Below are 72,089 nucleotides of genomic sequence, written 5' to 3' on the forward strand. Positions count from 1 at the left end.
GCTTGGAAGGTGGCGGGGATCCTGAGTGTCCTACGCCGCTCTGGACACTAGGGGCAGGAGCCCCGGTGGACTGTGGACTAGGAGTGTGGGAATGAACACTCACCATGGGACTTGGTGCAGGCATTAGTGTGATGTAGTCAGGGGGAACGTCAGCAGGATGGACTGGGACCGACACTGTCCTGGCTGGGAGACTCAGAGCTGGGGTGGATGGAGTGGTAGCTGCCCCTGCAGCCTCCCCACCCTGCCTACTCGGGGCAGCAGATGACATAGCTGCCCCTGATCCACATGGCCTGGTGACACCAACGTGCACCGCCACACGTGGCCTAGACCTGCTGACCTGGAAGTCAGCCATGGAGTCACCCTGTGCCAGGTCTGGTGCCACAATGGACTGGTCCAACAAGGGCTGAGCAGGGATGGTGTCAGCCACGTTACCCTCAACCAGGGGGGGCATGGGTGTCCCTGACTGGTCACACATGGGGGGCTAGGGGCACCCTGCAAGTCCCAGCCACGTCCCCTACCATATCCACCAAGGCCACCTCTTGTGGCTCGCCCACCTTTGCCACCCTTACCGCGTGCTTGCCTCCCAACCATGGCACTGATGTTGGTGTGCGTATGGGAGTCGCAGTAAACTATTGTCCTGGGCAATTGGGGGTCAAAGGGGAAGGGTACTAGATGGAATTCATACCCTAGTGCTCTAGCAAGGCTGTATGTGACCCCTGGGGGAAGATGACGGGTCACGCAATGCATAGGCACCCCAAAAAAGGGAGCTAATGTGCACGCAACCCCCCTAGACCATGTGCGTGGAAAAATAAACCTGCACTATGCTGTGGCACCCAGAAACACAAAAATGAATGTATGCGTGTCACACGCAGCCTCGACTGGGCTCTGAAGGGGTAGGCAACACACGGGGCAAGCACAGATGTTAAATACGTGCGCGACTCACCGTCGGCAACACCCCCGCCAAAAGAAGAATTGTACGCTGTCAGAGGTATCAGGGAGTATGACCTTGGAACGCCGTGAAGTTAATCGCGTGTGAACCAACAAGAAGTACAGATTTCACCCACTCGCTCTCCACGAAAAGCACGTACAAGGAAATGGCGTTCTACACGTACCTTTTAAACATGCCCACACGACCAGCATCACTTCCGCGTGTACGCGCTAAGGCCCCATCCTCCAATTACACAAGCTGACACTCTGACGTGCAGTCATTGGACATGTAACATGCACCCGTGTACAGGGAAACGCCCGCGCATGCACGTCTCAGACGAGCGCATACGCGCTGCTGGTCTTTGGGCCAATGAATTCGCGTACGTGTGTTGACGTGCTTATGCGCTAAGGCCCTTTCCTCGAATTACACGCAGGCGTGCTGGATTTTCACGTTCCAATGCTGCCTGCACATCAGCCAGGGGTGCTTTTGATGTGACCACCCCTGCTGGAAGCGAAGACTCCCGACTGGGATTTCATCGCTCCACAGCCCAGCCCCAGGACCCAGTTGCCCACCCACTCCTGCCTCTGGGGTTGTCATGTCGGGCACTGCAACATCTGGCATCACTGACAACACCCGGCCCGAGAGGCAGAGGGGCACCAGCTTCACTGCCACCGAAGTTGGTGTCCTGGTTGAGCAAGTCCTGGGGCAGTATGATGCCCTCTTCGGAAGTTTGGACGCCGACAAGGAAGGACAGACTCGGATCTGGATGGACATCGTGACCGCCATCAACGCGGAGGGGGTGACAGTCTGACTATTCCATCATGTCAAGAAGCACTGGGAGGACTTCAGGTCCAGGACCCTCAACAAGGCCTGGCACCTCTTGAAGACAGCGGATGCTAAGGGGCACTGGGGCCACCTGTCGGATGATCAGATGAGGGTCCTGGAACGCATATCCCCAGCGCTCCACGTCCAGGTCCTTGAGAGGCAGACCCGTCTGGAGTCGAGCGGTAAGTGTACATGCATCATGATTGTAAGCTGTGCGTGTGGTGATGTGCCAGTAGTGTGCAGGTTGCACATGTGTTTTTATGGGGCCAAGTATGGGAGGGGTGTACAGGGCCATGAGGCTAACACATGCAAGGGCTCTCATGTGTGAGACATGGATGGTGCTTGTGTGTGTAGGCTTGCATGCCAAATGCAGTTGTGTGGGCACACATGGATGTTGTTTTCAGCTGCATGTATCAGCACTGTGTACATGTGCATGTGTGTGTATTTGACAAGGGTGCAACAATGATGCAACATGGATGCATGTGACAGTGGGATGTGGAAGCCTGATTGGCAGATGTGACTTGGATGCCAATCTGAACACTGCGACAGTTGGCAGAGGTGTACACATGCATGCAAGTGTGGTGGTGTGTGTGCATGTGTAGTGCACTCCCTGTGTTGCATGTGATGTCTGGCTCACCTTTGTCTGCTCATGCTGTTTTATGTGTATGGATGGTGCTGGCTGTTGCGATATGGCTGTGGTATGGCTCATGTGTGCGAGTTGAAATGACATGTGTGTTGGCGATTGTGATGCCATGTCTGAGGTTTGCCAATGCCACTCATGTACAACTGTCATGTGTGTATGTGTCCATTATACAGTGCCCTGATGCCTGTGTTTTATTTCTCCCTGTCTGCAGTGTCAACTGATGAAGAGGGCGGAGAAGATGCTGTGGAGCACAGCGGCGGGGATCGCACCGCCAGCCGGAGACGCAAGGCCCGGCTCCCCTCCCAGGTTGTGATCTCGTCGGGGAGTGAGGAGTCCAGTGCCGCATCCCAGGCCGCAGCTGCCAGGGGGAGGTCCAAGAGGCGGAGGTCGGAGGTGGACTCCTCGGCAGCAGAAGGGGCAGCTGGGACCCCACAGGGCCCAACGGGGGAAGATGGCACGGAGTCATCCAGGTTGGTGGGGAGTTTGGTGGAGGAGGAGGCTGTGCAAGCGACAGAGACGGGGTCTGGAGGTGGGGATTCCACTGGTGCTAGTGTTGCATTGTAAAAATACCACTGGTTTATTTAATTAATATAAAATCACCGGTTGGGTCTTTTTGCCAGAACTCTTTTGCAAAATGGCGTACATATCCTTCTCTGTAACTCCAACCAAGGTCAGGCCCTTTGTTCCACTTTTTGGCGGGCTTCTCCACAGAAGCCCTCCAACTGGTACCACTCTGTCTGGGATTCACAAGATGTGTGGGTGGGGAAATTGGCACCCTGGACTACGTTGTCTTAGCAACCCAAGTTGCACTCTGTCTTGATTGGCCCAGTGGTGAGCCGCCCCGCTCACCACTTAGCATGTATGAGTGACGACTAGGCTGTTGAATGGGGGTTTTTCGGCATAAAAGCAGGGCTTTTGGGACTAGAACTTCAGAAGTCACCACAGGACCTAAGAAATCCGAAGAGGGGAGAAGCTGAGCCATCTGCAACGACGACACCACCGGTGGAGCCCTGCTGCAACAACCTCACCACTTCCCTGATGACAAGAGAAGATCTTCAGCTGAAGAGTCCTCTCCCTCTGAGCTGGTGGAGACAACTAGTTCGACATTCGCCTTCCAGGACACCCCTTGGTCGAATCGCCAGTGCCAAGCACCCCGGCGGTCGGATAGCCAAGCTTCAGTCCACTGGAACCGCAAATAAAAGGAGCGCACCTTTTAACTGAACGAACTCCGCGGCTGTTTCATCCCTGGGCAGTGCAACGACTCCAAGTTTCCTCCTCTACGAGATCTTCTCTTCCCCTGGTCACGAACTCCGCGGCTGGTTTCATCCTTGGGCAGTGCAACGACTCCAAGTTTCCTCCTCGAAGAGATCTTCTCTTCCCCTGGTCGAAACCACGAACTGCACCCGCTGCCAGGAACAACTGCCACCGCTGGAGCTTCCTCACTTTTAAAGGTACTGTGTTCCACCTGGCCTCCCTTTCTTCGGATCGCTAAAGGTGACCCTTAAATCCTTGGCTTTCCAACTGGGCTGGCCCCCAGACCTCCTAACTTTATCTTTCGCATCCAACCAACCTCTTTTGAACATTTTTGCAAAGACTTGAGTGCATTTTTAAACTGTGTGATCTTGGGCACATTCCGCCTTGCTCCATTTAAGGTGGCCCTGGCATATGAACTTTGGCCCTACAGTAGACTCTGCCACTAACTTGCTCTGGTATTAGAAAAGTGTTGGGAACTGTTTATTTTCATGACCTGTCTTTTTCTCTCCCTCTAACTTAATTATTCAAGTGCCATCTGAGCTAAGCGCTCACATCTGTTTTTACAAATAGTGGTGTTCTAACCTAGACTTGTCTAATAATTATTAAGGGAGGTGTGTATGCTTGATCTGACTGTGTTTGAGCTTGCTTTGATTTAGAGTGCTTAGGGTATTTCCTAAAGTGTGTTTTAAATAAATAATTATATACTTTTGATACCAAGCTCTGGTCAGTGTTTGTTTGCTCCACTGTGTTTTGGCCCTATTGTGTATGCTCTGTATACTGCCCTACTCATCTTGAGAGAAGTCTAACAGCTCAGCCACAGCTACCAGGTAAATCTGGGTGGTGCAGACTGCTACCAATTGGGTGTACTGCTTACTCCTATAGTCTTAATCTTTTTGCAGTGTTTCCCAAGGGAACTGCACAGGATTCTGCCTAACAGCAGCCATACTTCACGTTCTCCTACATGCCACAATCCATTCACTACATAGCTAGCCTCAAGATCTCTTCATCTTCTTGCGTTACTTTGCATCTGTACATGTGTAAACTGACTTGATATCTTCATTTTTTCTGTGGCATAAGATTCTTCACTTTGAGCACAAGATGCCACTTATCCTTAATGCTTTCTTGATGCCTTATAGAATATGTCCATTCTCTTGTCTCGGCATCACTTCTATGTGCGTCAATTTTGCTTTGTGTGACGTCATCACCAGTCTGCTCTTTTGTTCATTTGTTCAGCTTCTTCTGGAATCTCATTTAAATGGCCATCATATTGTCTTGTATGCTGGTATGGCTTCCTCAATGGGAACCTTGCCTCCGAGATTCTCTTAGGTGAGGGTATTCTAACTGGTACTGCACGTGTCTCACACTCTGGTCCCCAAAATATAGGCAATATGAGCAAGATGTTTGAGGTGGGGGTGCTTAGCTGCTCATCTACATAACATGTTTATGTTAACCTTTCTATAATTAATGGCTGGTGGCAGTGGTTTACTTTTGACTATCACTGTGTGTTTTTACCACGGGCTGCGGGAAGCCTGCAGAGGTGTAGAGAGGGCGTTCTTACTGTTGAGCTAGTGAACGCTGCTAAAAAAGAAGCATTTTTGTATTTCTTGGCAGAGTATTACTGCTTTCACATTAAGAGCCGAGTCTCCGCCCACGACCGAAGGCAGAATCTAAAAGCAGAACTGCATCGCCCTTGCAGTGTTAAACCTCGGGAGGTGTAAAGGGTGTGTTCTTACTGTTGGGCTGGAGAACGCTGCTGGAAGAAGAAGCATTTGTGTTTTTCCCGGCAGAGTATTACTGCTTTCACTTTAAGAGCCCAGTCTCCGCCCACGACCAAAGGCAGAAGCTAAAAGCGGAACTGCTTTGCCCTTGCAGCGTTAAGCCTGCTGAGGTGTAAAGGGCGCGTTCTTACTGTTGGCTGTTGGTTATGTGGGAGTGTGCATTGTAGCCTGTGGATAAACCTATCGAACATTCCCCCAGATTTTAACTCTGAAGTAGCCTCAATATCAAGGTCTTTTGCTATTATCGCTGTAGCATACCCAGAAGTAAGTTCCTCTGTGTATCTCTGTGCCTCGCGGAAGCGGACAGAAACGATCAGCGGTGATCATGCAGGAGCCTGGAAGCCGGATATTGAGGTTTGAAGAATTAATCTGTGGACACTTACTACATAGCCACAATTACCACAGCCATGTGCACAATAATCGGCCCAGTGGCCACAACCCTCAGGGCAGTCCAATAAGCCAGCTGCCATACACCCTGTCCACGTATGTAAACAGACTATTGTCACTACATGCTGTAACTGGGCAGACTCTTCCAGCCATGCACCCAAGAGTCTAGTAGCTGGCCACAATCACCACAGCATAACACAGGCATGCACCCAACAATCTGTACACTGGCAACAACCTACACACATAAGCCAGCCACCGGAGGCCCTGTCCACTTCTGAACACATACTATTGCAGTTCTTGCAACCAGTCAGAAGAATCTTGGGTGCAATAAACCAGCCTGCTAAGCCCTTTGCACTTCGCTGCACATACTATTACATATCATAATACAGCCAATACAAACATCCTCATATGAGCTCCATTCCATTCCCCTACCCTAATGAAGCCTGCTTGCAGTCCCCAGATAAACTTCTCGCCCGAAGACCTACTCGCGAACTGCTGCAGTGTCTGCGGACACCATGGACACAAAACTGTCTTCATCCACTTAAACAAGTACATCTTTCACTTCCCCACACTTCCCAACATGAAATGCCCCAAAACATGTTTTCCAGCCCTTTTCACCTCTGCGCTATCCGCCGATATCCATGGATACAACATGGCAGGCATTTTGTGAATATGTGACGCACATCACTCTTGTCTCCAACCAATCAGATCGTCCTCTGGGCCAATCAGAGTCCGGTCTGCAGAGCAAACAAGGAAATGGGTCCCCGGGGCAGAACCAGATATCACTCATTTTGTTTTACCTACAAAATAAATAAAAATAAATTAAAACGTTTTTTGCATGTTTTTAAAAAAAACTTCTGGATGGATTTTCACCAAATTTACAAAAGCACGCTTTTCGGACCAAGCCGCCACTCCTGCCGTAAATTTGGCAAAAATCTGCTTAGCGGTTTGGGCTGTAGACGTGAGCAAAGATTTGTTTCATTCAGTTTATGGAAGAAAAAAAAATGTTGGAACCCCATATAACTTTACCCCCCCCATGACAAAACCTCATTCATACAAACCAAACAGATTCAGAGCGGGCCATATACTTTTTTTGCAGGTTTTTGGTGAGCATTCGTCCAGGGGGAGCAAAGTTATATGCCGCCCAATAACTGGTCTTCCTATGGGTTTAGCAACTTAACCATAACTACACGGCCACTACCGCAGTCAGTGTTATAGCCCAAAAATCATTATACATGTTTACAAACAGTAGGATGAAAATAAATATAAAGTATTGTTAATAATGTAAAAATCAGCTCTCTAGAACATTCATTATTTAGACAGTCCCTCTGAAGTAAGGATCAAGTGATCGCACGTTTCAGAATGAAATGAGAGGAAACAGGAGAAAAGTAAGGAAGGAGTAAAATCAGAATGAGACACAACTATCATTTAAAATGAGTGAGGGTGGGAGTGAGTGTCAGAAGTGTCAGAAGTCTCAAATCGTATTATAGCACAGGATTCAAAAGGAAAATGACTAGTCTGGGATGTGTGACACTAACATCTTGCATGTACGTTGCACCAACCATACATTTCCAGTATAGTATAGATGACACAGTCAGTAATTTCTGGATCCAATCTTCAATAGTCAAACTTTCAGTCCATTTCCAGCCACATATGATCATTTTCTTGGCCATCACGCACCCTCTGAAGAGCCAGGCTTGTTTGCTTTGGACAAGTCACACACCATCTTATCACCAAGAACTAACCGGGACACCTTAATCGGCACTTCAGGTTATAAGTCTTGGGAGAATAGCCTAGGGGTAAGGTGCTTGCCTTAGAAGCAAGACGACACAGGGCAACACAGGTTCAAACCCGGGTGCAATATTTGTGGTGTAGAAGTTTGATCTGACACACTCTCAGATTGCAGTGCAATGATGACAGTCACACCTTGTGGCAGCACCTCGTCCAGCATTCGGGTCTCAGATCTTCTTCATGTTCCTGTACAGTAACATCATCCCTATGTCTTTCTCAGTGCGAGCCACCAGGGGATGATATAAATTAGCTGCTGGCATTAGCTAGTTATGCTGTTTGCATATCCGACCAGAATGTATTTTGGGGAGGAAGACAGGATGAATTCCTAATACTTTTTGTTAAGATTCCTTTCAAGCGTAGGAATTCTGTGTATATGCGATCTTGCAGGTTATGTCATTGACACAGCTGGCTGTAAGGGATCCTTTTCCTGTCTTCAAATAGTTCTTGAAAATAGTGAATACCACCCAGATACCAGCCGGGCCAGAATATGCTCTTCACCAGGACTTTGAATTTGGAATTCAGCCAGATCGACACCTCTCAGAAGACATATGAATCTGCATCGAATGCCTGGCGTGTAGCATGACTACTCTCTCTCAGGGATGCTGCGAGATGGCTCTGCTCAAACCTGGTTCTCAATTTAATTGTCAATAGGGCGTTGGGTTCCAGTTGTGCTATCTGGTTTGGGTCAGTTTGTGTCCATATATCAACATCAGTCCTAGTCATTCATTTGGACATGTTTCAAAGAGGACAGTAAGTCGTAGAAATCAGGGGCATTCATACCCCCAGGTAAGTTGGTAACTATAGTTTCAAAAGGGCTATCCACAGTGGTTTCAATATCATGTTGTCAATATTCTTCAAAAACTCCCATCAGTGGTTGAAGGGGATCATGGAAAGGACATAGTTCATTCAAGAGCAATATTCATTATGATACTGCTAACTTTCCCTACAATGAGAGTTTCAACAGTGACCACCTCTCAATATCTGACTCAATTATTGGCCGTAGCATCTCACAGTTCATCCGCTTCATAGTATTCATCTCAGGGCATATCCATGACACCCACAAGACCGCCAGGGTAGGATGCGATCTGACCGCCATAGGGATGGAGCTGGGTGCAGCTTGCCATCCCAAATGAAACGGAGAAGACGAGATTGCAATTGCTCAAAAAAGGAATCCGGAATAATGCAGGGAAGGACAAAGCGCTTTCTGTTTTCAAATACTTGCGGCTAAAGGGAATCCTCACTCAGCCCGCTTGGCTTGTCTGACCTTACCAGGCCGCTGACCCCCTTTGAAAGAATCTTTGTGGAAGCCAAGTCCAGAAAGGAGGCCCTGTCCAAGATTTACCACGCCCTGATCACAGTCAATTTAGAAGGTAGACAGACGTTCAAGCGCATCTGGGAAGGGAGGTTGGGCCTTGACCTTGGTGATCATGTATGGCAGGCTGTCTTTTCCACTGCCACCAGCCAGAAACTCGACAAGGGGGGACTGGACAGTGCCCCCTTGGAAACAGACCCAGGGGCAATCTAATGAACCCCTTCCAGTACTTCCACAATATGATGGTTCGTACTGGTTCTGTTCACAATTTGAGACCAGTAAAGCCTATGGTGACTTTACATGCCCTGGGAGACAGTAGTCAGTCCCAGGGAATGGAGTTTATGTTTGGGGGTCACTATGACACCCCTGTGTTACTGCACTGAGGGTGCTGTGTAACACATATACTAAAACAGATGATACCCTATGGAGTAAAAGAACCCTTGGCCCATAAGCACATAACAAGTCAAAGACATACCTCAAATCATGCAAAGCTGCTGGGGGACTCACTAGGTTTGGGAAATTAGCCTTATAAGAGAATTCTTCCTAACAGCTGCTTCCACGACAGTGGTGGACCAAAGAAAGAAGGCCGTCCTTTCCTTTTCCAGTGTGTCGCAGTTGGAAAAGTGATCAAAATACAGAAATTAGTCTCTGAAAGGGGATTATGGATCAACCCAAAGAAGCCAAGGTCATATCGAGCTAAGATGAGCAGAAAGTAGTTACAATTATGTGAAAGAACGAAACTCCTGTTTGGAAGACATGGATTAGAACAAAGAAGATGTCAGAGGTCTATTTGAAAATAGTTTTTTTTCCACTTTGTTTTTATTAAGCTTTTCCTCAAACACTTCTTCCGCCAAACAACAAATGGCATGAACAAGCATGTACAGCCTACAAGAACAAATCATAACCCTTTTCCCCCCACCTACCCCTCCCATCCCCCACTATCCCCCAACACAGGCAAACCCGGATTCAGAGAGCACTAGGCAAACAAGGCTAAAAGGTAGGACTAAACACGCAATACAATAAGGCTTTTCAGAAGAACATCTGTGTCAGTGAGGTCCCAGGTTACATAACAGGACGTGGTGACAGAACCATTTACTGGCTACCCTCTCCCTGCCTCGAACCAAGCAACCCCACCCTTCAAGACTTCACAGTCAATATTCACAGAACAACAGTACAATCCTGTAAAAAGGAAGACATGGTGTCTTTTGCAATGGCCAACAGTTTCTCATAAGTAAAAATAGTAAGTAACTTATTAAGCCGCTCCGCCTTCGTGGGGGTGGTGGCTCCTCTCCATTTTTGGCTCAGTGCCAGTCTCCCCGCTCTCAACATGGCCCCCGTCACTTTTGAGAAGGGTAATGACATCAGTCAGGGGAAAACCCAGAAGAACCTCCAGGAGGTGAAGGGAGGGGCTATTTCCCAATATGTCCTTTATCCAACTGAGCACTTCTGACTAATAAACCTGGATTACTGGGCACTTCCACCACAAGTGGAAACAGGAGCCATGGGAGGAACACCCCCTTGGGCACATTGGTGACACTCTGGCATAAATTTTAGAGAGGGATATGGGGGAGCGATGCCAGGAATGGAGAATCTTGAAATTGTGCTCCATGGCTGCCGTATACAACCCCCCAGAAAAGATTGACTTAAAGACAGCCTGCCATACATGAAGTGGGGGCCTGGTGGAGGGAGCCCCTGGATGCAGGGGGTTGGGGGGGCAGGGGGACATGAGTTGGACATGTGTGGGGCCTGGTGGAGGGTGCCCCTGGATGCTGGGGGGTGGGGGTGCAGGGGGACATGAGTGGGGGCCTGGGGAGGGTGCCCCACAGTGCTGGGGGGTGGGGGTGCAGTTGGACATGAAGTGGGGCCTGGTGGAGGGTGCCCCTGCATGCAGGGGGGTGGGGGTGCAGGGGGACATGAGTGGGGGCCTGGTGGAGGGTGCCCCACAGTGCTGGGGGTTGGGGGTGCAGGGGGACATGAGTGGGGGCCTGGTGGAGGGTGCCCCACAGTGCTGGGGGGTGAGGGTGCAGGGGTACATGAAGTGGGGGCCTGGTGAAGGGTGCCCCTGGAAGCAGGGAGGTGGGGGTGCAGGGGGACATGAAGTGGGGGCCTGGTGGAGGGTGCCCCTGGATGCAGGGGGGTGGGGGTACAGGGGGACATGAGTGGGGGCCTGGTGGAGGCTGCCCCACAGTGCTGGGGGGTGGGGGTGCAGGGGGACATGAAGTGCTGGCCTGGTGGAGGGTGCCCCTGGATGCAGGGGGATGGGGGTGCAGGGGGACATGAAGTGGGGGCCTGGTGGAGGGTGCCCCTGGATGCAGGGGGGTGGGGGGGCAGGGGGACATGAGTTGGACATGATTGGGGCCTGGTGGAGGGTGCCCCTGGATGCTGGGGGGTGGGGGTGCAGGGGGACATGAGTGGGGGCCTGGTGGAGGGTGTCCCACAGTGCTGGGGATGGGGGTGCAGGGGGACATGAAGTGGGGGCCTGGTGGAGGGTGCCCCTGGATGCAGGGGGGTAGGGGTGCAGGGGGGACATGAAGTGGAGGCCTGGTGGAGGGTGCCCTTGGATGCAGGGGGGTGGGGGTGCAGGGGGACATGAAGTGGGGGCTTGGTGGAGGGTGCCCCTGGATGCAGGGGGGTGGGGGTGCAGGGGGACATGAGTTAGACATGAGTGGGGCCTGGTGGAGGGTGCCCCTGGATGCTGGTGGGTGGGTTTGCAGGGGGACATGAGTGAGGGCCTGGTGGAGGGTTCCCCACAGTGCTGGGGGATGGGGGCGCAGGGGGGCATGAAGTGAGGGCCTGGTGGAGGGTGCCCCACAGTGCTGGGGTTTGGGGGTGCAGGGGGACATGAAGTGGGGGCCTGGTGGAGGGTGCCCCTGGATGCAGGGGGGTGGGGGTGCAGGGGGACATGAAGTGGGGGCCTGGTGGAGGGTGCCCCTGGATGCAGGGGGGTGCGGGTGCAGGGGGACATAACGTGGACATGAGTGGGGCCTGGTGGAGGGTGCCCCTGGATGCTGGGGGGTGGGGGTGCAGGGGGACATGAGTGGGGGCCTGGTGGAGGGTGCCCCACAGTGCTGGGTGGTGGGGGTGCAGGGGGACATGAGTGGGGGCCTGGTGGAGGGTGCCCCACAGTGCTGGGGGGTGGGGGTGCAGGGGGACATGAGTGGGGGCCTGGTGGAGGGTGCCCCACAGTGCTGGGTGGTGAGGGTGCAGGGGGACATGAAGTGGGGGCCTGGTGGAGGTTGCCCCTGGATGCAGAGGGGTGGAGGTGTAGGGGGACATGAAGTGGGGGCCTGGTGGAGGGTGCCCCTGGATGCAGGGGGTGGGGGTACAGGGGGACATGAATGGGGGCCTGGTGGAGGGTGGCCCACAGTGCTGGGGGGTGGGGTGCAGGGGGACATGAAGTGGGGGCCTGGTGGAGGGTGCCCCTGGATGCAGGGGGCTGGGGGTGCAGGGGGACATGAGTGGGGGCCTGGTGGAGGGTACCCCACAGTGCTGGGGGGTGGGGGCCCAGGGGGACATGAAGTGGGGGCCTGGTGGAGGGTGCCCCACAGTGCTGGGGGGTGGGGGTGCAAGGGGACATGAAGTGGGGGCCTGGTGGAGGGTGCCCCTGGATGCTGGGTGGTGGGGGTGCTGGGAGACATGCGTTTGTGGGCAGTAGTGCAAGGTGACATGTGGGTTGGCTGGGGGGCATGGCCATGGTGGATGGGCTGCCTGCGGGGGCTGTGGAGGGTGTAGAGGGAACAGCTGGGAGGACCCACACGGCCAATTCAAGTGTAGGACTCCCTGGCACCCCCGAAATACAGGTAGGCTGCTGGATTCGCGTGTGGAATTTCCCGCGCACCCGGAGTACACGTACCCTGCTGAAATTGCGTGTGGAACTTCACGCAGAAACCGAAATACACGTACCCTGAAAATTCACGTGTGAAACTTCCCGCGCACCTTTGAATACACGTACCCTGCTGAAATCGCGTGTGGAACTTCCCGCACACCCCAGAATACACGTAGCCAGGCCAATCGGGTGTGGAAGTTCCCGCGCAACCCGTAATACACGCACACGCTATTTTTCACACAGCGGGTGTACGTGTTTGTCGGTACCCCTTTGCACCTCATTTGTCCTAGAGGGCCATAGAATGGATCATTCATCATAGCTGTATATAGGTGCTTTTTGTTAGCGCACATTTTGGCACACATGTATTTCAGGCGCAGGGACGCTACCGCCTGCTTTCTTGTGGCGGACTTGTTTGGCCCTGTGCGCGTCTTTGACCGTGCGCTGGTTTGCACTATTCGATTCCATGAATACGAGTTGTAGGTGAGCGTGTGGGCGTTCCGCGCACTTGCCTCCTGTACTTCCCCCGTGACGCCCATATTTTCACGCGTTGTTCCCCATTCCGAGTGTTACGCCCCGTGTTCCGCCTACTTTTGTTATGTGCACCGCGCTATGTGCAATTTCTCAGCGGCTGTGGCACACGCCGTTGGACGACCTGTGCGCCGGCGTGCGCCGCACACTTTTTCAGCGCAGATCCAATATTTTTCTCACGCACGGATTTCCATGAATCGATGTGCGCTGGTTTCCCTGCGATTTTTCGAAGTTGCACTGCGATTTTCGCCCTTTTACTGCAATTTGCACGTTTTGGCATCTCTGCGCCGGAATTTTCGGCGCACATTAATTCCATGAATCGGCCTGATAGTTGTCCTGCACTGTGTAGTTGTGCATTTGGGCTATGTCAGTGCCCCTACTTTGTTGCAAGATCTGAAAAACTTGGTTCAGGCAATCATGAAAGCCCTTCCAAATGCCAAGGTTTTTTCATCTGCTTTGTTACCTAGGGCAGTATGGGACAATAGTTATGTTTTTTGTCCTCAGCAAAATGTTGCTAGGTGTTTAGTTAATGTTTTTTTTTGCTTTAAAGCAGATGGCATGTCTTTATCTTTTATGGGAAATGCCATGCTGTTTTGGAATATAAGGATTGCTTTGCAGAAGCTAATTTGAAGATATTTGGAGGAAAATAAGGATAAAAAAACAAAAAAAGTACAAAATAAATGGTGTTTCTGAAGCATCTTAAAAGAAAAAGGCTCTTTTCAGAGCCAACCTCATGGGGTAAATGGGGTATACTAGCACACTATTTAAATTTCATTCCCCACTCTCAGATTTTATGAATTGTCCGCGGACACCGCAGTTTTCCGCAGACTTTGTATTACATACAGGGATTTTGAGGATGAGAGGCATGCAAATTAGACTTAGCAGGGCAAGTCTAATATGGTCAATAAGGTTTACTAGGTGTGATGTGTAAGGAGAGACTTTTCGGAAAGTCTTTTTCCTGAGGAGAGCAGGTAGCTATGGCTGTGTCTTTCAGAAGGCAGATTGTTTGGATGTTGGGAGACTCATGGATACATTGGTTGGAGGTGCATGCAGATCGCTGTGCAGTGGCTGCACATTTTGGATTCCCTCATGTGGATGTACATTGGCATGGAGTGCATGGAATGAAGTGACTGGATTTGGTACCTCTTTGTGCTACTTTGGTGACACAGCATCATCCAGACATTATTATTATTATTCATTGTGAGACAAATGTAGCTGCGTTCTTCTTCATTTGGTCCACAAATGGAGAAATCGAGGCGCAATGTCAACAAGGCTGTTTTTGCCTTTTTGAGAGATGTTGGTGTGTCCTCTTTTCACAATGAAAATATTATCTTTTGTAGTACACACATTTTTCGCAGAGATGGAGTACATCTTTTGTATTTTTTGTTGTTTTTTCAGACATGACACTTAAGGAAAGGAAGGGAAGAGGGGATACAAAAGAGCAGGTGGAGCGAGGAAGATGTAAGGTGGGCCTTAATCAGGTAGGTGGCAGTAATTCTCAAGCTCCTGGACCGCAGCCTCAAAAGCACTTTGAAGGGTCTCCCCCTTGCAGAGCACTGCGTCGCAGAACAAATGCAACACTGTAACCTTCAAAAGGTAAGGTCTACAGCATCACGTATGGCCTGCGAGGCAGCTGGAGGGATGCGCTGCCCCACAAGAGTGCCTCTTGTGGTGTCAGGAGCAAAAACAGAGGATGTTGCAGAGGAACCTACTACACTTATCACAATGTACAACCTTACGAATAGCCCCACTGTGGAACGACCTTAGGTGTTGCATCATTGAGGTAGTACCATAGCTGTACAAACCTGGTTTGCCATGACACTGCACCAACTGGCACTGAGTGCAGCACCCTTGTTTGCACAAGCTTTCAGTACTCCATCAAGAGTGGCAAACAACCTCCACACCCAGGATTCATGGTGAGTGCTAGTAGTAGGGACTTCTACTACCTCATCCTCTTCATCCGCCTCTGCATCCTCACACCTGTACTCCTCTGCAGGCCCTTGGGGAGGTGGTGGTGGTGGAGGGGTTGGGGGTAGTACTTATGTTGAGGCAGCAGGAGCAGGACTCGCCATGATTACCATCTTCTCCAATTGTAAAAGAGCACCCCACAGCAAAAGCATTTTCTGATAATCAGCAATATGGAGCAATGCTCTTTTCTGGAAATCCAAAATCAGAATGAGAATCTGCTTTGGGGTGTGGCCTCTTATAGGGGTGCTGGGGAGCCGTTCGCGGACACCTGCACAGTCTGCGAACACTTCGAACACCAAAAAGGGTTCAAAAAGTTCCAAAAAGTATGCAGATCACTAGGGACATGATCTGGGACATGTGCAAGGGTGAAAGCTCACAGAAAACTTCCTTGGATTGCTCTGAAAAAAAACGTTTTTGGTGTCCTGGGGCCCGGACTGTGTTCATGAACAAGGACCCACGCTTAGCGTGGGTGCGGTCACATGATGACGTTGCAGTCAGGTGTACGCATGCATGCGTGTGTTCTACGGACAGTGTTCATGTCCCTGAACTAATTAAAAGTGCGACACACGTGTGGCGGACAGTTACGGACAGGCGCGATGTTCATAGGACCCAAGGGTGCAATACGATTGCATGCAGGTGTTCTACGGACAGTGTTCAGGTCGCCGAACAAATGTAATGTGCGTCACAACTTTGCAGACAGGCGGACGGCTATGTGTTCTATGGACATATTCATTCTGGTTGCGGACAATGCGAACAGGGGGCATGTAATTAGGACACCTTATTTTGAATTGTTGCGGACATGCGGACAGATTTAATGTCCTGCGGACACCTCCATTTTGTTGCGGACATTGCAGACAGGTATAATGTGCTTAGGACACCCCCGTGTTGGTTAATTGTGGACATTCTGGATACCCGCGCTGTCCGCGGACACCCTAACAGCTTTTTTTTTTTAAAAACAAGACACAGAGGAATTTTATTATTGTATACAAATATAATAATTATGAAAGAAAGGGGGAAGAACAAATGTATACAAGTAGAGGGTAATTAGGGGTTTGTACATGTTGGATGGTAGGGGAGGAAGGGATTGAAGTCTAATCATAACGTTTTTCGTGATGTTTTGGGGATGGTTAGCTGGTATATGTAGAAAGGGTACAGGTACATGTGGGACAGTGATATTTAATGTTTTCCTTTATATGGTCCTCTACAAAGTTTTTCAATATAATGAAATTGGTCATTAATTGATCAATTTTTTGCTCTAAATGCTGCAGATGATTTTCCAAGGTGTCTGTTTCAGTAATATTCTTATTGTATGTGTGTTATGTTAAAAGTACACATAAAAGAATGTTTATTAATTGGCTTATTTAGAGAAGTGTAGTGTCTACCATTAGTATTACTGTTTTCACTCATTTTGTCCTGAAGAAAATTTTCTTCTAGCCATTCCAAAGTAGTAGGTATTTCTGTGTAAAAAAGGCACATTATTTTTCAATTTTTCAGTCTACCCTACTACAGAAAGTCTATAAATATAGGATTTCATGAAGTGTACTTACCATTTTTTTTTGTTTTGCTGTTACTGCTTCGTACTTGTGCTGTTGATTGTTGCTGTGCAGTTTCTGTGAGGTCATTCTGCTGGAGGCATATGTTATTTTGTTTGGTATTTTCCATTATGTTCCATATGCTATTAAATTGGACTGTTGGTGTCTTACATATACAGTTTGCACTTCTTATTTATTTTTTGATGTGATTTATGTGCATGCTGCTCTTTGAACAATTGCATGACAGATCAATGTAAGATACACCCTGAGTTTTTGGATAGTGTTGATATTGACAAAGTCCATCCGTGGACATGCGCACAGTCCATGGACATCAGATCCACTAGCGCAGGACAGAGGGTTAAATATGATGTGTGGTACATGTATATAAACTAAGGGAATCCTACTAAAAATGTATCAAATGCAGGCTATCTATATCTATATTAAGTAAAAAAAACTTTATTAAAGGGACGTTATCGTTAAGTTGCGCTACTAAAAACCTATGAAATTCAGTAAAATAACTTTGTTAAAGGGACTTTGTGGTTCCAAATAAAACCGAAAATTCCACCAGCATGCACTAACACCCAGGACATCAAAGATGACATCACACATGTCATTGATGACATCACATATCCGGTTCCCCTTTTTTCCTTTACTGATATATCTAACCACATGGTTTTGTTCAGTAACAGTCAAGAACAAAAAATTGAAAAGGTGATATATTTGTAGACATATACTTCAAGTATGTTCTTACAGTAATTACCTTAGGGTCAAGTCACATCATATGAAACATATACATAGGGGAAGACACAGGCTTGAAAGACAGCAATCCTTTCTGTGTATGAAGATGATCAGTAGGATTATCAGCACTTTCTGATATTTGTTTTTATTACTGTACTTTCCCTGTATATTTTCATATTTCTAGACATTGTACTCACACTATTTTCCTTAGGATACAGTCACATCACGTGATACACATACAAATAGTAAGTAGCAGCTTTGAAACAGAGCAATTATTTCTCTGCATAAAGATAATCAGTTAGGTTATGAACTCTTTCTGCTACTACTTCTGCTTTTTTGCTTAGAGGCCCATAGAATGGATCATTCATCATAGCTGTATATAGGTGCTTTTTGTTAGCGCACATTTTGGCACACATGTATTTCAGGCGCAGGGACGCTACCGCCTGCTTTCTTGTGGCGGACTTGTTTGGCCCTGTGCGCGTCTTTGACCGTGCGCTGGTTTGCACTATTCGATTCCATGAATACGAGTTGTAGGCGAGCGTGTGGGCGTTCCGCGCACTTGCCTCCTGTACTTCCCCCGTGACGCCCATATTTTCACACGTTGTTCCCCATTCCGAGTGTTACGCCCCGTGTTCCGCCTACTTTTGTTATGTGCACCGCGCTATGTGCGATTTCTCAGCGGCTGTGGCACACGCCGTTGGACGACCTGTGCGCCGGCGTGCGCCGCACACTTTTTCAGCGCAGATCCAATATTTTTCTCACGCACGGATTTCCATGAATCGATGTGCGCTGGTTTCCCTGCGATTTTCGCAGTTGCACTGCGATTTTCGCCCTTTTACTGCAATTTGCACGTTTTGGCATCTCTGCGCCGGAATTTTCGGCGCACATTAATTCCATGAATCGGCCTGATAGTTGTCCTGCACTGTGTAGTTGTGCATTTGGGCTATGTCAGTGCCCCTACTTTGTTGCAAGATCTGAAAAACTTGGTTCAGGCAATCATGAAAGCCCTTCCAAATGCCAAGGTTTTTTCATCTGCTTTGTTACCTAGGGCAGTATGGGACAATAGTTATGTTTTTTGTCCTCAGCAAAATGTTGCTAGGTGTTTAGTTAATGTTTTTTTTTGCTTTAAAGCAGATGGCATGTCTTTATCTTTTATGGGAAATGCCATGCTGTTTTGGAATATAAGGATTGCTTTGCAGAAGCTAATTTGAAGATATTTGGAGGAAAATAAGGATAAAAAAACAAAAAAAGTACAAAATAAATGGTGTTTCTGAAGCATCTTAAAAGAAAAAGGCTCTTTTCAGAGCCAACCTCATGGGGTAAATGGGGTATACTAGCACACTATTTAAATTTCATTCCCCACTCTCAGATTTTATGAATTGTCCGCGGACACCGCAGTTTTCCGCAGACTTTGTATTACATACAGGGATTTTGAGGATGAGAGGCATGCAAATTAGACTTAGCAGGGCAAGTCTAATATGGTCAATAAGGTTTACTAGGTGTGATGTGTAAGGAGAGACTTTTCGGAAAGTATTTTTCCTGAGGAGAGCAGGTAGCTATGGCTGTGTCTTTCAGAAGGCAGATTGTTTGGATGTTGGGAGACTCATGGATACATTGGTTGGAGGTGCATGCAGATCGCTGTGCAGTGGCTGCACATTTTGGATTCCCTCATGTGGATGTACATTGGCATGGAGTGCATGGAATGAAGTGACTGGATTTGGTACCTCTTTGTGCTACTTTGGTGACACAGCATCATCCAGACATTATTATTATTATTCATTGTGAGACAAATGTAGCTGCGTTCTTCTTCATTTGGTCCACAAATGGAGAAATCGAGGCGCAATGTCAACAAGGCTGTTTTTGCCTTTTTGAGAGATGTTGGTGTGTCCTCTTTTCACAATGAAAATATTATCTTTTGTAGTACACACATTTTTCGCAGAGATGGAGTACATCTTTTGTATTTTTTGTTGTTTTTTCAGACATGACACTTAAGGAAAGGAAGGGAAGAGGGGATACAAAAGAGCAGGTGGAGCGAGGAAGATGTAAGGTGGGCCTTAATCAGGTAGGTGGCAGTAATTCTCAAGCTCCTGGACCGCAGCCTCAAAAGCACTTTGAAGGGTCTCCCCCTTGCAGAGCACTGCGTCGCAGAACAAATGCAACACTGTAACCTTCAAAAGGTAAGGTCTACAGCATCACGTATGGCCTGCGAGGCAGCTGGAGGGATGCGCTGCCCCACAAGAGTGCCTCTTGTGGTGTCAGGAGCAAAAACAGAGGATGTTGCAGAGGAACCTACTACACTTATCACAATGTACAACCTTACGAATAGCCCCACTGTGGAACGACCTTAGGTGTTGCATCATTGAGGTAGTACCATAGCTGTACAAACCTGGTTTGCCATGACACTGCACCAACTGGCACTGAGTGCAGCACCCTTGTTTGCACAAGCTTTCAGTACTCCATCAAGAGTGGCAAACAACCTCCACACCCAGGATTCATGGTGAGTGCTAGTAGTAGGGACTTCTACTACCTCATCCTCTTCATCCGCCCCTGCATCCTCACACCTGTACTCCTCTGCAGGCCCTTGGGGAGGTGGTGGTGGTGGAGGGGTTGGGGGTAGTACTTATGTTGAGGCAGCAGGAGCAGGACTCGCCATGATTACCATCTTCTCCAATTGTAAAAGAGCACCCCACAGCAAAAGCATTTTCTGATAATCAGCAATATGGAGCAATGCTCTTTTCTGGAAATCCAAAATCAGAATGAGAATCTGCTTTGGGGTGTGGCCTCTTATAGGGGTGCTGGGGAGCCGTTCGCGGACACCTGCACAGTCTGCGAACACTTCGAACACCAAAAAGGGTTCAAAAAGTTCCAAAAAGTATGCAGATCACTAGGGACATGATCTGGGACATGTGCAAGGGTGAAAGCTCACAGAAAACTTCCTTGGATTGCTCTGAAAAAAAACGTTTTTGGTGTCCTGGGGCCCGGACTGTGTTCATGAACAAGGACCCACGCTTAGCGTGGGTGCGGTCACATGATGACGTTGCAGTCAGGTGTACGCATGCATGCGTGTGTTCTACGGACAGTGTTCATGTCCCTGAACTAATTAAAAGTGCGACACACGTGTGGCGGACAGTTACGGACAGGCGCGATGTTCATAGGACCCAAGGGTGCAATACGATTGCATGCAGGTGTTCTACGGACAGTGTTCAGGTCGCCGAACAAATGTAATGTGCGTCACAACTTTGCAGACAGGCGGACGGCTATGTGTTCTATGGACATATTCATTCTGGTTGCGGACAATGCGAACAGGGGGTATGTAATTAGGACACCTTATTTTGAATAGTTGCGGACATGCGGACAGATTTAATGTCCTGCGGACACCTCCATTTTGTTGCGGACATTGCAGACAGGTATAATGTGCTTAGGACACCCCCGTGTTGGTTAATTGTGGACATTCTGGATACCCGCGCTGTCCGCGGACACCCTAACAGCTTTTTTTTTTTAAAAACAAGACACAGAGGAATTTTATTATTGTTTACAAATATAATAATTATGAAAGAAAGGGGGAAGAACAAATGTATACAAGTAGAGGGTAATTAGGGGTTTGTACATGTTGGATGGTAGGGGAGGAAGGGATTGAAGTCTAATCATAACGTTTTTCGTGATGTTTTGGGGATGGTTAGCTGGTATATGTAGAAAGGGTACAGGTACATGTGGGACAGTGATATTTAATGTTTTCCTTTATATGGTCCTCTACAAAGTTTTTCAATATAATGAAATTGGTCATTAATTGATCAATTTTTTGCTCTAAATGCTGCAGATGATTTTCCAAGGTGTCTGTTTCAGTAATATTCTTATTGTATGTGTGTTATGTTAAAAGTACACATAAAAGAATGTTTATTAATTGGCTTATTTAGAGAAGTGTAGTGTCTACCATTAGTATTACTGTTTTCACTCATTTTGTCCTGAAGAAAATTTTCTTCTAGCCATTCCAAAGTAGTAGGTATTTCTGTGTAAAAAAGGCAAATTATTTTTCAATTTTTCAGTCTACCCTACTACAGAAAGTCTATAAATATAGGATTTCATGAAGTGTACTTACCATTTTTTTTTGTTTTGCTGTTACTGCTTCGTACTTGTGCTGTTGATTGTTGCTGTGCAGTTTCTGTGAGGTCATTCTGCTGGAGGCATATGTTATTTTGTTTGGTATTTTCCATTATGTTCCATATGCTATTTAATTGGACTGTTGGTGTCTTACATATACAGTTTGCACTTCTTATTTATTTTTTGATGTGATTTATGTGCATGCTGCTCTTTGAACAATTGCATGACAGATCAATGTAAGATACACCCTGAGTTTTTGGATAGTGTTGATATTGACAAAGTCCATCCGTGGACATGCGCACAGTCCATGGACATCAGATCCACTAGCGCAGGACAGAGGGTTAAATATGATGTGTGGTACATGTATATAAACTAAGGGAATCCTACTAAAAACGTATCAAATGCAGGCTATCTATATCTATATTAAGTAAAAAAAACTTTATTAAAGGGACGTTATCGTTAAGTTGCGCTACTAAAAACCTATGAAATTCAGTAAAATAACTTTGTTAAAGGGACTTTGTGGTTCCAAATAAAACCGAAAAATCCACCAGCATGCACTAACACCCAGGACATCAAAGATGACATCACACATGTCATTGATGACATCACATATCCGGTTCCCCTTTTTTCCTTTACTGACATATCTAACCACATGGTTTTGTTCAGTAACAGTCAAGAACAAAAAATTGAAAAGGTGATATATTTGTAGACATATACTTCAAGTATGTTCTTACAGTAATTACCTTAGGGTCAAGTCACATCATATGAAACATATACATAGGGGAAGACACAGGCTTGAAAGACAGCAATCCTTTCTGTGTATGAAGATGATCAGTAGGATTATCAGCACTTTCTGATATTTGTTTTTATTACTGTACTTTCCCTGTATATTTTCATATTTCTAGACATTGTACTCACACTATTTTCCTTAGGATACAGTCACATCACGTGATACACATACAAATAGTAAGTAGCAGCTTTGAAACAGAGCAATTATTTCTCTGCATAAAGATAATCAGTTAGGTTATGAACTCTTTCTGCTACTACTTCTGCTTTTTTGCTTAGAGGGCCATAGAATGGATCATTCATCATAGCTGTATATAGGTGCTTTTTGTTAGCGCACATTTTGGCACACATGTATTTCAGGCGCAGGGACGCTACCGCCTGCTTTCTTGTGGCGGACTTGTTTGGCCCTGTGCGCGTCTTTGACCGTGCGCTGGTTTGCACTATTCGATTCCATGAATACGAGTTGTAGGCGAGCGTGTGGGCGTTCCGCGCACTTGCCTCCTGTACTTCCCCCGTGACGCCCATATTTTCACGCGTTGTTCCCCATTCCGAGTGTTACGCCCCGTGTTCCGCCTACTTTTGTTATGTGCACCGCGCTATGTGCGATTTCTCAGCGGCTGTGGCACACGCCGTTGGACGACCTGTGCGCCGGCGTGCGCCGCACACTTTTTCAGCGCAGATCCAATATTTTTCTCACGCACGGATTTCCATGAATCGATGTGCGCTGGTTTCCCTGCGATTTTCGCAGTTGCACTGCGATTTTCGCCCTTTTACTGCAATTTGCACGTTTTGGCATCTCTGCGCCGGAATTTTCGGCGCACATTAATTCCATGAATCGGCCTGATAGTTGTCCTGCACTGTGTAGTTGTGCATTTGGGCTATGTCAGTGCCCCTACTTTGTTGCAAGATCTGAAAAACTTGGTTCAGGCAATCATGAAAGCCCTTCCAAATGCCAAGGTTTTTTCATCTGCTTTGTTACCTAGGGCAGTATGGGACAATAGTTATGTTTTTTGTCCTCAGCAAAATGTTGCTAGGTGTTTAGTTAACCAAGGCATGTTTGCTTTCATGATTAGAGCTGGGATAATCTTTTGCAATAATGACAACATTGAATCTGGTAATGTTTTTTTTTGCTTTAAAGCAGATGGCATGTCTTTATCTTTTATGGGAAATGCCATGCTGTTTTGGAATATAAGGATTGCTTTGCAGAAGCTAATTTGAAGATATTTGGAGGAAAATAAGGATAAAAAACAAAAAAAGTACAAAATAAATGGTGTTTCTGAAGCATCTTAAAAGAAAAAGGCTCTTTTCAGAGCCAACCTCATGGGGTAAATGGGGTATACTAGCACACTATTTAAATTTCATTCCCCACACTCAGATTTTATGAATTGTCCGCGGACACCGCAGTTTTCCGCAGACTTTGTATTACATACAGGGATTTTGAGGATGAGAGGCATGCAAATTAGACTTAGCAGGGCAAGTCTAATATGGTCAATAAGGTTTACTAGGTGTGATGTGTAAGGAGAGACTTTTCGTAAAGTCTTTTTCCTGAGGAGAGCAGGTAGCTATGGCTGTGTCTTTCAGAAGGCAGATTGTTTGGATGTTGGGAGACTCATGGATACATTGGTTGGAGGTGCATGCAGATCGCTGTGCAGTGGCTGCACATTTTGGATTCCCTCATGTGGATGTACATTGGCATGGAGTGCATGGAATGAAGTGACTGGATTTGGTACCTCTTTGTGCTACTTTGGTGACACAGCATCATCCAGACATTATTATTATTATTCATTGTGAGACAAATGTAGCTGCGTTCTTCTTCATTTGGTCCACAAATGGAGAAATTGAGGCGCAATGTCAACAAGGCTGTTTTTGCCTTTTTGAGAGATGTTGGTGTGTCCTCTTTTCACAATGAAAATATTATCTTTTGTAGTACACACATTTTTCGCAGAGATGGAGTACATCTTTTGTATTTTTTGTTGTTTTTTCAGACATGACACTTAAGGAAAGGAAGGGAAGAGGGGATACAAAAGAGCAGGTGGAGCGAGGAAGATGTAAGGTGGGCCTTAATCAGGTAGGTGGCAGTAATTCTCAAGCTCCTGGACCGCAGCCTCAAAAGCACTTTGAAGGGTCTCCCCCTTGCAGAGCACTGCGTCGCAGAACAAATGCAACACTGTAACCTTCAAAAGGTAAGGGTCTACAGCATCACGTATGGCCTGCGAGGCAGCTGGAGGGATGCGCTGCCCCACAAGAGTGCCTCTTGTGGTGTCAGGAGCAAAAACAGAGGATGTTGCAGAGGAACCTACTACACTTATCACAATGTACAACCTTACGAATAGCCCCACTGTGGAACGACCTTAGGTGTTGCATCATTGAGGTAGTACCATAGCTGTACAAACCTGGTTTGCCATGACACTGCACCAACTGGCACTGAGTGCAGCACCCTTGTTTGCACAAGCTTTCAGTACTCCATCAAGAGTGGCAAACAACCTCCACACCCAGGATTCATGGTGAGTGCTAGTAGTAGGGACTTCTACTACCTCATCCTCTTCATCCGCCTCTGCATCCTCACACCTGTACTCCTCTGCAGGCCCTTGGGGAGGTGGTGGTGGTGGAGGGGTTGGGGGTAGTACTTATGTTGAGGCAGCAGGAGCAGGACTCGCCATGATTACCATCTTCTCCAATTGTAAAAGAGCACCCCACAGCAAAAGCATTTTCTGATAATCAGCAATATGGAGCAATGCTCTTTTCTGGAAATCCAAAATCAGAATGAGAATCTGCTTTGGGGTGTGGCCTCTTATAGGGGTGCTGGGGAGCCGTTCGCGGACACCTGCACAGTCTGCGAACACTTCGAACACCAAAAAGGGTTCAAAAAGTTCCAAAAAGTATGCAGATCACTAGGGACATGATCTGGGACATGTGCAAGGGTGAAAGCTCACAGAAAACTTCCTTGGATTGCTCTGAAAAAAAACGTTTTTGGTGTCCTGGGGCCCGGACTGTGTTCATGAACAAGGACCCACGCTTAGCGTGGGTGCGGTCACATGATGACGTTGCAGTCAGGTGTACGCATGCATGCGTGTGTTCTACGGACAGTGTTCATGTCCCTGAACTAATTAAAAGTGCGACACACGTGTGGCGGACAGTTACGGACAGGCGCGATGTTCATAGGACCCAAGGGTGCAATACGATTGCATGCAGGTGTTCTACGGACAGTGTTCAGGTCACCGAACAAATGTAATGTGCGTCACAACTTTGCAGACAGGCGGACGGCTATGTGTTCTATGGACATATTCATTCTGGTTGCGGACAATGCGAACAGGGGGTATGTAATTAGGACACCTTATTTTGAATAGTTGCGGACATGCGGACAGATTTAATGTCCTGCGGACACCTCCATTTTGTTGCGGACATTGCAGACAGGTATAATGTGCTTAGGACACCCCCGTGTTGGTTAATTGTGGACATTCTGGATACCCGCGCTGTCCGCGGACACCCTAACAGCTTTTTTTTTTTAAAAACAAGACACAGAGGAATTTTATTATTGTATACAAATATAATAATTATGAAAGAAAGGGGGAAGAACAAATGTATACAAGTAGAGGGTAATTAGGGGTTTGTACATGTTGGATGGTAGGGGAGGAAGGGATTGAAGTCTAATCATAACGTTTTTCGTGATGTTTTGGGGATGGTTAGCTGGTATATGTAGAAAGGGTACAGGTACATGTGGGACAGTGATATTTAATGTTTTCCTTTATATGGTCCTCTACAAAGTTTTTCAATATAATGAAATTGGTCATTAATTGATCAATTTTTTGCTCTAAATGCTGCAGATGATTTTCCAAGGTGTCTGTTTCAGTAATATTCTTATTGTATGTGTGTTATGTTAAAAGTACACATAAAAGAATGTTTATTAATTGGCTTATTTAGAGAAGTGTAGTGTCTACCATTAGTATTACTGTTTTCACTCATTTTGTCCTGAAGAAAATTTTCTTCTAGCCATTCCAAAGTAGTAGGTATTTCTGTGTAAAAAAGGCAAATTATTTTTCAATTTTTCAGTCTACCCTACTACAGAAAGTCTATAAATATAGGATTTCATGAAGTGTACTTACCATTTTTTTTTGATTTGCTGTTACTGCTTCGTACTTGTGCTGTTGATTGTTGCTGTGCAGTTTCTGTGAGGTCATTCTGCTGGAGGCATATGTTATTTTGTTTGGTATTTTCCATTATGTTCCATATGCTATTTAATTGGACTGTTGGTGTCTTACATATACAGTTTGCACTTCTTATTTATTTTTTGATGTGATTTATGTGCATGCTGCTCTTTGAACAATTGCATGACAGATCAATTTAAGATACACCCTGAGTTTTTGGATAGTGTTGATATTGACAAAGTCCATCCGTGGACATGCGCACAGTCCATGGACATCAGATCCACTAGCGCAGGACAGAGGGTTAAATATGATGTGTGGTACATGTATATAAACTAAGGGAATCCTACTAAAAACGTATCAAATGCAGGCTATCTATATCTATATTAAGTAAAAAAACTTTATTAAAGGGACGTTATCGTTAAGTTGCGCTACTAAAAACCTATGAAATTCAGTAAAATAACTTTGTTAAAGGGACTTTGTGGTTCCAAATAAAACCGAAAAATCCACCAGCATGCACTAACACCCAGGACATCAAAGATGACATCACACATGTCATTGATGACATCACATATCCGGTTCCCCTTTTTTCCTTTACTGACATATCTAACCACATGGTTTTGTTCAGTAACAGTCAAGAACAAAAAATTGAAAAGGTGATATATTTGTAGACATATACTTCAAGTATGTTCTTACAGTAATTACCTTAGGGTCAAGTCACATCATATGAAACATATACATAGGGGAAGACACAGGCTTGAAAGACAGCAATCCTTTCTGTGTATGAAGATGATCAGTAGGATTATCAGCACTTTCTGATATTTGTTTTTATTACTGTACTTTCCCTGTATATTTTCATATTTCTAGACATTGTACTCACACTATTTTCCTTAGGATACAGTCACATCACGTGATACACATACAAATAGTAAGTAGCAGCTTTGAAACAGAGCAATTATTTCTCTGCATAAAGATAATCAGTTAGGTTATGAACTCTTTCTGCTACTACTTCTGCTTTTTTGCTTAGAGGGCCATAGAATGGATCATTCATCATAGCTGTATATAGGTGCTTTTTGTTAGCGCACATTTTGGCACACATGTATTTCAGGCGCAGGGACGCTACCGCCTGCTTTCTTGTGGCGGACTTGTTTGGCCCTGTGCGCGTCTTTGACCGTGCGCTGGTTTGCACTATTCGATTCCATGAATACGAGTTGTAGGCGAGCGTGTGGGCGTTCCGCGCACTTGCCTCCTGTACTTCCCCCGTGACGCCCATATTTTCACGCGTTGTTCCCCATTCCGAGTGTTACGCCCCGTGTTCCGCCTACTTTTGTTATGTGCACCGCGCTATGTGCGATTTCTCAGCGGCTGTGGCACACGCCGTTGGACGACCTGTGCGCCGGCGTGCGCCGCACACTTTTTCAGCGCAGATCCAATATTTTTCTCACGCACGGATTTCCATGAATCGATGTGCGCTGGTTTCCCTGCGATTTTCGCAGTTGCACTGCGATTTTCGCCCTTTTACTGCAATTTGCACGTTTTGGCATCTCTGCGCCGGAATTTTCGGCGCACATTAATTCCATGAATCGGCCTGATAGTTGTCCTGCACTGTGTAGTTGTGCATTTGGGCTATGTCAGTGCCCCTACTTTGTTGCAAGATCTGAAAAACTTGGTTCAGGCAATCATGAAAGCCCTTCCAAATGCCAAGGTTTTTTCATCTGCTTTGTTACCTAGGGCAGTATGGGACAATAGTTATGTTTTTTGTCCTCAGCAAAATGTTGCTAGGTGTTTAGTTAACCAAGGCATGTTTGCTTTCATGATTAGAGCTGGGATAATCTTTTGCAATAATGACAACATTGAATCTGGTAATGTTTTTTTTTGCTTTAAAGCAGATGGCATGTCTTTATCTTTTATGGGAAATGCCATGCTGTTTTGGAATATAAGGATTGCTTTGCAGAAGCTAATTTGAAGATATTTGGAGGAAAATAAGGATAAAAAACAAAAAAAGTACAAAATAAATGGTGTTTCTGAAGCATCTTAAAAGAAAAAGGCTCTTTTCAGAGCCAACCTCATGGGGTAAATGGGGTATACTAGCACACTATTTAAATTTCATTCCCCACTCTCAGATTTTATGAATTGTCCGCGGACACCGCAGTTTTCCGCAGACTTTGTATTACATACAGGGATTTTGAGGATGAGAGGCATGCAAATTAGACTTAGCAGGGCAAGTCTAATATGGTCAATAAGGTTTACTAGGTGTGATGTGTAAGGAGAGACTTTTCGGAAAGTCTTTTTCCTGAGGAGAGCAGGTAGCTATGGCTGTGTCTTTCAGAAGGCAGATTGTTTGGATGTTGGGAGACTCATGGATACAATGGTTGGAGGTGCATGCAGATCGCTGTGCAGTGGCTGCACATTTTGGATTCCCTCATGTGGATGTACATTGGCATGGAGTGCATGGAATGAAGTGACTGGATTTGGTACCTCTTTGTGCTACTTTGGTGACACAGCATCATCCAGACATTATTATTATTATTCATTGTGAGACAAATGTAGCTGCGTTCTTCTTCATTTGGTCCACAAATGGAGAAATCGAGGCGCAATGTCAACAAGGCTGTTTTTGCCTTTTTGAGAGATGTTGGTGTGTCCTCTTTTCACAATGAAAATATTATCTTTTGTAGTACACACATTTTTCGCAGAGATGGAGTACATCTTTTGTATTTTTTGTTGTTTTTTCAGACATGACACTTAAGGAAAGGAAGGGAAGAGGGGATACAAAAGAGCAGGTGGAGCGAGGAAGATGTAAGGTGGGCCTTAATCAGGTAGGTGGCAGTAATTCTCAAGCTCCTGGACCGCAGCCTCAAAAGCACTTTGAAGGGTCTCCCCTTTGCAGAGTACTGCGTAGCAGAACAAATGCAACACTGTAACCTTCAAAAGGTAAGGGTCTACAGCATCACGTATGGCCTGCGAGGCAGCTGGAGATGCGCTGCCCCACAAGAGTGCCTCTTGTGGTGTCAGGAGCAAAAACAGAGGATGTTGCAGAGGAACCTACTACACTTATCACAATGTACAACCTTACGAATAGCCCCACTGTGGAACGACCTTAGGTGTTGCATCATTGAGGTAGTACCATAGCTGTACAAACCTGGTTTGCCATGACACTTCACCAACTGGCACTGAGTGCAGCACCCTTGTTTGCACAAGCTTTCAGTACTCCATCAAGAGTGGCAAACAACCTCCACACCCAGGATTCATGGTGAGTGCTAGTAGTAGGTACTTCTACTACCTCATCCTCTTCATCCGCCTCTGCATCCTCACACCTGTACTCCTCTGCAGGCCCTTGGGGAGGTGGTGGTGGTGGAGGGGTTGGGGGTAGTACTTATGTTGAGGCAGCAGGAGCAGGACTCGCCATGATTACCATCTTCTCCAATTGTAAAAGAGCACCCCACAGCAAAAGCATTTTCTGATAATCAGCAATATGGAGCAATGCTCTTTTCTGGAAATCCAAAATCAGAATGAGAATCTGCTTTGGGGTGTGGCCTCTTATAGGGGTGCTGGGGAGCCGTTCGCGGACACCTGCACAGTCTGCGAACACTTCGAACACCAAAAAGGGTTCAAAAAGTTCCAAAAAGTATGCAGATCACTAGGGACATGATCTGGGACATGTGCAAGGGTGAAAGCTCACAGAAAACTTCCTTGGATTGCTCTGAAAAAAAACGTTTTTGGTGTCCTGGGGCCCGGACTGTGTTCATGAACAAGGACCCACGCTTAGCGTGGGTGCGGTCACATGATGACGTTGCAGTCAGGTGTACGCATGCATGCGTGTGTTCTACGGACAGTGTTCATGTCCCTGAACTAATTAAAAGTGCGACACACGTGTGGCGGACAGTTACGGACAGGCGCGATGTTCATAGGACCCAAGGGTGCAATACGATTGCATGCAGGTGTTCTACGGACAGTGTTCAGGTCGCCGAACAAATGTAATGTGCGTCACAACTTTGCAGACAGGCGGACGGCTATGTGTTCTATGGACATATTCATTCTGGTTGCGGACAATGCGAACAGGGGGTATGTAATTAGGACACCTTATTTTGAATAGTTGCGGACATGCGGACAGATTTAATGTCCTGCGGACACCTCCATTTTGTTGCGGACATTGCAGACAGGTATAATGTGCTTAGGACACCCCCGTGTTGGTTAATTGTGGACATTCTGGATACCTGCTCTGTCCGCGGACACCCTAACAGCTTTTTTTTTTAAAAAACAAGACACAGAGGAATTTTATTATTGTATACAAATATAATAATTATGAAAGAAAGGGGGAAGAACAAATGTATACAAGTAGAGGGTAATTAGGGGTTTGTACATGTTGGATGGCAGGGGAGGAAGGGATTGAAGTCTAATCATAACGTTTTTCGTGATGTTTTGGGGATGGTTAGCTGGTATATGTAGAAAGGGTACAGGTACATGTGGGACAGTGATATTTAATGTTTTCCTTTATATGGTCCTCTACAAAGTTTTTCAATATAATGAAATTGGTCATTAATTGATCAATGTTTTGCTCTAAATGCTGCAGATGATTTTCCAAGGTGTCTGTTTCAGTAATATTCTTATTGTATGTGTGTTATGTTAAAAGTACACATAAAAGAATGTTTATTAATTGGCTTATTTAGAGAAGTGTAGTGTCTACCATTAGTATTACTGTTTTCACTCATTTTGTCCTGAAGAAAATTTTCTTCTAGCCATTCCAAAGTAGTAGGTATTTCTGTGTAAAAAAGGCAAATTATTTTTCAATTTTTCAGTCTACCCTACTACAGAAAGTCTATAAATATAGGATTTCATGAAGTGTACTTAACATTTTTTTTTGTTTTGCTGTTACTGCTTCGTACTTGTGCTGTTGATTGTTGCTGTGCAGTTTCTGTGAGGTCATTCTGCTGGAGGCATATGTTATTTTGTTTGGTATTTTCCATTATGTTCCATATGCTATTTAATTGGACTGTTGGTGTCTTACATATACAGTTTGCACTTCTTATTTATTTTTTGATGTGATTTATGTGCATGCTGCTCTTTGAACAATTGCATGACAGATCAATGTAAGATACACCCTGAGTTTTTGGATAGTGTTGATATTGACAAAGTCCATCCGTGGACATGCGCACAGTCCATGGACATCAGATCCACTAGCGCAGGACAGAGGGTTAAATATGATGTGTGGTACATGTATATAAACTAAGGGAATCCTACTAAAAACGTATCAAATGCAGGCTATCTATATCTATATTAAGTAAAAAAAACTTTATTAAAGGGACGTTATCGTTAAGTTGCGCTACTAAAAACCTATGAAATTCAGTAAAATAACTTTGTTAAAGGGACTTTGTGGTTCCAAATAAAACCGAAAAATCCACCAGCATGCACTAACACCCAGGACATCAAAGATGACATCACACATGTCATTGATGACATCACATATCCGGTTCCCCTTTTTTCCTTTACTGACATATCTAACCACATGGTTTTGTTCAGTAACAGTCAAGAACAAAAAATTGAAAAGGTGATATATTTGTAGACATATACTTCAAGTATGTTCTTACAGTAATTACCTTAGGGTCAAGTCACATCATATGAAACATATACATAGGGGAAGACACAGGCTTGAAAGACAGCAATCCTTTCTGTGTATGAAGATGATCAGTAGGATTATCAGCACTTTCTGATATTTGTTTTTATTACTGTACTTTCCCTGTATATTTTCATATTTCTAGACATTGTACTCACACTATTTTCCTTAGGATACAGTCACATCACGTGATACACATACAAATAGTAAGTAGCAGCTTTGAAACAGAGCAATTATTTCTCTGCATAAAGATAATCAGTTAGGTTATGAACTCTTTCTGCTACTACTTCTGCTTTTTTGCTTAGAGGGCCATAGAATGGATCATTCATCATAGCTGTATATAGGTGCTTTTTGTTAGCGCACATTTTGGCACACATGTATTTCAGGCGCAGGGACGCTACCGCCTGCTTTCTTGTGGCGGACTTGTTTGGCCCTGTGCGCGTCTTTGACCGTGCGCTGGTTTGCACTATTCGATTCCATGAATACGAGTTGTAGGCGAGCGTGTGGGCGTTCCGCGCACTTGCCTCCTGTACTTCCCCCGTGACGCCCATATTTTCACGCGTTGTTCCCCATTCCGAGTGTTACGCCCCGTGTTCCGCCTACTTTTGTTATGTGCACCGCGCTATGTGCGATTTCTCAGCGGCTGTGGCACACGCCGTTGGACGACCTGTGCGCCGGCGTGCGCCGCACACTTTTTCAGCGCAGATCCAATATTTTTCTCACGCACGGATTTCCATGAATCGATGTGCGCTGGTTTCCCTGCGATTTTCGCAGTTGCACTGCGATTTTCGCCCTTTTACTGCAATTTGCACGTTTTGGCATCTCTGCGCCGGAATTTTCGGCGCACATTAATTCCATGAATCGGCCTGATAGTTGTCCTGCACTGTGTAGTTGTGCATTTGGGCTATGTCAGTGCCCCTACTTTGTTGCAAGATCTGAAAAACTTGGTTCAGGCAATCATGAAAGCCCTTCCAAATGCCAAGGTTTTTTCATCTGCTTTGTTACCTAGGGCAGTATGGGACAATAGTTATGTTTTTTGTCCTCAGCAAAATGTTGCTAGGTGTTTAGTTAACCAAGGCATGTTTGCTTTCATGATTAGAGCTGGGATAATCTTTTGCAATAATGACAACATTGAATCTGGTAATGTTTTTTTTTTGCTTTAAAGCAGATGGCATGTCTTTATCTTTTATGGGAAATGCCATGCTGTTTTGGAATATAAGGATTGCTTTGCAGAAGCTAATTTGAAGATATTTGGAGGAAAATAAGGGTAAAAAAAACAAAAAAAGTACAAAATAAATGGTGTTTCTGAAGCATCTTAAAAGAAAAAGGCTCTTTTCAGAGCCAACCTCATGGGGTAAATGGGGTATACTAGCACACTATTTAAATTTCATTCCCCACTCTCAGATTTTATGAATTGTCCGCGGACACCGCAGTTTTCCGCGGACTTTGTGTATTACATACAGGGATTTTGAGGTTGAGAGGCATGCAAATTAGACTTAGCAGGGCAAGTCTAATATGGTCAATAAGGTTTACTAGGTGTGATGTGTAAGGAGAGACTTTTCGGAAAGTCTTTTTCCTGAGGAGAGCAGGTAGCTATGGCTGTGTCTTTCAGAAGGCAGATTGTTTGGATGTTGGGAGACTCATGGATACATTGGTTGGAGGTGCATGCAGATCGCTGTGCAGTGGCTGCACATTTTGGATTCCCTCATGTGGATGTACATTGGCATGGAGTGCATGGAATGAAGTGACTGGATTTGGTACCTCTTTGTGCTACTTTGGTGACACAGCATCATCCAGACATTATTATTATTATTCATTGTGAGACAAATGTAGCTGCGTTCTTCTTCATTTGGTCCACAAATGGAGAAATCGAGGCGCAATGTCAACAAGGCTGTTTTTGCCTTTTTGAGAGATGTTGGTGTGTCCTCTTTTCACAATGAAAATATTATCTTTTGTAGTACACACATTTTTCGCAGAGATGGAGTACATCTTTTGTATTTTTTGTTGTTTTTTCAGACATGACACTTAAGGAAAGGAAGGGAAGAGGGGATACAAAAGAGCAGGTGGAGCGAGGAAGATGTAAGGTGGGCCTTAATCAGGTAGGTGGCAGTAATTCTCAAGCTCCAGGACCGCAGCCTCAAAAGCACTTTGAAGGGTCTCCCCCTTGCAGAGTACTGCGTCGCAGAACAAATGCAACACTGTAACCTTCAAAAGGTAAGGGTCTACAGCATCACGTATGGCCTGCGAGGCAGCTGGAGGGATGCGCTGCCCCACAAGAGTGCCTCTTGTGGTGTCAGGGGCAAAAACAGAGGATGTTGCAGAGGAACCTACTACATTTATCACAATGTACAACCTTACGAATAGCCCCACTGTGGAACGACCTTAGGTGTTGCATCATTGAGGTAGTGCCTCTTGTGGTGTCAGGAGCAAAAACAGAGGATGTTGCAGAGGAACCTACTACACTTATCACAATGTACAACCTTACGAATAGCCCCACTGTGGAACGACCTTAGGTGTTGCATCATTGAGGTAGTACCATAGCTGTACAAACCTGGTTTGCCATGACACTGCACCAACTGGCACTGAGTGCAGCACCCTTGTTTGCACAAGCTTTCATTACTCCATCAAGAGTGGCAAACAACCTCCACACCCAGGATTCATGGTGAGTGCTAGTAGTAGGGACTTCTACTACCTCATCCTCTTCATCCACCTCTGCATCCTCACACCTGTACTCCTCTGCAGGCCCTTGGGGAGGTGGTGGTGGTGGAGGGGTTGGGGGTAGTACTGATGTTGAGGCAGCAGGAGCAGGACTCGCCATGATTACCATCTTCTCCAATTGTAAAAGAGCACCCCACAGCAAAAGCATTTTCTGATAATCAGCAAAATGGAGCAATGCTCTTTTCTGGAAATCCAAAATCAGAATAAGAATCTGCTTTGGGGTGTGGCCTCTTATAGGGGTGCTGGGGAACCGTTCGCGGACACCTGCACAGTCTGTGAACACTTCGAACACCAAAAAGGGTTCAAAAAGTTCCAAAAAGTATGCAGATCACTAGGGACATGATCTGGGACATGTGCAAGGGTGAAAGCTCACAGAAAACTTCCTTGGATTGCTCTGAAAAAAAACTTTTTTGGTGTCCTGGGGCCCGGACTGTGTTCATGAACAAGGACCCACGCTTAGCGTGGGTGCGGTCACATGATGACGTTGCAGTCAGGTGTACGCATGCATGCGTGTGTTCTACGGACAGTGTTCATGTCCCTGAACTAATTAAAAGTGCAACACACGTGTGGCGGACAGTTACGGACAGGCGCGATGTTCATAGGACCCAAGGGTGCAATACGATTGCATGCAGGTGTTCTACGGACAGTGTTCAGGTCGCCGAACAAATGTAATGTGCGTCACAACTTTGCAGACAGGCGGACGGCTATGTGTTCTATGGACATATTCATTCTGGTTGCGGACAATGCGAACAGGGGGTATGTAATTAGGACACCTTATTTTGAATAGTTGCGGACATGCGGACAGATTTAATGTCCTGCGGACACCTCCATTTTGTTGCGGACATTGCAGACAGGTATAATGTGCTTAGGACACCCCCGTGTTGGTTAATTGTGGACATTCTGGATACCCGCGCTGTCCGCGGACACCCTAACAGCCTTTTTTTTTAAAAAACAAGACACAGAGGAATTTTATTATTGTATACAAATATAATAATTATGAAAGAAAGGGGGAAGAACAAATGTATACAAGTAGAGGGTAATTAGGGGTTTGTACATGTTGGATGGTAGGGGAGGAAGGGATTGAAGTCTAATCATAACGTTTTTCGTGATGTTTTGGGGATGGTTAGCTGGTATATGTAGAAAGGGTACAGGTACATGTGGGACAGTGATATTTAATGTTTTCCTTTATATGGTCCTCTACAAAGTTTTTCAATATAATGAAATTGGTCATTTATTGATCATTTTTTTGCTCTAAATGCTGCAGATGATTTTCCAGTGTGTCTGTTTCAGTAATAATCTTATTGTATGTGTGTTATGTTAAACGTACACATAAAATAATGTTTATTAATTGGCTTATTTAGAGAAGTGTAGTGTCTACCATTAGTATTACTGTTTTCACTCATTTTGTCCTGAAGAAAATTTTCTTCTAGCCATTCCAAAGTAGTAGGTATTTCTGTGTAAAAAAGGCAAATTATTTTTCAATTTTTCAGTCTACCCTACTACAGAAAGTCTATAAATATAGGATTTCATGTAGTGTACTTACCATTTTTTTTGTTTTGCTGTTACTGCTTCGTACTTGTGCTGTTGATTGTTGCTGTGCAGTTTCTGTGAGGTCATTCTGCTGGAGGCATATGTTATTTTGTTTGGTATTTTCCATTATGTTCCATATGCTATTTAATTGGACTGTTGGTGTCTTACATATACAGTTTGCACTTCTTATTTATTTTTTGATGTGATTTATGTGTATGCTGCTATTTGAACAATTGCATGACAGATCAATGTAAGATACACCCTGAGTTTTTGGATAGTGTTGATATTGACAAAGTCCATCCGTGGACATGCGCACAGTCCATGGACATCAGATCCACTAGCGCAGGACAGAGGGTTAAATATGATGTGTGGTACATGTATATAAACTAAGGCAATCCTACTAAAAACATATCAAATGCAGGCTATCTATATCTATATTAAGTAAAAAAAAACTTTATTAAAGGGACGTTATGGTTAAGTTGCGCTACTAAAAACCTATGAAATTCAGTAAAAAAACTTTGTTAAAGGGACTTTGTGGTTCCAAGTAAAACCGAAAAATCCACCAGCATGCACTAACACCCAGGACATCAAATATGACATCACACATGTCATTGATGACATCACATATCCGGTTCCCCCTTTTTTCCTTTACTGACATATCTAGCCACATGGTTTTGTTCAGTAACAGTCAAGAACAAAAAATTGAAAAGGTGATATATTTGTAGACATATACTTCAAGTATGTTCTTACAGTAATTACCTTAGTGTCAAGTCACATCATATGAAACATATACATAGGGGAAGACACAGGCTTGAAAGACAGCATTCCTTTCTGTGTATGAAGATGATCAGTAGGATTATCAGCACTTTCTGATATTTGTTTTTATTACTGTACTTTCCCTGTATATTTTCATATTTCTAGACATTGTACTCACACTATTTTCCTTAGGATACAGTCACATCACGTGATACACATACAAATAGTAAGTAGCAGCTTTGAAACAGAGCAATTATTTCTCTGCATAAAGATAATCAGTTAGGTTATGAACTCTTTCTGCTACTACTTCTGCTTTTTTGCTTATTTCCCTGTATAAACTCATATTGTATGTGTTGTTGTCTCTTTGTGTTTTGTCTATAATAATGCAATTATGTAGTAAATGGGTTTTCTTAGCTACTTATTACATGTTTGACAGTATGCAAAACTCTAATAAGAAAGCAGTTATCATTTCACTATTCAACATGGCAAGATTATGAATATTGCACCTGCATCATGTATGCTGCACACACTGCCTATGTTTGTGCATGAGTAGCTGAGTTTACTGGATAGAACTTCATAATAGAATGCTATTTATGTCAATGCATTCCTTAATGCACTAATTAGCTCATTATATTTATTCAAATTGTTTGTCAACATTATAATCAGAATCCCCTGTACAGAGTTTTCATGAAGAGTAAATGCACATGTGATGTCATCAGTGATATCATCAATGACATTTGTGATGTCATCTTTGATGTCCTGGGTGTTAGCCTTAGTAGTGCATACTGGTGGCGCGATTTATGTTTGCTTAGCTTACCATAACTGGCAAATTTCAGGGGGTTTTCGGTTTTACTTGGAACCATAAGGTCCCTTTAACAAAGTTTCTTTTACTGAATTTCATAGGCTTTTAGTAGCGCAACTTAACCATAAGGTCCCTTTAACAAAGTTTTGTTTTATTGAATATACATTTTCATAGTGTAAATTTGATAGATGTTTACTAGGATTCCCTTACTTTCTATACATGTAACATAGAACATACTGAACACCCCGCTAATGATGTTGATGTCTGCAGATGAACGCGTACGACATTAACACTACCCAAACACTCGGGTTATCTGAAATTGTTCTATCATACCATATAAACACTGCACAAGTTCAAAAAGCAGCACATAAACACATTATATGTAATAATAAATAAGCAGTGGAACCTATATATCTAACACATCAACAATCCATTTAAATACGATATGTAATAAAATGGATTAAACCATTACAAAAAAGATATGCCTCCAACATACTTACCTCACAGAAACTGCATAGCTAGAAGCAACAGTAGACCTACACAAAACTATGAATACAATTTACCAGAAACTAGTAAGTACACTCCATATTTCTTATATATTTCTAAACCTTTTGTATGAGGTACAGTATAATTAATATATTTTTGTTTTTCACACAGAAATGTTCAGTACTTTGGCGTGCCTAGAAGAAAAATGTTCACGCGACGAAATGTCTGAAGACAGTGACACTAATGGTACACACTTCTCTATATAAGCCCATTAATAATCATTACTTTGTGTGTACTTAACATATATATATTTATTTTTACAGACCATACAAACATTGAAAATATTACACCAAAAGACACATTGGAAAAGACTCTGCAATGAATGGAACAGAAAATAGACATGCTCAAGGAAAATTTCAATGGTTTGAAACAGTTAGTGGAGGACCACATATAAGAAAAAAATTAAATATCATTGTCCCACCTGTACCTGTGCCTCCTCGCCATGTCCCAGTGAACTATCCCCAAACCCTCAACACCAAGAAAAATGTCCATCCCATCATCCCCTCCATTCCATCCTCTCTAAACCCCTAATTCCCCTGTATTTGTATCAGTTTCTGCTTCCCCCTCTCTTTCATAAATTGTGTATATGTATATAGTAAAAAAAAATGTTATGTCTTTTTTTTTAATTAAAAAGCAGTTAAAATGTCCACGGACGGTTGGCCACCAGGGGGCGTGCAGATGAAGACCTCCTCTGTGTGAGCTCCCGTGCCGTGGTCCCCAAAAATGAATTGAGCCCCCATTTTTGGACTTGCAGCTGAAAACCCAACAGAAAACGGCATTGGCTTCGCAGAGATATAGACACGGGTGTCTGGAGCCGAAACCGAAACCGAGGCCGGCCTCGTTTCGCCTCAGAGCGCGCCGAAGACTGCAGTGGCACCTACGCTCGGTGAAGCGCGGACTGGATGCTGATCTCGGGCACCCACACACCCCCATCCACAGTTGTAAGGCCCTGACGTGCTGCACGGTGGGCCGGCCCCAACGGAAACGCTGCGAGAACATTTGCAGAGCTGTCACACCGAGGCCCTGGAGGGAGCAGGGCGCCTGGGATCCCGGTGCCCCCCCCTTCCGCTGCACTGCAGCCCCAAGGCCTCATAAATCGCACTGGCGGTTGGATGACGACGAGCTGCGCTCCACCGAGCACGGAAGTAAGTGCTTTCCCCCGCCTCTCCTGTCCCTGCGTTCCCGTGGCGGCCTCGCCTCAGCATTACAGCGGGCCTGATCGGACCTGTGCCCATCCTCCGCAGCGCAGAGCGTCCCCCGGGAGGCCAGTCAGCTGAGTCTCCTGCACTGCGCTCAGAAGTGAACGTGTAGCCCGCATGAGAAATTACCCAATGGAATAAATGAATTTAAGCCCTGAGGGACATCCTTCATTCGCGCTCCCATCCGCGCCCTGAAAGCATGCCTGAACAACGAGGCAGTTACATAACTCCGGATACATTTCCCCGCACCATTACAGGCCCCTGTTGTGTCGGCCTCATGAGAGAGGCTGGCTGCCCACCTGCGGGGGATGAACAGTTGTGGACTGGTGCTTCCCTTGTTCCATGAATCCTAGAGAGCTGACCCCAGGGAGTGAGTGACTCTCACATCACACTGAGTCCGCTGCTGGCGAGGAGACACCGCACGAATCACCCGAGGTGACCTGTCTTGGTTCCCGGGATTACAGGGGAGACCAGACCCCCCATGGGACCGCTTCAGAGACTCAACCCGGAGATACACAGAGGTTTTTGTACATATACTGTGTGTGGTTGCGAGGAGGTGACCGTGGGGGGGAGCAGAGCCCCTCCTGATTTAACTCACGACTGCTCTCAAGAGCGATTCACTCTACCCGGGTCGCAAAGATAAGCTTACCTACTGAGGGAAAGGCCCCCAGAGGCAGTATCGCCCCCCTTACTTTTTGGAATTCATACTAACGGTAATACGGAGAGAAGGGGCATGTCCCTCATCTGTGGTCCCAACCATCTCAACAACTAAATCAATCCAAATTCTAGCACAAGCACTCCCAGGTGCATGAACCCCCACCAGGAATTGGCCATCTATGCTTACAGTTCATCGCCCCAACCCGTCGACGATTCTAAACTCATATTGTATGTGTTGTTGTCTCTTTGTGTTTTGTCTATAATAATGCAATTATGTAGTAAATGGGTTTTCTTAGCTACTTATTACATGTTTGACAGTATGCAAAACTCTAATAAGAAAGCAGTTATCATTTCACTATTCAACATGGCAAGATTATGAATATTGCACCTGCATCATGTATGCTGCACACACTGCCTATGTTTGTGCATGAGTAGCTGAGTTTACTGGATAGAACTTCATAATAGAATGCTATTTATGTCAATGCATTCCTTAATGCACTAATTAGCTCATTATATTTATTCAAATTGTTTGTCAACATTATAATCAGAATCCCCTGTACAGAGTTTTCATGAAGAGTAAATGCACATGTGATGTCATCAGTGATATCATCAATGACATTTGTGATGTCATCTTTGATGTCCTGGGTGTTAGCCTTAGTAGTGCATACTGGTGGCGCGATTTATGTTTGCTTAGCTTACCATAACTGGCAAATTTCAGGGGGTTTTCGGTTTTACTTGGAACCATAAGGTCCCTTTAACAAAGTTTCTTTTACTGAATTTCATAGGCTTTTAGTAGCGCAATTTAACCATAAGGTCCCTTTAACAAAGTTTTGTTTTATTGAATATACATTTTCATAGTGTAAATTTGATAGATGTTTACTAGGATTCCCTTACTTTCTATACATGTAACATAGAACATACTGAACACCCCGCTAATGATGTTGATGTCTGCAGATGATCGCGTACGACATTAACACTACCCAAACACTCGGGTTATCTGAAATTGTTCTATCATACCATATAAACACTGCACAAGTTCAAAAAGCAGCACATAAACACATTATATGTAATAATAAATAAGCAGTGGAACCTATATATCTAACACATCAACAATCCATTTAAATACGATATGTAATAAAATGGATTAAACCATTACAAAAAAGATATGCCTCCAACATACTTACCTCACAGAAACTGCATAGCTAGAAGCAACAGTAGACCTACACAAAACTATGAATACAATTTACCAGAAACTAGTAAGTACACTCCATATTTCTTATATATTTCTAAACCTTTTGTATGAGGTACAGTATAATTAATATATTTTTGTTTTTCACACAGAAATGTTCAGTACTTTGGCGTGCCTAGAAGAAAAATGTTCACGCGACGAAATGTCTGAAGACAGTGACACTAATGGTACACACTTCTCTATATAAGCCCATTAATAATCATTACTTTGTGTGTACTTAACATATATATATTTATTTTTACAGACCATACAAACATTGAAAATATTACACCAAAAGACACATTGGAAAAGACTCTGCAATGAATGGAACAGAAAATAGACATGCTCAAGGAAAATTTCAATGGTTTGAAACAGTTAGTGGAGGACCACATATAAGAAAAAAATTAAATATCATTGTCCCACCTGTACCTGTGCCTCCTCGCCATGTCCCAGTGAACTATCCCCAAACCCTCAACACCAAGAAAAATGTCCATCCCATCATCCCCTCCATTCCATCCTCTCTAAACCCCTAATTCCCCTGTATTTGTATCAGTTTCTGCTTCCCCCTCTCTTTCATAAATTGTGTATATGTATATAGTAAAAAAAAATGTTATGTCTTTTTTTTTAATTAAAAAGCAGTTAAAATGTCCACGGACGGTTGGCCACCAGGGGGCGTGCAGATGAAGACCTCCTCTGTGTGAGCTCCCGTGCCGTGGTCCCCAAAAATGAATTGAGCCCCCATTTTTGGACTTGCAGCTGAAAACCCAACAGAAAACGGCATTGGCTTCGCAGAGATATAGACACGGGTGTCTGGAGCCGAAACCGAAACCGAGGCCGGCCTCGTTTCGCCTCAGAGCGCGCCGAAGACTGCAGTGGCACCTACGCTCGGTGAAGCGCGGACTGGATGCTGATCTCGGGCACCCACACACCCCCATCCACAGTTGTAAGGCCCTGACGTGCTGCACGGTGGGCCGGCCCCAACGGAAACGCTGCGAGAACATTTGCAGAGCTGTCACACCGAGGCCCTGGAGGGAGCAGGGCGCCTGGGATCCCGGTGCCCCCCCCTTCCGCTGCACTGCAGCCCCAAGGCCTCATAAATCGCACTGGCGGTTGGATGACGACGAGCTGCGCTCCACCGAGCACGGAAGTAAGTGCTTTCCCCCGCCTCTCCTGTCCCTGCGTTCCCGTGGCGGCCTCGCCTCAGCATTACAGCGGGCCTGATCGGACCTGTGCCCATCCTCCGCAGCGCAGAGCGTCCCCCGGGAGGCCAGTCAGCTGAGTCTCCTGCACTGCGCTCAGAAGTGAACGTGTAGCCCGCATGAGAAATTACCCAATGGAATAAATGAATTTAAGCCCTGAGGGACATCCTTCATTCGCGCTCCCATCCGCGCCCTGAAAGCATGCCTGAACAACGAGGCAGTTACATAACTCCGGATACATTTCCCCGCACCATTACAGGCCCCTGTTGTGTCGGCCTCATGAGAGAGGCTGGCTGCCCACCTGCGGGGGATGAACAGTTGTGGACTGGTGCTTCCCTTGTTCCATGAATCCTAGAGAGCTGACCCCAGGGAGTGAGTGACTCTCACATCACACTGAGTCCGCTGCTGGCGAGGAGACACCGCACGAATCACCCGAGGTGACCTGTCTTGGTTCCCGGGATTACAGGGGAGACCAGACCCCCCATGGGACCGCTTCAGAGACTCAACCCGGAGATACACAGAGGTTTTTGTACATATACTGTGTGTGGTTGCGAGGAGGTGACCGTGGGGGGGAGCAGAGCCCCTCCTGATTTAACTCACGACTGCTCTCAAGAGCGATTCACTCTACCCGGGTCGCAAAGATAAGCTTACCTACTGAGGGAAAGGCCCCCAGAGGCAGTATCGCCCCCCTTACTTTTTGGAATTCATACTAACGGTAATACGGAGAGAAGGGGCATGTGCCTCCTCTGTGGTCCCAACCATCTCAACAACTAAATCAATCCAAATTCTAGCACAAGCACTCCCAGGTGCATGAACCCCCACCAGGAATTGGCCATCTATGCTTACAGTTCATCGCCCCAACCCGTCGACGATTCTAAAATGGCCACTCCACCGGCCCCAATCGTCGATGCGGACACAGCAGCCACTAAAGAAGACATTGCAGCTTTGCTCGCGGAAATAAGGAACATGGGTGCCAACATTGGTGGAAAGATTGATAAACTTACACAACGTCTCGACAGTATTGAGGACAGGGTTGAGGGGATTGAGAACAATCAGGCCTCAATCGACACTCTCGAATTGCAGTTATCCCTCAGGATAACTAAACTGGAACGAAGAGAACATGAGTTCAAACTTAAGATGGACGATTTAGAGAATCGGGAAAGAAGGAATAATCTACTTTTTTTTGGAATTCCAGAGAAAGAAGGTGAAACGGAAGAGGACCTGAAAACGACCCTACATGACATTATCAAACTCCTTGTCGCCGATGATAATATCGATGAACCCAAAACAGAGCGCATTCATAGAGCAGGGGGACCGCCTGGAGGACCCCGTTCGGTCCTGGCGCAATTTCATTGCAATCAAGATAGAATGAGAGTGCTCGAAAAAGCGAGGAGCGGAGGCACCATCACCCTGAGTGGCGCCCAAATAACTATTTATCAAGACCTCCCCTCTCTGACCTTAGCCCTGAGGAAAATGTGCAAACCACTTACTACATGGCTCAAAACCCACGACACCCGCTACAGATGGGGATACCCTTTCTCTCACTCCTTTGAACATGAGAGCACGGGAATCAGGCTGAGCTCTGAGCAGGAAATTAAAGCATGCATCTCTGACCTACTGAGCCCACAAGCTCAGAAGCAACCACGTAATCATGCACCCGGAGATGAGAGAGAGTGGCGGATACAGGGCCCGAAGAGGAGGAAGGTGAAAGGCTCGAGAAAATACCGCAGAGGAAATGGCTCCCCGGAAGGGGGCAGTTGACACTAGACGGTTACGGTATAATTTGGTTGACTTATATTCTCAGATGGATAAGTTAAGGGGATATGTTAAAAGAATGTGTTTAGGAATCCCACCTGGATGCCATCAATATGCTCACACTGCTGGGAGGTTTCAGGGGGCTCTTTAGTTAGTTTCGATGTCTACTATGCAAGGGGACCGTGAGGTAATGGTCTCCACTGGTGGTTCGGTTATGGGCCAGTGCTTCCAACTCGGCTCAAACGGACGCCACCAAACTCAGGGAGGGCCGACAGGGAGGGAGGGGAGGTGGTGGGAGGGGAAGGGAATGAAGACAAGTTTCACTTCAGAGGTACAGTTGAGTTTTCTGCACGGGAAGGTAGTCTCGTGGTCTCTTGAATATCAAGGGAAAGGGTGGGAATGGTCAAAGAGCTCACATGGACAGGTAAACCACTGTTGTGATGATCGCTGAGTCATGTTCCAGGGGTACCATGAGGGTGGGTACGTTGAATATTAAGGGCCTCAATTCGCCCACTAAGAGATCGCTTGTCTATAGAGAATTTCTAAGGTCGGGAATAGACATCCTTTTTTTATAGGAGACCAATTATGTGAGAGGTGAAGAAAGGGTAATCCTGGGAAGGCGATCTGGGTCAGAGTTCTGGGGTTCGGGCCCATTGAGGAAGGGAGGGGTGGGAATACTCATCAGGAAAGGAATAGACTACAAGGTTATGAAGGTCTGGTCAGATGTGGAAGGTCGAGCTTTGCTTGTCTCAGGGACCATTGGAAAAGTGTCCGTCACAGTTGCCACGGTTTACTCCCCCAACGTGGGTCAGATCAGATTCCTTTCCAAGACGATCCCCAAAATTATGCTGGAGGCGACAGGTCATGTAATCCTAGGTGGGGATTTCAACGTCTCGGTGGACCCCAGACTGGACTGGCACCCTGGTAACCCAGAAACCAGAGATAAAGTTACTGGGGACCACATTCAATTTAAAACAATGATGGAATTGTATGGTTTGGTTGATGTATGGTGTTGTATGCATCCCACAGACAGACAGTACACCTTTTTCTCAGTTCCACATAATACACAGACCCGCATTGATTGTCTCTACTCTTCAAGAGATTTATACGACACGGCTTCCCACTCAGAAATAATCACAATCTTTTGGACGGATCATTATATGGTACGTGCTGACTTAGGATGGGGGTCCCTCCCAGTTAGAGGTGGAAAATGGAGATGTAATGAGTCATTGTGGAAAGATCCCGTCTTTAAGTTAGAGATGGAAACCGCAATTGAAGAATATTTTCGACTGAATGACACTGGTGAGGTCTGTAAACAAGGGGTCTGGGAGGCGGGTAAGGCCACGTGGAGAGGAATTCTAATGAGGGAGGGGGCTAATAAAAAAAGAGAGAATCTCCTGATTGAGAACAGACTCCGCAGGGAAATCATCCAGTTAGAGATCGGCGCAAGAAATAGAAGCAAGGAAAAAAAGGGAAGAACTCCGCCTCCTAGAACATGAACAAATAGCTCGCAAACTTCTTCTCCTGAAACAAAAATTCTATGAGAAGAGGGATAAAGTGGACGCGTTATTGGCAGCCAGACTACGTGCACAGCAGGCAGACCGCAGGGTGCACGAAATATCTGATCGAGAATCTGCCTCGGAAATCGGACGATCCACCATCCCGGAATTATTTGCAGACTTTTATGAAGCTCTGTATACTCCAGAGGAGGATCTTGATAAACCAAGCATTCAATCCTATTTAGATGATGTTGACATACCCAAATTAACAAACACTGAATCAGAAACCATAGACGCCCCTATAACAGGGGAAGAGATTCAGGAAGCTATAAAGAGACTCACGTTAGGAAAATCCCCTGGGGAAGATGGGTATACAGCGGGTTTCTACAAAACATTGGCGTCACAACTCACTCCCTTCCTTATTGACCTATTTAATCGGATCCTAGAGACGGGGCACCCCCCAGATTCATTTGATAAGGCACTCATAACGATTATTCCGAAAGAGGGGAGAGATCCCAAAAAATGTGGTTCGTACCGCCCCATTTCTTTACTCAATATAGATGCCAAAATATACTCCTGGGTCTTGGTGGCTAGGATTGAATCATTCATCCCCCGCCTTATCCACCCCGATCAAGTAGGTTTTATACTCGGTCGCCAAGGTGCAGATACCATGTGCAAGACACTACACTTGGTGCATGCCTCCCACAATCTGCACACTAACCCCGCACTACTTTCCATTGATGCAGAAAAAGCGTTCGATAGGGTAGAATGGGACTTCTTAATGGAGGTTCTTCAGAGAATCGGATTGGGCCCAAATCTTAGAAAAGGAATCCAGGCAATGTATTCATCGCCCACAACATCGGTATTTGTGAACGGGGAATATTCTAGATGGTTCCGATTGACACAAGGCACCAGACAGGGATGCCCCCTGTCGGCCATTCTGTTTGCCCTATCACTTGAACCAGTGGCACGCAATATTAGGAAGGACCCTGGCATAGAAGGCATACATCTAGGACGCACAGAGTATACATTAGCTCTATATGCTGACGACATACTCCTACATGTAGTTAACCCAGAGAGTTCCATCCCTCGAGCCATGCTCCTCCTTGAGGAATATGGTCGCCTATCGGGGTTTAAGATCAATCGTGCCAAATCTGTACTCTTTCCCCTTCAGGGAGACCCAGAGGTAAACATTGCTAAATATTCCTCCCTGGCATTGACGATTGAACATGATACAATGCAATATTTAGGGATACAAATTACAAAACATTTAGACTCCCTATACGAAGCAAATTTTCCACAGATCCTAACTAAGCTCCGTACGGATCTGGCCAGGTGGGATAAATTGTCGATTTCATGGCTAGGTCAGCTCAATGCCATAAAAATGACTCTCTATCCCTTTCAGATGCTCCCAATCAAAATACCGGAATTTTATTTTACAGAAGTTAAAAGAGAAATTCTAAAATTCTTGTGGCAGGGGAAGAAGGCCCGGATAGCCTATTCTATCTTGACGTTACCCAAAGATAAGGGAAGAGTGGGCCTACCTGACCTCAGGAAATATTACGCTGCCACTCAGCTGCGTGTATTTGTCCCTCACTTACATAGCCATGGAGAACCACAATGGGTAGCAATGGATAATCAGTATCTAGATCCGGCGACACTTGGAGAGTGGATATGGGCACCGCGGAAGTGGGTGCTAAGGAAAACGAGGGATCATCCGCTCTTTTCGGCGATATTGGAAATATGGAGAAAGGGCCCAGAGATGAAAGGGATCACCTCATGGCCGACCCCGCTAAGCCATCTGTGGTCTCCAGGCATCAATAACCACATCCCTAACGTGGAGCGATTTCAGGCGTGGTATGAAGCAGGACTAGAAAGGGTGGGTCAACTCCTCTGAAGTGATTCCTTCATCACTCTCCCAGAATTAACAGAAGCCCTAAACATAGGGGTTCTCTCCACTTTTCACTACCTACAAATCAAAGGGGTCTTGACGAAGGCGACATGGAAGGAAAAACTGAGTAGGGATCTCACCCCCTTTGAGAAAATGCTAGACTCTAAGACCAACAGGAAGGGACTGATTTCCCTAATATATAAGTTACTACTAGAGGGAGGTAGTGGATCCTCGCTCACTCTCCGAACGCGATAGGAGAATGATATGGGAGTGGAAATTGAAGATGATGTGTGGGACAAAATGTGTACCATGGCCACACGTACCTCAATATCATGCCAATATAAGCTCCACTCCATCAAACTTTTGCACCGCTGGCAATATGACCCGTATAGGCTGTCCAAGATGCACCAATCCTCTTCCCGCTTCTGCTTGCGTGAATGTGGATAGGTCGCAGACTATTGGCACATGTGGTGTGGCTGCCCTATGGTTAAGGTTTTTTTGGGATGAAGTTTTGGGATGGATAAGGCACACGGATGGAATCCAGAGAACTGCGAGTCCGCACTTGGTCCTGTTTAATCTCGAGAAGATAGAGGATGAGTGGACGAGGGTCCAAGGCCTAATCCCCCACCTACTACTAGCCGCAGGGGCGTTATTAGCCACTAAATAGAAATCACCCATGACCCCGTCTAGGAAGGAGTGGATCAATGTGGTACTAAACATATGCACTATGGAGAAAATCACTGCATCACTCCACGGTAGAGCAACACAATGTGAGCTCTTATGGTCTGTCTTCCTAAGTTCATATATGTCTAAGCCATACCCGACCCCAAGTGATGATGAGTCCTCACCCTGAGGGGGTCGGATCTGGTCACCTTCCACTTGCGTGTTGATTTCCCCCTCTCTGGCCCATTCCTCCTCTCACGTTGCTAACCACACACTACTCTACTGATGTAGGTACACCCCCCTCATGATGAACCACGGAACAAACCACACCGAACTAGTCTCAGCCCTTGCAGATGATCTCATGACCAAGACTCCTTAATCTCTAAGCGTCACGTCTTCCGTTCACGGGGGGGGCAGGTGTGAATTTGTTTAAGGAATGAGAAAAGCATTGATGTTTACTTTGTTGTTTTTTTGTTCTCCTGGGAGCGTACTTTGGGTCTTACGCACTGTACAATGGCACTATTTGGTTATGAGAAAGAGCTCAGTCCAAGTATGTATCCACTATGCCCACATTTGTAAATGTTTTTCTGTGTTTCCTATTGAAAAGAATGTTCACTTTAAAAACCTAATAAAATCAAATAAAAAAATTCAAAAATGTCCACGGACAACGCACCTGTCCGGCCTGTCCATGATTAACAAAATGCGGATGTCGTAAGGACATTACACCTGTCTGTACCATTCGCAACCAAGATGGAACTGTTCTTAGAACACACCATGTGTCCGGGATGTCCATAAATGAACAAAATGGGGGTGTCCTAAGGACACTATACCTGTCTGTACTGTTCGCAACCAAGATGGAACTGTTTGAAGAACACACCTGCTGTCCGAGTTATCCATAAGTGAACAAAATGGCCAAATCCTAAGGACACTATATCTGTCTGTACCGTCCGCAGCCAAGTTGAAACTGCCCTAAGAACACGCGCGGTGTCCGGGATGTTCGTAGTCAAACAAAATGGAGGTGTCCTAAGGACACTATACCTGGCCGTACAGTCTGCAGAACATCTACACACATGCGCACCACACCGGTAAATCATGCGAACATTGCGCCTGACCGTAACTGTCCTACTCGCTTATGTCGCACTTTTAATTAGTTTCAGGACTCGAGCACTGTCCGTAGAACCCCGTGCGCATCCGCATGACCGTTCCTGTGCATTTGTTGTCCTGTGGACACCCGTTCCCTTCGCGGACCTGTTCCCGATGTCATCATGTGACCGCACCCATGCTGAGCGTGTGTCCTAATTTGCAGACTATGTCCGGTTCCCCAACATTTTAAAAGAGCTTATTTGGACAAACCAAATTATTTTACAGTAAAAATTCACCATTTCACATGTCCCAGACAATGGACCTGGCTTTCCACATATTTTTGTAACTTTTTGAACCTTTTTGGGTGTTCGATATGTTCGCGAGGCGTACCCCTCCTGCACTATAAAAGGCCACACCCCAGAGCCGATATTCATTGTACTTCTGGCTATTGCAGATTGACTTTTTCTGCCTTTGCTGCTCTTGCTGAGATTATATCATCAACCCTAATGGCATCCATGGCTGCTGTTGCTACATCTGCCTCAGCACCACACTCAAACCCTCCACCACCACCACCTCCCCAAGGGCTTGCAGAAGGGAAAACGCATAAGGATGTAGAGACGGAGGATGAAGAGGATGAAGAGGATGAGGTTGAGGAACTCCCTACTACCAGCACTCGCCGGGAGTCTTGGGTGTGGCAGTTGTTTACCGTTTATGGTAACATACCAAAAGCATGTCGAACAAGGTCACCTGTAACCAGTACAAATTGGTTGGAGTTGTGGGAGACGTGGTTCGTACAGCTTTGGTACGACATCCATGAAGGGACACCTAACTTCGTCGGACATTCGCAAGGTTGCACCTTGTGATCAACGTAGTAGGTTGAGTTCCTCTACAGCATCCTCAGTTTCTGCTCCTCTCACCACAAGAGACACTCCTGTGGGAGAACGCATCCTTCCAGCTGCTTCAGAGGCCATTTGTGATGCTGTTAACCCTTACCTTTCGAGCACCAGAAGACCTGCTACCTACCTAAGTAAGGCACACCCTAAATCTTCCTCTCTCCGCCTGCCCTTTCTTATCCCCGTGGTTGGTGTCCCTTCCTTAACCTCCTTTCCCCTCCTATCCTAGTGTGTTGTGTGTAAAAAAAACAACAAAAAAATATAAAACAACAAAAATCCAAAAAAAAGGTTCTTTTCAGAGCCGCCTTTCACAGATTCACAATAGAAGTGTCAAATAAACAGTGCAGTGCCCTGTGCATTTTTTGAAAGTCCGTGGACAGTTCTAGGACATATGCAATTTTAGGGTGCTGCCCTAGCAAAACCAATGCACTTTTCTCTGGGAAGAAGTGGTGGCTCTGAAAAGAACCTTTTGGTGGTGTTTTTGTGTGTTTGAAAAGCTTGAAACGCTGCAAAATAGGTCACTCTAATTCCAAAACAGGTCGCAATCCATTTTGTACATTTCTCAAAAACATCTGATTGCCAGCATATGTAAGATGGACTCCATCTCTGCGAAAAATGTATGTGCTATGAAACATAATATTTTCATTTTGAAAAGAGGACATGCCAACATCTCTTAGAAAGGTACAAACAGCCTTATTGACATTGCGCCTCGCTTTCTCCATTTGTGGACGAAATAAAGAAGAACGCAGCCATATTTGTCTTTGCGCAATACGAGAAAAGATTACTTGGGAATTTGGAAACATGTCCATGACCTTCTCAAGTCCTTCTTTCATTGCAAATTATGAACAAATTCCAGACACATGTCCTAAACTGTTCCCTACACAATGAATTATAATTATGTCCGGATGATGCTCTGTCTCTAAAGTAGCACAGAGAGGTACCAAGTCCAGCCACTTCATTCCACGCACTCCATGCCAGTGCATTTCCACATGAGGGAATCCAAGATCTGCAGCTACTCCACAACGTTCTGCATGCACATCCAACCAGTGTATCCATGAGTCTCCCAAAATCCAGATAATCTGTTTTCGAAAACACATAGCCATAGCTATCTGTTTTTCTCTCTGGAAAAAGACGCTCTCACAAAATCTCACATTACACAACGCACCCAATAAACTTTACCGACCAATCCCTAGCTCCGCTCATTCTCATTTGCATGTCTCTCCACCCCAGAATCCCTGTATGTAATACGCGCTGTCCGCAGACTACCGCCGTGTCCGCGGACATATCGAAGATCTGAGTGTGGTGAATGTACATTTAAATAGTGTGTCCCATTTCCCCTTTGAAGTGGGCTTTGAAAAGAGCCTTTTTATTTTTTTGCAGATGCCTGACAGACACCTGTTATTTTGTATTTTTTTGGGGCTTTTTTCTTTTTACTTTACAACTAAAATCTTCAAATAACCTTCTCAAAATCAACCCTTTCATTCCAAAACAACATGGCATTTCCCAAAAAAGATAAAGAAATACCATCTTCTTCAAAATAAACAGCATTACTCAAATCAATATTCTCATTATTACAGAAAAACATACCAGCTCTAAGCATGAAAGCACACATGCCTCGATAGATTGCACACCTAGCAATGTTTTGCTGAGGACAAAAACAGAACTATTGTCCCATATTGCCCTAGGTAGTAATCCAGAAAAAAATATTTTCGCATTTGGAAGGATGTTCATTACTGCCTGAACCAACGGTTCCAAATCTGCCAACAAAGTAGGGGCACTCACGTAGCCAAAATGGAAAGCACCATGGCGCAAAACTACCAGATGGGGACTGTTCATCCTAAGCATATCTTCACAAACTTGTAGAATTCCCTCTACATTGCAATCAGGCACAGTGCTCCACACCACCTCCACTCCTTTAAAATCAAAATTGTTTGCCACATGCCTGCATTGAGCATACTGCTGTAAACCATGGACAAACATATCTCCGAGCACCAACACCCTGACTTTCTCCACCTCTGCCATCTTCACTACACTCAGTCTCTTTCTACACAAATCCACAATATCAACATCTGATTGGCTGATTCCTACAGTCCCCTTTCCGTACTGGATCTGCTGAAAACCCTGGATGTGACAGCCGCGGTGTCTGCGCGGCACGTAACTCTTATCCAGCCCTTCTACCCTTTCCACATCACTCTCTGTGCCATTCCCTCATTGGATACAGCTAAGCAGTCACACAACCATCCACCAATCACATCCAAGACCTCTACATCTAACTCCATCATCAGAGTCCCGCACTTCAAATGTACTGTTGATCACTCTGAGTACAAGTCTCATATCATTGGAAAGCACCTACTACAAAAGCTACTCTACAAGTCTCCAAGATTTCCACTTAGAGCTGCATTCATATCCACATACATGAATACAAACTAAAGGTTTGCATATTTCGTGTTATGAATCCAAATAAACAGAGTAATGCCACTAAACCTGCATAGCCTATACATACATGCCAACCCTCCCGATTTACCAAAAAAAGTATTTTAGCAAAAATGTTCCACCTCAAAATCCTTCAGAATCAAATAAAAACATGAGACACATCATGCACAACCATTCAAACCTACCATAGAAAATTCATCTTAGAAGCTTTAATAGACAGTGCAATCCTTCTCAAAAGAAAGTTATTCATTTTAGTGCTAAACAGAATGAAAGCACTAAGAAAACTATCAAGTAAATTACAAAAAAAACTTCTCAATAAACAAAAGGTTAACAAAAATGAGTTCTTAATAATAATAATTAGGCATTTATATAGCGCTATGAACCTTCAGGTATCTGAATGTGGCTTATTATTACCCACGGTGTGTGGTGCTCATTTATCGACCTCGGAAGGACAAAAGGCTGAGTTTTGGCCTCGCCGGGATTCGAACCTGCGTTAACAGGCTCTGCACGGATGTCAAAGCGAGCGCTCTACTCGACGTGCCACTTGACCGGCATACCTGCAGGGGTGAATGGAGTCACACCACGAGCACAGAACCATATTTTAATGAAGAAGAATACAAACAAAACCAAATAAACAGAATTGCCATCCATAGAAGTGGACAAGGTTATGAAAAAATTAATAATACCATAATGGAACAAGAAATACTGCTTACAAAAATATCCCCGGAAAACTCAGAATTACCACTCCATTTTTTCAAATCTTTACGCCAGTTCCTCAATCAGTATGTGAAAGGCAAAGACAAAATCAAAATGAAAGTGCTGCAAAATATGGATACCTGTCCAGTGCGCAAATACACAGGACTACAAGGACATTCATTAGCCTGCATTTCAGGACCTATTTGCAAAAGGACCTTGCATCATATCAAAATGATATCAACACATCATTCAACTTTAAGAAATGTAGTCTATAAACCGTACTATGCTAAAAGTCCTGCTTTAGCACTAGCCAATTTAAATAACATTCTTCTACATGGTACACCCAAAGACCTACTTGAAGAAATCAACCACATCCAGAGAAAATATTTTGGAAGTGAAAGCCACTTACAAAATGCAATAGCTTTACAATAGACTAGCAACAATTCTGCACATAGCAACCTTCTACTACACACATACACAAAAGAAATACTAAAAGTTAATAGTACAACCGCTGATGTACCAAACCATGTGTGTGTGTGCGTGTGTTGCCGCAGAACTTTTTATAAAAGTAACACAAAAACTATAGACGTAACATACAAAATAGTAGACAAAGAAGATTCTAAATGGTTTGAATTAGATCTCTACCTTACAGCAGAAAGCAAATACGAAATAACTGACCCCTTAAAACTTTGCAGTTACTGCACTACAAAACTTGACAACAAGCAAACTCCTTCACATGCTAACACTACCAAAACCCCTGCAACAACTCAATTTATATGAGAGCATCATAATTCGAACAGTGCACCCATTTCAAGCAATAATACGCCTTCAAGCAAAAACAGCAAAATTACCTCCCTCTGAATGGGTTAAAGGCATTTGTGGCAAAGAAGTTTATCTGAAGATCTGAAAGAAAATGTGCACACTCTGGGAGTGCAACATCCAATAGAGCAATCTTTAATTGTCTTAGTAAATGGTGTACCAACAAAAGACAAACAAATTTGGCAACAACTTGTAGACTTACATAAGTTAGACAAGCCTTGGAATATCTAAAAGACAACAACGAATACCACAAAGAAATAAATATTGAAGAAAAATTAAGGGAAACAGCTGAAATAATTGAAGAGTCGCCAGAAACTGGTCAATTTGAACGTCTAGATCCTGCTACAGTATCCAATATTTTAGACCATTACACAATTCATCCATTACACTCTAATGACACCATAGATGATGCACTAGTAACATACCAAATCAAATGCGACAAACCAAAGGATCACCAATCAGCATATGCTAAAAAAGTATAGAAGCACGTGCTTTTCCTCTACTCTTTCCTACTGGAAAAGGAGGAAGGTACAATGATACCACTTGGAATTATATTGGAACCACTTGGAATCTTCATTGTCAAAGGCACTCAGATAACAACCAATCCCTAATGAGCGCTTTGTGTATGTATCCATACATAATTGTGAGCAACTTGTACAAAATGCAAACCATGGTAGATTATGTACTACCTGCAATTCAGATAATCGCTCCACCTTACTAATATAAACACATAGTAAATACGTAATACTGATGCTTTTACGTTGCAATGCAGATGGTACCAAAAACAACTGCAAGCTGACTGGATGCACATATGGTCAAGTATTCTTGGTAAGAAAACCTTCACAACAATAGGTATAATCTATTGGAGACACAATGTGGAGATGTGGAGACACAACCAATGCAGGTCACTACACTGCATATATAAAAAATAAATGTGGATGGTTCGAATGTAATGATAGTACCATTACTCTAAAGCAGAGATTACCAGCAAATCTTACAAACGCTTATTTAATATTCTTAAAACCAAAATTTCATTACTAATCTGTAGTTAAACATTAACAAAACTTCAATTAAAAAACTATAAACTGTTAGAATACGCCAACAGGTATCTAACTGCCCCAAAATTCTATAACAAACAAACAGATACATGAATACCACTAAATTATAACAAAAAACAGGTATCTAACTGCTCCAATAATCTGTAAAAAGCCAACAGATAGAAGAGTAGCCAGAAATAACAAGTGAACACTGATAACAAACAAACAAATAGTTTGTAGCATAACAAAAAATGTTTTTTTTAATCCGACATGGATTTTTTTTCCCACAAACCCAATGATTTGAAAAACAAACACAGAAACTGAGCACATTGCACAGTACACTGGTTTGTAAACTTCGAAATATAAGGGTCGAAAAAAAGTTAAAATGTCTATTATGCAATGTAATAAGTCTTTATAAAATACATACACTAACGTGCTTTTTTCTTTTATCACAGAAATTGAAAAATAATATGTACTCCAGTTACCAAACTCATGAAAAAAAATATATCCAATCTCAACAAATCAAACAGTAAGTATATTCTAATGCAACACATAAATACTGCTGCATAACTGAACCATTGAAGCAAACATCTAACCAGGCACTACAAATCAAAATGTTCACCTCCATGGATATATTATACTACAGTGCTTGTTACCAAACTCTACAATCTTAATGACATGACGTAGCCAAAACTTCACACACAAACTATACAAATACAACAGTACAGAAACTGCATATTTCAAACATTTGATAGATATTCGATTCTATGGGTGTGATCTATGGGTGTGATATGCTGCGGTGGTTATGGCCAGGGCCTAGAGTCTTGGGTGTATGGCCTAAGGCCTATGGACTGCGGCCATGCATCCAAGACTCTAGGTCCTGCCCACAATCACTGCACCATATCACACCCATGGTGCTTTATAATTTCAGTATTTATAACTTAGGTCTTGGGTGCAAGACCTTCAGCCATGCACCCAAGACTCTAGGCCCTGGCCACAACCACCACAGCATATCACACCCATAGATCACGCCCATAGAATCAAACATTTTAACTGTCTATATGGGCCCACCCATATCACACTTTCTGCAAAGTTTGAAGAGAATTCATCCAGGGAGAGCGAAGTTGTAAGCCATGGTGGCTCATAACTTCAGTGCACATAACTTCAGTCTTGGGTACATGACCTTTGCCCATGCACCCAAGACTCTAGGCCCTGGCCACAACCACTGCAGCATATCACACCCATGGTGGCTTATAACTCCAGTACTTATAACTTCGGTCTTGCTTGCATGGCCTTCGGCCCTGGGCACAACCACCACAGCATATCACACCCATAGAATCAAACATTTCAACTGCGGCATATGGTCAATTTTTCTGTCTGCTGACACTGCGCGTGTCCTTAGAACAGTTTCAACTTGCCTGCGCACAGCACGAATGGGAATACTATCCTTACGACACCCCTCATTTTTACTAATTATGAACATCCCAGACAGCATGGGCATGGCAAATACATCAGTAGCACCTGCCACCTAAACAAATATAGTATTTCACCCATTTCTTACTTCCCAAACCTCCCCAAGCACTCTTGCACAACAAAACACTCCCCAAAACTGCATTTTGACTCTGTTCGTCGCCAACACTGTCGGCGGATCCAAGATGGCGGGCGCATCGGAACAATCTGACGCACATCACGCCTCATTCCAGCCAATCGGCGGACACGTTGTGTGTTTGCGGACATGACACGAGCTGATTAGCCAATCGGTGTCCTGCCCGCGGAGCGTACAGGGAAGTGTGTATCACTAATTTTTTTAGACCTACTTTTTGATTGTTTTAAAAAAAACTACTGGACGGATTTTCACCAAATTTACAAAAGCCTGCTTTCAGGACCAAGCCGCTGCTCCTGCCGCAAATTTGGTGAAAATCCGTCCAGCGGTTTTGGCTGTAGGCGTGAGCAAAGTTTTTCCCCATTCAGTCTATGGGAAAAAAAGAAGTTTTGGGACCCCCCTGTAACTTTCACTTCCAAAATATATTTTCTGGATATGCTCTATTTCTTCGAGTAGGTCTTTGGCTGTACCATGTAGAAGATTGTTATTTAAATTGGCTAGTGGTAAAGCAGGACTTTTAGCATAGTACAGTTTATAGACTAGATTTCTAATAGTTGAATGATGTGTTGACATCATTTTGATATGATGGTAGGCGCTTTTGCAAATAGGTCCTGAAATGCAGGCTAATGAATGTCCTTGCAGTCCTGTATATTTGCACACTGAACAGGTATCCATATTTTGCAGCAATTTCATTTTGATTTTGTCTTTGCCTTTCACATGTTGATTGATGAACTGGCGTAAAGATTTGAAAGATTTTTTGCCAATGTTACACATTGACGTGCATGGCCATTTGTATACTGGACGTTCTGGTTCAGTCAAATTGAGAGGTAATACTAAGTTTTCTGGGGATATTTTTGTAAGCAGTATTTCTTGTTGCATTATGCTATTAAGTTTTTCATACCCTCGTCCAGTGCTGGCAATTGTGTTTGTTTGCTTTTGTTTGTATGCTTCTTCATTAAAATATGGTTCTGTGCTTGTGGTGTGACTCCATTCACCTCCACAAATATTTAAGAAGTTATTTTTGTTGTCATTCTGTTTATTGAGACATCTTTTTTGTAATTTAATAGTTAGTTTTGTTAATGGTTTTGTTCTGTTCAACACTAAAATAAATAACTTCATTTTGAGAAGGATTGCACTGTCTATCAAAGCTTCTAAGATTAATTTTCTACCATAGGATTTAAGGGTTGTTCATGATTTCTCCTGTTTCTATAAGATTCTGAAGGACTCAGTGGCAGAACCTTTTTTCTAAAATACGTTTTTTCGTATGGTTACTTGCCAGTATATCAAGATTTATAGGAGCAGTGTTAGCAGTAGTGGTAGCTGAATTCGTGTTAATCACTTCCTGTTTTGTTTTAAATTTTGCAAGAGGGGGGAAAGTTTTTGAATTAGAAGCGTGTTTTGTTTCGCTTAATGACTGTATTCGATCTTTTGTTTGAACTTTTTGTACAAATTCTGCTAGAGATGAATGCTTATTTTGGACACTTTAATTTTCATATGCTTTACTTCTGCATTGATTTCTACAGACTTGCTTCTTGGTAGTTATTCTTTGGGGTCTGTTGAAAAAAAAAGAAGGTATGGGTTGGGATGTTCTGCAATATATGTGTGCTGCGTGCATGAGTGTCTGAGTATGATGGTAAGGATGTATGTGGTGGTTTGTGATTGTGCATTGGGCAGCTACAACTAGTTGGGAAGGCTATTCTTGTATTTGTGTGTTACTATACTGGGGTTCAGATGACACTACAAAGTAAGCTAGTGGTGAGGAGAAGCACTAATACTAAATGTAACAGTATATGATTAAAACAGTTCTTCGTCTGTAATACTAACGTTCTAGAGTTATGTCATTTGTGCACCGAAAAACAGGGATTGATGCACCATTCTGCTCGCTAATCCCTTCCCCTCACAGGCCGATTCATGGAGTTAATGTGCGCTGAAAATTACTGCGCAAGCATGTAAAACCGTGCTAATCGCAGTGCAAGTGCAAAAATCGCAGCAAAACCTGCGCACATCGATTCATGGAAGTCCGTGCGCGAGTACATTCTGGGATGTGCGCTGAAAATCTGTGTGGCGCACATCGGCGCACAGGTCATCTAACGGCGTGCGCTACGGCCACAGCGAAAGTGCACATCCTCCAGGATGCCCCGTAACACTGGGGCATCCTGGAGGATCCCCACCATAGACTCCATACCCGGGGACTGACAACTGTCTCCCCGGGCATGTAAAGTCACCATTGGCTTTACTAGATCTAAATTTACTAACAGAACTAGTACAAACCATCCTATTGTGGACATACTAGTAGGGGTAATTCGATTAATCCTGGGTCTGTTATTCGAGGGGGCACTGTTCTGTCCCCCCTCATCGAGTTTTGGCTGGTGGCAGTGGAAACTACTTGTTATATTCGACCCCGAATAAAACTCAATGGGACTTTGTTGGAGGTTAATACTTTTTCTCGTTAATCTCTAACGTACCACCGGTTTATTTATCTTAAATAAATCTATCAGTTGGTATTTTCTGCCAGAACTCGGTTTTTAAAATGGTGTCTGTGTTCGTCTCTGTGACTCCTAAACCAAAGGTTGAACCCTTTGTTCCACTTTTGGCGGGCTTCTACTCAGAAGCCCTCCAAAGTAGTGCCATTCTGTTTGGGGACCACAGGGGGGGTGGGAGGGGGTTTAGGCACCCTGGACTGAGTTGCCTTGCCAACTCAAGTCGCACTATGGTGTGATTGGCCCAAGTGGTGAGCCACCCCGCTCACCACTTAGCGTGTTTTGATTGACAGCTAGGCTGAATGCATGGGGGTTTTCTGCATAAAAGCAGGGCTTTTGGGACAGGATCTTCAGAAGTCGCCACAGGACCTAAGAATCCGACGAGGGTAAAGCTGAGTCGACCTGCAACGACGACACCTCCGGTGGAGCCCTGCTGAACCGACTCACCACTTCCCGACGACAGAGGAGATCTCCCCGGCTGGAGAGTCTTCTTCCCCTGACTGGTGAGAACAACCAGTCCCCTTTGCTTTTTCTTCGTTCCAGGACATAGTGGTGGAATTGCCCGTCCTGAGCACCCCATCCTGAGCACCCCGGCAACCGGATAGCCAATACCCACTGTACCGCGACCAAAAGGTGGTGCCCTGTGATGGAGCACTCCGCAGCTGGTCTCTTTCCTGGTGGTGCAACGATCTTCAACTTTCCTTCGACTATGAGATCATCTCTTCTCTTGGCAAAGCCCCAACTTGCATCCACCACCAGGAACAACTGCCCCCGCCGGAGCTGTCTCTCCACAAACAAGGTACCCTGTCTGCCTGGCTTTCCTTGTGTCACTTAGCGTGAGGTGTCTTATCCATTGGGTTGCCTCTAAGCCTTCTTAACTTTCTTTCTGAATGGCCCAACCTTTCGATAACAATTTGCGATAAAGACTTGAAATGCATTTCCACTGTGATACTTTTTGGGACATATCGCCTTGCCTCTCTCCGAGTGGGCCTGGCCTCTGAACTTTACGATCTACAGTAGACCCTGCCTTACTTGCCTTGCATTTGTTCGTAAAAGTGTTGGTACTGAGTTGATTTCATACCCTGCCTTTTCTCTCCCGTCCTAACGAGTACTAGAGTGCCATCTAGGTTAAAGCATTCACCTCTGTCTGCAAATAAGTGGTGCCGATGAACCTAGACTTGTCGAACTATTGCTAGAGGGATTGATTTACTTATAGTAATTGTAATTGAAGTTGTTTGCCGTATTAGTGCAGGAGTGTTTTCTATAGATGTGTTCTTATAAATAAATAACTATATATCTTTACACCGAAGCTCTGTCCGTGTTTGCTTGTTCTACTGTGTAAATTGCCCTATTTTGTATACTCCACATACTGCCTAACTCTTCTTGAGGGAAGTCTGACTGCTCAGCCACAGCTACAAAGTGAATCTGTGTGGTACAGACTGCTACCAAGTGGGTTTACTGCCAAACACCTGTAGTCCTAATCTTTTGCAGTGGTCCCAGAGGGAACTGCACAGGTTTCCGCCTAACAGTCTCCTTGCACCCCCACCCCCCAGCACTGAGGGGCACCTGCCAGCAGGCCCCCACTCATGTCCCCTTGCACCCCCACTCCCCAGCACTGAGAGGCACCTGCCAGCAGGCCCCAACTCATGTCCCCTTGCACCCCCACCCCCAGCACTGAGGGGCACGTGCCAGCAGGCCACCACTCATGTCCCACTCATGTCCCCTTGCACCCCCACCCCCCAGCGCCGAGGGGCACCTGCCAGCAGGCCCCCACTCATGTCCCCTTGCACCCCCACCCCCAGCACTGACGGGCACCTGTGAGCAGGCCCCCACTCATTTCCCCTTGCACCCCCACTCCCCAGCAGTGCAGGGCACCTGCCAGCAGGACCCCACTCATGACCCACTCATGTCCCCTTGCACCCCCACCCCCAGCACTGAGGGGCACCTGCCAGCAGGCTGCCACTCATGTCCCACTCATGTCCCATTGCACCCCCCCAGCAGTGCAGGGCACCTGCCAGCAGGCCCCCATTCATGTCCCCTTGCACCCCACCCCCCATCACTGAGAGGCACCTGCCAGCAGGCCTCCACTCATGTCCCACTCATGTCCCCTTGCACCCCCACCCCCCAGCAGTGCAGGGCACCTGCTAGCAGGCACCCACTCATGTCACCTTGCACCCCCACCCCTACCTGCCAGCAGGCCCCCACTCATGTCCCCTTGCATCCCCACCCCCCAGCAGTGCAGGGCACCTGCCAGCAGGCCTCCACTCATGTCCCCTTGCACCCCCACTCCCCAGCAGTGCAGGGCACCTGACAGCAGGCCCTCACTCATGTCCCACTCATGTCCCCTTGCACCCCCACCCCCCAGCAAAGAGGGGCACCTGCCAGCAGGCCTCCACTCATGTCCCACTCATGTCCCCTTGGACCCCCTCCCCCCAGCAGTGCAGGGCACCTACCAGCAGGCCCCCACTCATGTCCCCTTGCACACCCATGCCCCAGCACTGAGGGGCACCTGCCAGCAGGCCCCCACTCATGTCCCCTTGCACCCCCACCCCCCAGCAATGAGGGGCACCAGCCAGCAGGCCCCACTCATGTCCCACTCATGTCCCCTTGCACCCCCACCCCCCAGCAATGAGGGGCACCTGCCAGCAGGCCCCCACTCATGTCCCCTTGCGCCCCCACCCCTCAGCAGTGCAGGGCACCTGCCAGCAGGCCCCCACTCATTTCCCACTCATGTCCCCTTGCACCCCCACCCCCAGCAGTGCAGGGCACCTGCCAGCAGGCCCCCACTCATGTCCCCTTGCAACCCCACCCCCAGCACTGAGGGGCACCTGCCAGCAGGCCCCCACTCATGTCCCCTTGCACCTCCGCCCCCCAGCACTGAGGGGCACCTGCCAGCAGGACCCACTCATGTCCCCTTGCACCCCCAACCCCCAGCACTGAGGGACAAGTGCCAGCAGGCCCCCACTCATGTCCCCTTGCACTCCCACCCCCAGCACTGAGGGGCACCTGCCAGCAGGCCCCCACTCATGTCCCTTGCACCCCCACCCCCCAGCAGTGCAGGGCACCTGCCAGCAGGCCCCACTCATGTCCCACTCATGTCCCCTTGCACCCCCACCCCCAGCACAGAGGGGCACCTGCCAGCAGGCCCCCACTCATGTCCCACTCATGTCCCCTTGCAACCCAACCCCCCAGCACTGAGGGACAAGTGCCAGCAGGCCCCCACTCATGTCCCCTTGCACTCCCACCCCCAGCACTGAGGGGCACCTGCCAGCAGGCCCCCACTCATGTCCCTTGCACCCCCACCCCCCAGCAGTGCAGGGCACCTGCCAGCAGGCACCACTCATGTCCCACTCATGTCCCCTTGCACCCCCACCCCCCAGCACAGAGGGGCACCTGCCAGCAGGCCCCCACTCATGTCCCAATCATGTCCACTTGGACCCCCACCCCCTAGCAGTGCAGGGCACCTGCCAGCAGGCCCCCACTCATGTCCCACTCATGTCCCCTTGCACTCCTAACCCCAGTACAGAGGGGCACCTGCCAGCAGGCCCCAACTCATGTCTCCTTGCACCCCCACCCCCCCAGCACTGAGGGGCACCTGCCAGCAGGCCCCCACTCATGTCACACTCATGTCCCCTTGCACCCCCACCCCCAGCACTGAGGGGCAGGCCCCCACTCATGCCCCCTTGCACTCCCACCCCCAGCACTGAGGGCCACCTACCAGCAGGCCCCCACTCATGTCCCCTTGCACCCCCAACCCCCCAGCACTGAGGGGCACTTGCCAGCAGGCCCCCACTCATGTCCCACTCATGTCCCCTTGCACCCCCACCCCCAGCACTGATGGGCACCTGCCAGCAGGCCCCCACTCATGTCCCACTTATGCCCCCTTGTACCCCCAACACCCAGCAGTGCAGGGCACCTGCCAGCAGGCCCCCACCTAGGCCCCACTCATGTCCCCTTGCACCCCCACCCCCCAGCAGTGCAGGGCACCTGCCAGCAGGCCCCCACTCATGTCCCATTGCACCCCCAACCACCAGCAGTGCAGGCACCTGCCAGCAGGCCACCACTCATGTCCCCTTGCACCCCCACCCCCCAGCACTGATGGGCACCTGCCAGCAGGCCCCCACTCATGTCCCACGCATGTCCCCTTGCACTGCAACCCCCCAGCAGTGAGGGGCAAAGGCCAGCAGGCCCCCACTCATGTCCCACTCATGTCCCCTTGCGCCCCCACCCCCCAGCAATGAGGGGGACCAGCCAGCAGGCCCCACTCATGTCCCACTCATGTCCCCTTGCACCCCACCCCCCAGCAATGAGTGGCACCTGCCAGCAGGCTCCCAATCATGTCCCCTTGCACCCCCACACCCAGCAGTGCAAGGCACCTGCCAGCAGGCCCCCACTCATTTCCCACTCATGTCCCCTTGCACCCCCACCCCCAGCAGTGCAGGGCACTTGCCAGCAGGCCCCCACTCATGTCCCCTTGCACCCCCACCCCCAGCACTGAGGGGCTCCTGCCAGCAGGCCCCCACTCATGTCCCCTTGCACCCCCGCCCCCCAGCACTGAGGGGCACCTGCCAGCAGGCCCCCACTCATGTCCCCTTGCACCCCCACCCCCCAGCACTGTGGGGCACCTGCCAGCAGGCCCCCACTCATGTCCCACTCATGTCCCCTTGCAACCCACACCCCCAGCACTGAGGGGCACCTGCCAGCAGGCCCCCACTCATGTCCCCTTGCAGCCCCACCCCCCAGCACTGAGGGGTACCTGCCAGTAGACCCCCACTCATGTCCCCTTGCACCCCCACCGCCCAGCAGTGCAGGGCACCTGCCAGCAGGCCCCACTCATGTCCCACTCATGTACCCTTGCACCCCCACCCCCCAGCAAAGAGGGACACCTGCCAGCAGGCCCCCACTCATGTCCCACTCATGTCCCCTTGGACCCCCTCCCCCCAGCAGTGCAGGGCACCTGCCAGCAGGCCCCCACTCATGTCCCACTCATGTCCCCTTGCACTCCCACCCCCCAGTACTGAGGGGCACCTTCCAGCAGGCCCCCACTCATGTCCCCTTGCACTCCCACCCCCCAGCACTGAGGGGCACCTGTCAGGAGGCCCCAACTCATGTCCCCTTGCACCCCCACCCCCAGCAGTGCATGGCACCTGCCAGCAGGCCCCACTCATGTCCCACTCATGTCCCCATGCACCCCCACCCCCCAGCACTGAGGGGCACCTGCCAGCAGGCCCCCACTCATGTCCCCTTGCACCCCCAACCCCCCAGCACTGGGGGGCACCTGCCAGCAGGCCCCCGCTCATGTCCCACTCATGTCCCCTTGCACCCCCACCCCCAGCACTGATGGGCACCTGCCAGCAGGCCCCCACTCATGTCCCACTCATGCCCCCTTGTACCCCCAACACCCAGCAGTGCAGGGAACCTGCCAGCAGGCCCCCACTTAGGTCCCACTCATGTCCCCTTGCACCCCCACTACCCAGCAGTGCAGGGCACCTGCCAGCAGGCCGCCACTCATGTCCCCTTGCACCCCCACCCCCCAGCACTGATGGGCACCTGCCAGCAGGCCCCCACTCATGTCCCCTTGCACTCCCACCCCCCAGCACTGAGGGGTACCTGCCAGCAGACCCCCACTCATGTCCCCTTGCACCCCCACCGCCCAGCAGTGCAGGGCACCTGCCAGCAGGCCCCACTCATGTCCCACTCATGTACCCTTGCACCCCCACCCCCCAGCAAAGAGGGACACCTGCCAGCAAGCCCCCACTCATGTCCCACTCATGTCCCCTTGGACCCCCTCCCCCCAGCAGTGCAGGGCACCTGCCAGCAGGCCCCCACTCATGTCCCACTCATGTCCCCTTGCACTCCCACCCCCCAGTACTGAGGGGCACCTTCCAGCAGGCCCCCACTCATGTCCCCTTGCACTCCCACCCCCCAGCACTGAGGGGCACCTGTCAGGAGGCCCCAACTCATGTCCCCTTGCACCCCCACCCCCAGCAGTGCATGGCACCTGCCAGCAGGCCCCACTCATGTCCCACTCATGTCCCCATGCACCCCCACCCCCCAGCACTGGGGGGCACCTGCCAGCAGGCCCCCACTCATGTCCCCTTGCACCCCCAACCCCCCAGCACTGGGGGGCACCTGCCAGCAGGCCCCCGCTCATGTCCCACTCATGTCCCCTTGCACCCCCACCCCCAGCACTGATGGGCACCTGCCAGCAGGCCCCCACTCATGTCCCACTCATGCCCCCTTGTACCCCCAACACCCAGCAGTGCAGGGCACCTGCCAGCAGGCCCCCACTTAGGTCCCACTCATGTCCCCTTGCACCCCCACTACCCAGCAGTGCAGGGCACCTGCCAGCAGGCCGCCACTCATGTCCCCTTGCACCCCCACCCCCCAGCACTGATGGGCACCTGCCAGCAGGCCCCCACTCATGTCCCCTTGCACTCCCACTCCCCAGCACTGAGGGGCACCTGCCAGCAGGCCCACACTCATGTCCCACTCATGTCCCCTTGCACCCCCAACCCCCAGCAGTGCAGGGCACCTGCCAGCAGGCCGCCACTCATGTCCCCTTGCACCCCCACCCCCCAGCACTGATGGACACCTGCCAGCAGGCTCCCACTCATGTCCCATTGCATCCCCACCCACCAGCAGTGCAGAGCACCTGCCAGCAGGCCGCCACTCATGTCCCCTTGCACCCCGACCCCCCAGCACTGATGGGCACCTGCCAGCAGGCCCCCACTCATGTCCCACTCATGTCCCCTTGCACCCACAACCCCCATCAGTGCAGGGCACCTGCCAGCAGGCCCCCACTCATGTCCCACTCATGTCCCCTTGCATCCCCACCCCCCAGCAGTGCAGGACACCTGCCAGCAGGCTCCCACCTATGTCCCCTTGCACCCCCACCCCCTAGCACTGAGGGGCACCTGCCAGCAGGCCCCCACTCATGTCCCACTCATGTCCCCTTGCACCCCGACACCCCAGCACGGAGGGGCACCTGCCAGCAGGCCCCCACTCATGTCCCACTCATGTCCCCTTGCACCCCCACCCCCAGCACTGAGTGGCACCTGCCAGCAGGCCCCCACTCATGTCCCACACATGTCCCCTTGCACCCCCACCCCCCAGCACTGAGGGGTACCTGCAGGCAGGCCCCCACTCATGTCCCCTTGCACCCCCACTCCCAACAGTGCAGGGCACCTGCCAGCAGGCCCCACTCATTTCCCACTCATGTCAACTTGCACCCTCACCCTCCAGCACTGAGGGGCACCTGCCAGCAGGCCGCCACTCATGTCCCCTTGCACTCCCACCCCGCAGCACTGAGGGGCTCCTGCCAGCAGGCCCCACTCATGACCCACTCATGTCCCCTTGCATCCCCACCCCCCAGCAGTGCAGGGCACCTGCCAGCAGGCCCCCACTCATGCCCCCTTGCACCCCACCACCCAGCACTGAGGGGCACCTTCCAGCAGGCCCCCACTCATGTCTCACTCATGTCCCCTTGCACCCCCACCCCCAGCACTGAGGGGCACCTGCCAGCAGGCCCCCGCTCATGTCCCCTTGAACTCCCCCCAGCACTGAGGGGCACCTGCCAACAGGCCCCCACTCATGTCCCCTTGCACCCCCACCCCCAGCAGTGCAGGGCACCTGCCAGCAGGACCCCACTCATGTCCCACTCATGTCCCCTTGCACCCCCACCACCCAGCACTTAGGGGCTCCTGCAAGCAGGCCCCCACTCATGTCCCCTTGCACCCCCACCACCCAGCACTGAGGGGCACATGCCAGCAGGCCCCCACTCATGTCCCATTGCACCCCCACCCCCAGCACTGAGGGGCACCTGCCAGCAGGCCCCCACTCATGTCCCCTTGCACCCCCACCCCCCAGCAGTGCAGGGCACCTGCCAGTGGGCCCCCACTCATGTCCCACTCATGTCCCCTTGCACCCCCACCACCCAGCACTGACGGGCACCTGCCAGCAGGCCCCCACTCATGTCCCCTTGCACCCCCGCCCCCCAGCACTGAGGGGTACCTGCAAGCAGGCCCCCACTCATGTCCCCTTGCACGCCCACCCCCCAGCACTGAGGGGCACCTGCCAGCAGGCCCCCACTCATGTCCCACTCATTTCCCCTTGCATCCCCACCCCCCAGCACTGAGGGGTACCTGCCAGTAGGCCCCCACTCATGTACTCTTGCACCGCCACCCCACAGCACTGAGGGGCACCTGCCAGTAGGCCCCCACTCATGTCCCCTTGCACCCCCACGCCCCAGCAGTGCAGGGCACCTGCCAGCAGGCCCCACTCATGTCCCCTTGCATCCCCACACACCAGCACAGAGGGGCACCTGCCAGCAGGCCCCCACTCATGTCCCATTCATGTCCCCTTGGACCCCCACCCCCCAGCAGTGCAGGCACCTGTCAGCAGGCCCCCACTCATGTCCCACGCATGTCCCCTTTCACTGCAACCCCCCAGCAGTGAGGGGCACCTGCCAGCAGGCCCCCACTCATGTCCCACTCATGTCCCCTTGCGCCCCCACCCCCCAGCAATGAGGGGCACCAGCCAGCAGGCCCCACTCATGTCCCACTCATGTCCCCTTGCACCCCCACCCCCCAGCAATTAGGGGCACCTGCCAGCAGGCCCCCAATCATGTCCCCTTGCACCCCCACACCCAGCAGTGCAGGGCACCTGCCAGCAGGCCCCCACTCATTTCCCACTCATGTCCCCTTGCACCCCCACCCCTAGCAGTGCAGGGCACCTGCCAGCAGGCCCCCACTCATGTCCCCTTGCACCCCCACCCCCAGCACTGAGGGGCTCCTGCCAGCAGGCCCCCACTCATGTCCCCTTGCACCCCCGCCCCCAGCACTGAGGGGCACCTGCCAGCAGGCCCCCACTCATGTCCCCTTGCACCCCCACCCCCCAGCACTGAGGGGCACCTGCCAGCAGGCCCCCACTCATGTCCCACTCATGTCCCCTTGCAACCCAAACCCCCAGCACTGAGGGGCACCTGCCAGCAGGCCCCCACTCATGTCCCCTTGCAGCCCCACCCCCCAGCACTGAGGGGTACCTGCCAGCAGACCCCCACTCATGTCCCCTTGCACCCCCACCCCCCAGCAGTGCAGGGCACCTGCCAGCAGGCCCCACTCATGTCCCACTCATGTACCCTTGCACCCCCACCCCCCAGCAAAGAGGGGCACCTGCCAGCAGGCCCCCACTCATGTCCCACTCATGTCCCCTTGGACCCCCTCCCCCCAGCAGTGCAGGGCACCTGCCAGCAGGCCCCAACTCATGTCCCCTTGCACTCCCACCCCCCAGCACTGAGGGGCACCTGTCAGGAGGCCCCAACTCATGTCCCCTTGCACCCCCACCCCCAGCAGTGCATGGCACCTGCCAGCAGGCCCCACTCATGTCCCACTCATGTCCCCTTGCACCCCCACCCCCCAGCACTGAGGGGCACCTGCCAGCAGGCCCCCACTCATGTCCCCTTGCACCCCCAACCCCCCAGCACTGAGGGGCACCTGCCAGCAGGCCCCCACTCATGTCCCACTCATGTCCCCTTGCAACCCCACCCCCAGCACTGATGGGCACCTGCCAGCAGGCCCCCACTCATGTCCCACTCATGGCCCCTTGTACCCCCAACACCCAGCATTGCAGGGCACCTGCCAGCAGGCCCCCACTTAGGTCCCACTCATGTCCCCTTGCACCCCCACTACCCAGCAGTGCAGGGCACCTGCCAGCAGGCCGCCACTCATGTCCCCTTGCACCCCCACCCCCAGCACTGATGGGCACCTGCCAGCAGGACCCCACTCATGTCCCCTTGCACTCCCACTCCCCAGCACTGAGGGGCACCTGCCAGCAGGCCCCCACTTATGTCCCATTCATGTCCCCTTGCACCCCCAACCCCCAGCAGTGCAGGGCACCAGCCAGCAGGCCGCCACTCATGTCCCCTTGCACCCCCACCCCCAGGCACTGATGGACACCTGCCAGCAGGCTCCCACTCATGTCCCATTGCATCCCCACCCACCAGCAGTGCAGAGCACCTGCCAGCAGGCCGCCACTCATGTCCCCTTGCACCCCCACCCCCCAGCACTGATGGGCACCTGCCAGCAGGCCCCCACTCATGTCCCACTCATGCCCCCTTGCACCCACAACCCCCATCAGTGCAGGGCACCTGCCAGCAGGCCCCCACTCATGTCCCACTCATGTCCCCTTGCATCCCCACCCCCCAGCAGTGCAGGACACCTGCCAGCAGGCTCCCACCTATGTCCCCTTGCCCCCCACCACCAGCACTGAGGGGCACCTGCCAGCAGGCCCCCACTCATGTCCCCTTGAACCCCCCCCCAGCACTGAGGGGCACCTGCCAACAGGCCCCCACTCATGTCCCCTTGCACCCCCACCCCCAGCAGTGCAGGGCACCTGCCAGCAGGCCCCCACTCATGTCCCACTCATGTCCCCTTGCACCCCCACCACCCAGCACTGAGGGGCACCTGCCAGCAGGCCCCCACTCATGTCCCCTTGCACCCCCACCACCCAGCACTGAGGGGCACATGCCAGCAGGCCCCCACTCATGTCCCCTTGCACCCCATCCCCCAGCACTGAGGGGCACCTGCCAGCAGGGCCCCACTCATGTCCCACTCATGTCCCCTTGCATCTCCACCCCCGAGCACTGAGGGGCACCTGCCAGCAGGCCCCCACTCATGTCCCCTTGCACCCCCACCCCCCAGCAGTGCAGGGCACCTGCCAGTGGACCCCCACTCATGTCCCACTCATGTCCCCTTGCACCCCCACCACCCAGCACTGAGGGGCACCTGCCAGCAGGCCCCCACTCATATCCCCTTGCACCCCGCCCCCCAGCACTGAGGGGTACCTGCAAGCAGGCCCCCACTCATGTCCCCTTGCACGCCCACCCCCCAGCACTGAGGGGCACCTGCCAGCAGGCCCCCACTCATGTCCCACTCATGTCCCCTTGCATCCCCACCCCCCAGCACTGAGGGGTACCTGCCAGTAGGCCCCCACTCATGTACTCTTGCACCCCCACCCCACAGCACTGAGGGGCACCTGCCAGTAGGCCCCCACTCATGTCCCCTTGCACCCCCACGCCTCAGCAGTGCAGGGCACCTGCCAGCAGGCCCCACTCATGTCCCCTTGCATCCCCACACACCAGCACAGAGGGGCACCTGCCAGCAGGCCCCCACTCATGTCCCACTCATGTCCCCTTGGACCCCCACCCCCCAGCAGTGCAGGCACCTGTCAGCAGGCCCCCACTCATGTCCCACTCATGTCCCCTTGCACCCCCACACCCCAGTACTGAGGTGCACCTGCCAGCAGGCCCCCACTCATGGCCCCTTTCACCCCCCAACCCCCAGCACTGAGGGGTACCTGCCAGCAGGCCCCCACTCATGTCTCACTCATGTCCCCTTGCACCCCCACCCCCCAGCACTGAGTAGCACCTGCCAGCAGGCCCCCACTCATGTCCCTTTGCACCCCCACCCCCCAGCACTGAGGGCCACCTGCCAGTAGGCCCCCACTCATGTGCCCGTGCACTCCCACCCCCAGCAGTGCAGGGCACCTGCCAGCAGGCCCCACTCATGTCCCACTCATGTTCCCTTGCACCCCCACCCTCCAGCACTGAGGGGCACCTGCCAGCAGGCCCCCACTGATGTCCCCTTGCACCTCTAACCCCCCAGCACTGAGGGGCACCTGCCAGCAGGCCCCCACTCATGTCCCACTCATGTCCCCTTGCACCCCCACCCCCCAGCACTGATGGGCACCTGCCAGCAGGCCCCCACTCATGTCCCACTCATGTCCCCTTGCACCCCCAACCCCCAGCAGTGCAGGGCACCTGCCAGCAGGCCCCCACTTAGGTCCCACTCATGTCCCCTTGCACCCCCACCCCCTAGCAGTGCAGGGCACCTGCCAGCAGGCCCCCACTCATGTCCCATTGCACCCCCACCCCCCAGCAGTGCAGGGCACCTGCCAGCAGGCCCCCACTCATGTCCCACTCATGTCCCCTTGCACCCCCACCCCCCAGCACTGATGGGCACCTGCCAGCAGGCCCCCACTCATGTCCCACTCATGTCCCCTTGCACTCCCACCCCCCAGCACTGAGGGGCACCTGCCAGCAGGCCACCACTGATGTCCCACTCATGTCCCCTTGCACCTCGACGCCCCAGCACTGAGGGGCACCTGCCAGCAGGCCCCCACTCATGTCCCCTTGCACCCCCACCCCCCAGCACTGATGGGCACCTGCCAGCAGGCCCCCACTCATGTCCCACTCATGTCCCCTTGCACCCCGTAGCAGTGCAGGGCACCTTCCAGCAGGCCCCCACTCATGTCCCATTGCACCCCCACCCCCCAGCAGTGCAGGTCACCTGCCAGCAGGCCGCCACTCATGTCCCCTTGCACCCCCACCCCCCCAGCACTGAGGGGCACCTGCCAGCAGGCCCCCACTCATGTCCCACTCATGTCCCCTTGCACTC

Source organism: Ambystoma mexicanum, chromosome 2q, assembly GCF_040938575.1.
Source record: "Ambystoma mexicanum isolate Mex_15411 chromosome 2q, UKY_AmexF1_1, whole genome shotgun sequence".
Lineage (NCBI taxonomy): Eukaryota > Metazoa > Chordata > Amphibia > Caudata > Ambystomatidae > Ambystoma > Ambystoma mexicanum.